Source organism: Sciurus vulgaris (assembly GCF_902686455.1).
Source record: "Sciurus vulgaris genome assembly, chromosome: 15".
NCBI classification, from domain to species: Eukaryota; Metazoa; Chordata; class Mammalia; order Rodentia; family Sciuridae; genus Sciurus; species Sciurus vulgaris.
In genome coordinates, this window is record NC_136476.1 from 31,882,763 (window position 1) to 31,954,851 (window position 72,089).

At 34.8% G+C, this 72,089-nt stretch overlaps 1 protein-coding gene across 1 annotated transcript; it reads left to right on the top strand.

The window, feature by feature from the left end:
- Positions 1-13,917: 13,917 nt before the first annotated feature.
- On the top strand, positions 13,918-56,193 carry LURAP1L (leucine rich adaptor protein 1 like). The gene is made up of 2 exons (XM_079113688.1): positions 13,918-15,057; positions 55,448-56,193. Exons 1-2 carry the CDS (start codon positions 14,752-14,754, stop codon positions 55,820-55,822), a joined length of 681 nt encoding a protein of 226 aa, XP_078969814.1. The 5' UTR covers positions 13,918-14,751; the 3' UTR covers positions 55,823-56,193.
- The last annotated feature ends 15,896 nt before the right edge of the window (positions 56,194-72,089 follow it).

The window sequence follows — 72,089 nt, forward strand, 5'->3', positions numbered from 1 at the left end:
GTAGAATCATAAATCCCAACCATCTTCACTAAATTAGACACTAAATTTTTCAGTTACTCTAAACTGATTAAGAACACCTTTATTTTGCCTGCTTTACTTTTTCTTTGTTTCTATTATAAGGATTAGCAGAGGACAGCTCCTCCTTATCCTCTCTCTCTCTCTCTCTCTCTCTCTCTCTCACACACACACACACACACACACACACACACACACACACACTTCTCTGAGGTGAGTAAATCATGGTCTTAGCTCTGGAGATATTACATATACATAGGCAGGAGAAATATGTAAGTCAATCTATATAATCAGCCATACTCTTTAACCTATAATGACCTATCACAAACCAGGAATTTGGGGAAATCTTGGTGGCATACTTGAAATAGTTTTGGTTAAGTAGAAATGGGTGGATTCTAGGTGACCTTGGGCACCTACTTTCTCTCTGGCATGTGTTGCCTTCATCTGCTGAATGAGATCATAATAGTTCAAAAATCTAGTAATCAAAAATCAGGAGTAATCATATAGGGAACACATTTATGACTAAAATGCCATTGAAATGTGTCATTAAAAATTTCATATGTGCTCACCAGTCTAGACATCAAAGCTAAAAGCATGTTTGATCTCATCAATGAGTTCAGATTTATGTCACATTAAAGATTCCATAAACATCTGTTGTGACACTCTTTTCCAGCCCTAAATAGAGAAGATGTTTTCTGACCCAAATTCTGGAAGTAAATAGAAAATATCCTCCCCATGCCAGCTTTCTTTCCACAGTATAGGAGGCTTATTTTACATACTTCTATTTTTGTATATCTCCAGAAATTAATGATCTTTCCATTGAACAGGTACTTGGATGCACTGGGCATGGTGGTGTACACCTGTAATCCCAGTGACTCAGGAGGCCCAGGCAGGAGGCTCTCTAATTCAAAGTCAGTCTCAACAAAAGCAAGGTGCCAAGCAACTCACGGAGACCCTGTCTCTAAATAAAATATAAAATAGGACTGAGCATGTGACTCAGTGGTTGAATACCCCTGATTTCAACTTTCTAATTGTTTCTATTTAGGTCCACACTCAAGAAGTATTATTATGGTAAAGAAATGAATATTAAATGTAATTACTGTTCGTATGAAGAACTGATATCTATAGCAATGACTGACAAGAGACAAAATATAATGATAATACATACACACCATTTTCCTGGACACAAAAATAATGATAATATGTATACACTTATTTTGCTAGGTACAACTTAGTCTTTTCTTTTCCTCTCATATCCTCTATTTGGTCTCTCAAATACTCTGTCTTTGGCCTGAAACAACACCAATGTGAATAAATCATGATAGTGGAAAACCTTCCCGTTTAATCCTTTTTTACACCTTCCCTGTCTTGTGGCAGCAAGATGGGACAGAATCGCTATGATGCAGTGTGTCCCAAATGGCAGAAATACAATACGTAATATATTGTCATCCCATCCTGTCTTACACATGCGCGCGCGCGCGCACACACACACACACACACACACACACACACACACACTCAGAAAAAGAGAGAGAGGGGAGACAAATGGAAACCCATAGCACAGGAATGGTACATTTTGTGACTGAAATCAAACAAAACATAAACAATGACTGGATTACTATGACAACAGAGTCCATGCCATGGTTTCTGGGAACCTTTGGCAGCTGTCCTTAATTTAAAGTGTTTGCTTTGCTACCTTATGTCATGTTAGCAGCACTGAGGGCCCCAAAATGTGTGCCTTGGCCACTTAAAGAAGTTCCACTCATTCTGTGTGCTCCTAAGTATTTGAAAATAAGTTCACAGCAAAGGAATAATGCTGAGGGCTGAGCCACTTCACAAACCTCACACAGAAAGATCTAAAAGGTCTTCATGCTTGTGATTTGAGCTATGGAAAAGCAGAAATAATAAGTCTATGCTGGTCATCTTTTTAAAAATTAACTGCTATAGAATTTTTAATTTCATATGGGAATGGTTAAGTTGTATGTGCTATCATCTTTCCTTTCATAGAAAAAATATTTGATATGAAAGAACTGATTACCTATCATACACAAGGTTGTTGGGAAAAATTAATTTAACCCTCCAAGCAAACTTCTGATATAGGTGTTATTGTCTTTGTAGTACAGATGGTGAGAACTGAATCCAGAGAGGTTAAATAACTTGCCCCAAAGTTGTAGAGAGCCTAGATTAAAGCACAGGTGCTCCTAAGTCCAATTCAGTTCTTTCCATGATGATCTTCTCTATGCCCTCCTGCATTCAGGATTCAAAAATGATGTTTAGGGAACAACTGTGCCTAAGAAATATTTAATGAGGACAGACAGTATCACTTCAGTGCTATTGTCAGCAGCCTCCAAGTCTGTGTGAACAATATTTGAAGGTAAAGAAAAAGCCAGTGAATATTTTTGAAGGTTCATAGTTGCATTTAAAAAGCAAATACTAATCTCTCAAAGACATCTTCAAAAGATCTTAATGGAAAAGGAGAAGGTGTGAGCATTACGATACCAGTCACAGCAAGAAACCTTCTAAATTTACTGAAAAATCCTTGACAGATTATTTAATCTACTTATGTATGGTTTTCCCAACTGTAAAATCAATATTGTTCAACGTGGATGAGTTTTTTTAAAAAAATGAGTAACTGGACAGGGTTACACTTAAGGTCACGATATTATTGTTAGCAAGTTTAATGCAAATACACAATCAACTGACAGCCCGTTACTGCCAAGGTCAGTTTTAGATGCTGTAAATGATTGAAAAAATAAGATATGGCCTATAAGTCCCAATGGAGGACACTGCCAGGAAGTTAGTAAGACACAATTTATAGAGATGTAAAGAAATAAAATGCACTAGAATACAATATATAATAAATTAGAAGAAACATCTTCTACCCACCTACTTCGTTAGCTATATTTTTCCCAATGAATAATGAAAACTGCATTTACTCCACAAAGTCATCTATGGATTTTCTAGCTTACAGCTTTCTCCCTTGATCGTTTTCTATCTGAGCCACATCTTTGACAATTAGCATATAGATCTTTGAATTTTTTTTTAATTTTAAAAATACAGCCAACTTTCTCAACAAGATCATAAGTCTCTTGGTCAAGAACCATATATTATTCCGTCTTAGGTCTTCAAAGCCAGATGTTTTGTTTTGCAGAGTGGGTGTCCTACTTACATTTTACTTCAGTTATCACAGAATGATAAGTTTTAGTAGAGTATGAACTCACAGAATGGAGCAAACTCAAGAACAACACTCCTATGAGGTTGTGTGTTGCAGGTAAATTAAGTTTATTTGTACATTCCTAAAGCGAAAGGATTGTCTTTTGTCATATTTAGCTCTTGTTGTTTGTTCTGGCATGATACCTGATACACACAAGATATGACAATAGTAGGCAAAGGAAAGAAAGTAGAAAGAGAGGGAGAAATCACAGGAAGGAAGAATGAATCGGGGTTTTGGTTATTAATTAATTAATTTATTTATTTATTTATTGGTAGTGGAGATTTAACTTTACCACTGAGCTACATCCCCTGTCCTTTTATTTTTATTTTTCTTATTTTTTTTAAATTTTGAGACAGGGTCTCACTAAGCTGCTTAGGGCCTTGCTGAGTTGATGGGGCTGTCCTTGAACTTCTGCTTTCTGTGTCAATCTTCTGAGTTGCTAGGATTACAGGTGTGTGTCACTGCACCCAGCTGAATCTGGGTTTTGAGGAATGAACTGTAACATAAGAAAAAAGCAGCAATTCTAGGCAAGAGGGACATTAAGAGGAAGGCAGTGTGGTTGATATTGGCAACATGTGATCACCACACCACGTAGACCATTCTAAATGTAATGAGAAATTGATTTGATGATACCATGGGACATTACATTCATACTTTGAAAGACATACTGTGAAAGTCAGAAGGAATCTTTTAGAATTGAAGCTAGAGGCAGTGGAGCTAGCACAGATTCTGAAGACAATGGAAAGTATTTTTAGGAACACTACTTTGGAATGGCATCTTGTAAGACAGATGAGAAAGGAAACTTTCAAGAAGAAAACTCAGTTAAGATCCAAATGTGATCCTGAGGTGATGAACCTAATCTACAACAGGGTCAACAAAATAGAAATCATTTTACCAAAAAAAAAAAAAAAAAAAAAATCAGCAAGATTTGGTGATTTACTGAATCCAAAGGTAAGAGAAGGAGGCGTAACAAATATTATTAGAACTTTAAATGGTGAGGGAGGTTGAGCTCACAAATACTGGTGCCATAAATTAAGGAAGTACAGGACATAGTTGTTTTGAGAAAAGTGACAAATTTAATTTTGGACATGACTTTGCACAGTAGTTGGTAATTCAAAGGGAGCTATACTATGAATTTTTAATAAAGGAATAGAAAGAATAAAGAGCCAGGAAACTAGGTGTAGCATTGAGAAGGAGAAAGGATGTCCCATCAGAGACAAAATCAGCGAGACAGCCAGGTTAGTGCGAAGCATGGGGTACTTAACGATGTTGAATTATTATTGTCATTAAGTCACCTAACATCTCTGGGTGTTCATGTTTCTTAACATATTAAAAAGGAACATCAATTCCTGCTATAATCACCGCATTATAAAGATAAAATAAAAAGATTATCAGAATTTTCTGTAACTGTCAAATCTTATGTAAGTTTTAAAACAGAAATCTCATATTCACTTTCAAAGAGATGCAACATGGCTGGAGGCATAAGAGTATGGGCCCTGGTTTGATCTCTAGCACCACAAGAAACAAACAAACAAAAAAGATAGTAAAACTGTGGAGAGCACAGAACCTATTTCCTAGGATTGGTTTTTCTGTCAACCAAAACCTTTGTCCTACTGAGTGTAAAAGAAGACTAAGGCATTCCCTTCCCATCTCACAAATTTGTTTTAGAGTTCAGCAAACATGTGAACACAGACCTTCAGTAGGTAGAAGGCAAAAGAAGTAGTGATGGGTGACAAAGATCTGTAGCACTCTGAGTTATGGTAGATCCACAGAGAGCTGGAACCAGGTAGAAGGAAGGGACTGGATCCTTGCAGATGTTAATTAAGTAAGGAAAGAAAGTATTAGATGATAATAAAGTACATGAACTCTGGATTCAGGTAGAGGCGTGTTTATCTTTGCTGAAGTTAGCTAAGCCAAACTTGTAACATGAGCACAATAAGAGGACCTACCTTCTATGGTTGTTGTGAAGATATGATGAGACACAGAGTAAGTAATAAATATCAGCTAACATTTTTAAAAGAAAGCAATGTTAAATCTACTTTAATCAATATGAAAACACCACTCACTTATGATTGAAGTTATTATATATAAGAAAAAGTCAAAAATAGCCATAGCCAAAGAGAACAGGGGAAGGATTCTTAGCACTAATACTTACTTACAACTTGAAATTTTCATATATTATTTCTTTATCCTCAGAACAGGAGCAGAATAAAATAAAATACAATTGTGAATGAAACTGGAAACAATTTTTAATGGAAAACTCATTGGAAACAGAAGGAAAAGGCAGGAGGATCCTTGGTATTGGACTTGTGGGAATTGAATGAAAGTGTGAAATATGACTTCATCTAATTCCTTTCTGTGTTTTCATTTTTCATATGTCTATTACTATTCAAAAATGCATGTTTAAATAATGTGCAATGCAAGCCTTCTTAGTCAACTATGGTTTGGCCTTCATGTACTATTTTATCCAAAGTTCACTTACATAATTAGGAATGGTGCTATAATACAAAGCAAGGGTTTTATATTACACCAGGAAACTTAAGTTCTATAAAACAGAGGTCACATTCCAGCAAACTAGAAAATCTTTTTTTTTTTTTTAAATCCCTGTTCATACACAATTCAGAATGATGTAATGCCAGGTTATATATCAACTAAACTATTCTTTTAATGAATCTCTGACCCAAATGCTTGTTGAATCTGTCTGGAGTTTATAAGTTGATTGCATGCTGAAGAAATGAATAAACTCAGGGCTCTACCTACTATAGTTTACTACTACAGTTCTCACAGAAGAACCAAATCATTTCATTGAAGATGCTCTCATCTTACTTCTCTACCTCTTTTTTTTTTTTAAAGACCATATCTGTGCTCACAAACCCAAACCAGAAATGAAGTGCTTTCTGATAGGGCCTGAGGAAATTTAAATTGTTCTTAAAATAAACTTTGAAGTGCTTGAACTGCCAAAGCCAAAGGTTATTACAGAACTGAGGCTTAGTCCACAAAATCTGCTCCAACATATGGGTTGGGTACAGGAAGATCATAAAGAGACGGGGGAGTTGGAATTGCACTCACAGCCGCCTTTCATCTTCAGGAATGGCAGAGTGCCTTGGATCCCCCTATGAATTTGCCATGCCCTTGGCATTTGCCACATCAAACTGGCAAGGCACAGTTTCCCTGGCCAAAAGGTCACAAATCCTTTTGCTCTGCCCTGATTATTGCACAAACTTTCATACAGAACTCTTTCATGAATGCTTTGCTCCCCACCTACACACTTCCTTCAGAACCAGCACCTTGTGCAACAAATAATTGATTTCCACATGTCTTCAGATCTGAGCACTACCAAGCAGATGATTCAGTCTGAAATATGGGCCCAATGATAGATGGGAGTCTCTTAGCTCATGAAATCAGAGGTGGAGAAAGGGAACAGGTTTGTAAAACATTCTAATATCCCTTAATGATTTATTAAAAATGAGTCTTCCATGAATTCTCTTACCATCGTTTTGCTTTTTCTTTATCCCTCATCTATTATATTTTTTGAATGCTACCTCACCTGCCATATAAATTCTGCAAAATGATAAAAAAAAAAAATAACATTTTTGACTTCTCAAAAGCATATGCTCAGGGTTGAGGGTGTGATTCAGTGGTAAGGTGCTTGCCTAGCATGTAGAAGGCCCAGGTTTAATCCCCAGCACCACAAAGAGAGAGAGAGCGAAAAAGAGAGAGAGTGACAGACAGAGAGAGAGAGAGGGAGAAAGAAATATTCATATATGTAGACAATAGAACCAGTTAATAGTTCTGAAAGAGGCCTAATGTCCCTCTGTAGGTAACAAAAGTAACGTGTCTGGAAGTAAAATAATCTGGGACAAATCCTACCTTCCTTACTTGATTCCATTGTAATGCAGGGTGATTGATTTTACCTCTTGCAGCTTCAAATTTATCTTATCAGAGGATTAATAGCATTTGTTTTTCTGGGTTGCTATGAAGATTAAAAGATACAAAACACGTAGGAATCTGTAATAAAATAGAGCTCAGTATATAGTAGCTCCCTTTGTTTCTGTTTCTCCCATGTTGTCTTATCAGTGATTTTTGCTTATCTGATTTAAAGTGCTTTCCCACTTCACAAAGGTTCTTAAGCTGAGCATGGTGATGCACACCTGTAATTCTAGCAGCTTGAGAGGCTGAGGCAGGAAGATCACAAGTTGAGAGTCAGCCTCAGCAGCTTAATGAGGCCCAGAGCAACTTAGCTAGATCCCCTTTCAAAATAAAAAAAAATCAAAAGGGCTGGGGATGTGACTCAGTGGTTAAGCACTCTTGGGTTGAATCTCCAGTACCACTCCCCCCCCCCAAATGGATATAATGATCAGTAACTATCTGTCTTGATATTTTGAGGACATAAATACAGTACTTATCTTTTATATTAGATACATATGTTCCATTATGTCACAAAAGTATTCTCATTGAATCACATCTACTTCTGAAAGAAATCAGATGCATACACACACATGCCTTCAACACACAACAAGGCTAGCTTAAGAAGACTACTTTTTCAACTTTAGAGTAATACTCTTCAGTTATAAGGCTAGGATCTGCATTTCTAATACAAGGCGTTCTTGGATTTTAACTCCAAAATATTGTCAGTTAATTCACGTATGTCTTTACATTGAATCACTGTGATCATTTAAAATGGAAGAATGCATAAAACTTTTATTCCTCATTTTCCTTCTCCTAGAACTTCTGAAAATCGATTTTACCTATCTTTTTAATCCTACAGCACCAAGGATAAGAAGAAGTTAGAAGCCTAAAAACATAGCTAGGAATTGAGATATTCACAAGACATTGCTGGAAATGGGCATTGATCATGAAGCCAGGACACTGGGGTGTAAACTCAATGGCATGTGCCACATTCATAGATCAAATATATAGTGAAATACAATTCTCTCTAGATTTCTTAGACACTATTCTCTCGGGAGTGTTCCTCTTGCTCTTCTCTGTCCTCAGTGGGGTTACAATTACAATCACTCAGCTTCCATGTTGTATTTTTAAAAATTAATACTGCAATAAAATCTTTCAAGTCTTTTTGAAATTAAATGCATAGAATTAACTCTAAGGACATAAAATAGGATATTTCTTTGGAATTTTTATGTTTATTTTAGTGGCAATACTATATATTGCAGGAGCTCAAGTCAAATTCAATTTTAGACATCACCAGTGTATTTGTGAAAGACATCAAAGGTGGATTATATAAATCATGTCCATGACCATGGCACTGGATTACAAAATAAGGGTATATCTGTAATTACTTTTCAAGCTTATAAAAGAACACTTTCAAAAATAAAGCATGATTACTTTATGATTGTAAATAATAAGGTAAACTAGTCTGCCATGTTTATTCTCTTGTTTTTGTGGTACTGGGGATTGAACCAAAGATCTCACACATGCTAAGCTACAGCTCAGCTCTAATCTATCATTTTTAATACACTTTTGTGATTAGGAAAAAGTTTGTTGTCCATTCTACCCTATAGTTTAAAGATTTCTCGTTTGTCTCTGTGCCTCTGCCAAATGTAAAAGTATTGAGAAAAGAGAAGATGCCAGTTCTGCGTGATTCACAGACTTATATGTGAAGTATACCTCCAAGACCCAATGTAGAGACATGTTTGAGTAGCCCTAAGATGGTGGCTGGCATTGGGCCAAGAGGTGGTGCATAATTAGTGTTAACAGGCGTGATCTACCTTTGCCTGATCGGTTAATGTCTCTTCTGCACTAGTGGTCAACAGATGTTCCTCATTCTTAATTGGTACCGTGGCGCATGCTCCAACCATGCGACTTAATCCTAAACTGATTGGCTGCCTTAGGTATATAAGACATTCTCTTCACCTGGGAGGAGATCTCAGAATGCAGGACTAAGAACACACCTCTGGGTCGCAGGTTGCAGGACTCACCTCTAAGAAGAAGCAGCAGAACTCTAAGAAATAGCTCCTCTGAAAGCGTAGCACCTCTAAAACTAAACAAAGCCTCTCTTCCTCTAAGCAAAGTCTCTCTTCCTCTATAAACTAGTGAACAAGTAAGCAAGCAAGAAAACAGCCACTACAGAAAAAGATAATAGAAGTAGTTCATTCCCAGTCCACCTCCGATTCCTTCCCGCGGGATTGTTGCTGCGGGTGGCAACAACCCAATATTATTTCATAATGTAATGAGTTGAAATGTGTCCCTCATAAAGATCAGAAGTCCTAACCATAGGGTGATCAGAATGTGATCTTATTTGGAAATGAGGTCATTGTAGTTATCACTTGCTACATTAAAACATACTGGAGTAGGGTGGGCCCTTAATCCAATATGACATCCTTATAAGAAAACACAAATTTGAATATAGGTGCAGAGGGAATCTACTTGTGAAGACAGAGGCAGTGATTGGAGTTACTCTGCTACAAGACAGAGAATGCCTTGGCCTATCAGAAGCTGGAAGATGCAAGGAAGGAACCTCTCCTGGAGGCTTTGAAGGTGAAATGGGCCCGCCAATGCCTAGATTTTCTATTTCTGCCCTTTGAAACTATAAGACAATAAATTACTGTTGGTTTAGGTCACTCAGTTTATGGTGCTTTGTTATGGCAACTCAAGTAAACTAACACACACAATTTAACCAGTCTCCTAATCATCCTGTCTTCTGAATTTAGGGCTCCTTTCCCCAAGTTTGATTTTGTTCAACCCCCAGACTTAAAACGGCACTACTTTTTCTGGATTTCAGCCTTTATTTCTTTTCTTAGTCATAATTAATAATCATCTTCCAATGACTTTATGAAACAGAGGTGTGCCCATACACCCATCCAGTTCAAATTAGTTTGCAGGAAATAATTATTATATGTTTAGGAATTTTGCAAGCCTATTGCTAATCACAACCATGATTTTAAAAAGTACAATGTACAAACTTTAAATTAGGTAAGCTAAAAGGTAATAAATTTTCAAAATTCATTGCTTTCTAAGTATTTGACTCTATTTTACTACTTTATGTTCTTGAGCGTATTTATTTACATCAATAATTTATTAGTTCTAGTATATTTACATTCATTTTATCTGTATGGTGAAAGCACCATGTAATGCTATACAACTGCCCATCTTTTCCCAATTCACATTGGCAGCTCCATATCAGTCATGATATAAATATTTATATGATAAAAATTGTCAAAGCCACAAATCAATTGTATTATATTTTCAGGAAGCTAGTTGCAAACATTTACCAATATGGCATTGAAATAGACTATAAAATCCATTCCATAACCAAGCTGGGGTGGCAACAGAGGACCAGGCCAAGATAAACTGAAGAGATTTCTCTCTGGGTTCTACATTGAACTTTTCAGTAGCAATTTAGAGCTCTGAAAAAAAAAAGAAAAGGCAAATAACACACTCTATTACAAATAATGATGGCAAAGAGATTTGACAGGGATTGCGAAAAGGGGATAAGGGAGACTTAGAAGCTGGTGACCTACTTTTAGTATTGTCTACTAAACCTCTCAGAGAAGTAGTTAGCTCTGATTATAAATATTAATTAGATTTCAATGAGAATACTATTTAAAGGCTCTGTGCTTCTTAGAGATATTTTGGATGCACAGAAGATAGATGATAGATAGATAGATAGATAGATAGATAGATAGATAGATAGATAGATAGATAGATAGCAATAGGTGTGGTGTGTATACATACAATGTGCTCACATTGGTAACAAACTAGATGATTTTACTAAGTAAACTAAATCCAAGCCAGCTACGAAATCATAGGTGAATCAAATGACTCTATAAACAGGGCAGATGAAACCATAGTAGTGCTGGCTGATATGCAATTCTACGATATAAAGGTAATTTCAATACTCATTAGCTTTGCTATGACATTTTCCTTGTTACACCTTTAAGCTGAGCAATAAATATTTAAAGGAACAGCAGTTCTGCTCCTTTAAAATGAAGATTCAAAGAACAGAATACCCATTAAATGTTTACTTCCTAAAATTCTTAAGGGTAATTTGAGGCAGTTGGCTGCTTGATATTCTTCTGCACTGTGAGGAGTGGAATCTCAGGTTAGAGACTCTGCCCTAGTCCTTGAACTCTGTGCCAGCAAGAGATGGGAATGCTGCAAACTTTCAATCAGTGCCAGAGAGAAGGGGGAAGGCCTTTCTTCTTTTAACTACAATGCCAGCAGCCAATTTAGGAGTGGTGTTATCCATGTCCATGCTACACCAAGTCTCACTGACTCTACTTTTGCTGTAAGTCCTGTGTCTCATACCCGGAAGTGTTCTAAGTGTGGAATGTGCAAAGCATGCATTACCCCAGTCTGTTGTGACTGAGGCATTCTTTTGAAACCTGTCATCTGAATTCAACAATGTCACTATTTAACTAACCACTGGGGGATATATATATATATATATACACACAAGAGGCTCCCTTTCCTTCTCTGTGAACACAATCCAACTGTCTAAAGTTCTCCATAGTTTAACATTCATTTTTAGATACCTATTGCTTTTAAGTAAGAAAATAGGCAAATATAGCTCATATCTAAGGCAGTCTCAAATAGAAACATAAAATATTAGAATTGTACCACAAATACAATGTACAATGGCCACTTTTGCCATTTTACTTTTCAATGTATTAGACCTAGGGAAACATCCCAGGTTTGGGGTGTTGCTGATGGATGTGATAAGTAGGAATAGCCAGGAAGTACTACTAAAAAGGCTCAAAAGGTTTTCCTCGCTACCTTTGCCTATTCTTCCTATGTTCCCTTTTCTACTTGTTGCTGACCTCATTCCCAGCCCAGTCCTCATCCTGGACCCGTTGCTACAGGATCTTGTCAACTAGTTCCCCAAATCAAGATGCATAATTAATATAGCAGGCCAACTACATTGGTACAGCCTCTCACACATTTTCTCATGGATGCATCCAGAAAACAAAGTAACAAAAAAAAAAAAAAAAATCTGCTCAAGACCAAAAGGTAAAAAGAACGTATTTTCAAATATTCTGGGTAGGAAATGTCCTCAGATTGAACCATATAAAGCAGAAATGAGAGCATTAACACAAATGAATTATAGGCCTAATAAAAGTTCTGTGAGTCTAATATGTTCTAAAAATTAGCTAAACTAGCATTCAAAATATCTCTAAATATAATAAAGCATTCAAGTATATCTCAAAATATAATATAGCATTAAACTGAAAAACTTTTAAATGGTTAACATAACTAAGATTTTAAGTTTATGCTGCTTCTATATTTCTTTAGAAAAAAATGTTACTTTACATATATATCACACTTTTACTATTAGAGTTTTTTCTGTTGACTTACTATAAAAAAGGAAGAAATAGCTCTTTCATTTTTGAGTCATCTTTAGCATCAAATACTGATTGTAGTGTCTGTGACTCATAGTAAAAGATGTATTCATTATTTCATATATAAATCAATGATAATTTAACAATAAAAAATTTTATTGGCCAAATTCAAGCTAAATATTGTATCTATAAGCTATTTTTCTCTATGCTGAATTTTGTAAAGTTTTATAATTAAGAAAAAACACTGCTCTTGACTGAAATGCAAACCTTCCATAATTACATGTCACACTGCAATTCTTATGCAGTGAACTTGTGGTTTTCCAAATATAGGACAAAACATGCAGTTTTATCAGTGAGTTGAGATTTAGTCTTGTTCTCCTTTGATTCCATAAATGGTGGTTCTAACTTTGAAATGGGCCACCTAACTTACAAATATTTTCTTCATTTCTTTCTTTTTTTGTGTGTGTGTGGTCCTGAGGATTGAACCCAGGGCCTTATGCTTTCAAGGCAAGCACTCTATCAACTAAGTTATATCCCCAGCCCTCTTCATTTCTTTTTAAGAGAAAAAAAAATACAAATTTCTGGCATGTTGACAAGTTTCTCCCTGCCATGACCTACTTCATTCGAAGACTTGTTTTCTCTCTTTAGAAGGTTTCCTAGATGAGAATGACTAAAAACAAACCCAGGGATGCATCTTACCAGTGTAAACTCTGAGTGCTGTCTCTTGAAATGGAGCTCTAGAGGAATCAAGAACATAAATATCTATTTGTCCCAGAAATAAGGGACCTAAACTTTGAAATATTTCAATAAAAAACATAATTAATATTTAAAGGATTAAAAAATAGTATCTTCTACTTGAAGATCATTGTCACAAACTCAATGTTTAATCAATCCTATTTCATTTTATAACAGTTTACTTAGTAGAAATAGCTTAAAATTTTGTGTAATTTGAGTTTCCCCAAGTAGTCGAAAAATTATAGGACAACTTTTTTTTTTTGCTAGCTATGCTTAATATTTTTTTCTTCTATAATTACAGGAAAAGTATCTATCTCAGCAAAATCCCCCTTTTAAAATTTCACTGCTAGCTCAATGGCCATATAAGTCATTCTGGTTATTTAATTTTTCACTTCAGTTGAATTATTTTTGGTTGTACGCTTTTCTTTGAACTTTTAGTTAAATCTCTTCGTTTTTCTGATTAGTGTAAAATGATAGGGTAAAAGGCTTCTAAAGTTAATTATGTTTGGTGTTTGGTTAGAATAACCAAAGTTATTCTTCTGACTCTAATATTTAAATATTATTTTAAAGATTGTGGCTACCAGAAGATTTGGCCGGGAAAACGGAAAACCTAATTCCCTAATACGAGTTCATCCAAGTACAGTGGAAAACGTTTAAACTCTGCTCCTAGCAGGGAGGTTGAGAAAATTTCTGTTGCTCTTCTAGTCTGCGATATACGGTACAAGGGTTGGCCCTGGTTTGGTCCACCTGCCAGTGGAGTTTAAAGTTTCGAGGCTCGGAGGAACACAATGACTTGGATCAAACAGTCCAAATGGGAAGAGGGCATTTCTGCAGCATCAAGGGAGCCGTCAAAGTCTTGCTAAGCCAACTATCTCTTTTTTAATGCGTTCATGCCGCGGAAAGAAACGACCGATCGACTTCCTCTTTCAATGACCAGAGATTATTTCTGACAATCCAGGATATCCCGAAAGCTTGGAGACATATGGCTGGAAAATGAAACGACCCAGGAGTGTGGCCACATCATTATTTTGTGTAGCGTGCGACCAGATGGGCACTCAGTGAACGGCGCAGGGATGCGAACGAACAGTTTCATAATGTGAAATTTTCCCCCATAAAGCTAAAACAGATTTTGTTTTCTCCTCATTTCTTTTGGTCTCTACTACCTGCTTTTCCTCCCTCTCTGCAATATCAATTAACTCAACTCTGCAGTAGGGTGGCCAGAAAGGAAGAGAATGAGGTGATCTCGATAACCTTTGGAAGTGTCGGGGGAGTCGCAGAGCCAGGGAACTGCGGCTGCGACCCGCCGCGTCCTGTGCGGATTTCAGGGCTAGCACTGCTTTGGCGGTCATGGAGCGGACCGTGTCCCCAGTCCGCGGAGAATAGAGACCCGGGCGCCGAGAGAGGTTCACAGATCTTGCGGCAGGCTTCGAGGCCGTGGCTGGCTCTCATCCGCTGCATTTTAGCACCATTTATCACGGTTCTGGAGAAGTCATGGAAGACGGCCCGCTGCCAGACCTCAGAGACATCGAGCTGAAGCTGGGACGCAAAGTACCCGAGAGCCTAGTGCGCTCGCTCCGTGGGGAGGAGCCGGTTCCTGGGGAAAGGGACAGAGACCCCTGCGGGGGGAGCTGCGGCGGCGGTGGCGGCTGCTGCAGTAGCAGCAGCAGCTGCTGCAGCTTCCCTCCCTCCTTAACGTCCTCCTCTTCGTCCTCCCCAACCTCTGGCTCCCCACGACGTAGCCACTCCAGCGCCTTGGAAAGGCTGGAAACCAAGCTTCACCTCCTCAGGCAAGAGATGGTGAGTGCGATGCTCCAGCTGCCGGGGGTGCGGGCCCGGGTGGAAGGATGGGGCGATCAGAATGGGGCCAGAGAGAGGGCGTCAAGGGCTGCGGAGCACAGTACCCGGAGCGTGAGAAGTGCGGGGTTCAGAAACACGCAGAGGGCACGCGTCCGGAGGCAGCTACTGGGAAGCTTGTTTACCACGGACTTTGCTCGGTCATGGTTTGCTACAACGGTAGAGTCTGCTCTACTCTGTGTACTTTCTGATAGCGCCAATTCACTACGCCCAGATCTGACTGTAGCGGCCAGCCAACAGAAGGTTTGCAGGCACTGCATCCTTCTGGGGCCTACTAAGTGCCTTTACACTTTGGGATAGGTTCAAAAGGTGGCTCAGTCCAATGCACTTACTGCAAAAATGCTTCCCGGTTTGCCGAGAGGTGGCGTGGCGGGGTCCTTGAAACGTTCCTTATAGCTTACTCTTCCACCAGTACCGCTCCGCCTCCACCCCGCCCCCGCCCCCCTTAATGCAGCTGCAGCTGTTTCAAGGCCACTGTGGAGCATATTCTCCACAGCTGGTTCTTTAAACAGTGGCCCACTCGTCCTTGATGTGCTTATGAATAGATCGTTTCACTGTTTTGATCCAGAAAAGCAGGTGATCACCAGGCCCAGGGATTTGCTAATGACCACCTCCAACCCTTCTCCCTCAGTCTCAAACTGCAATTGTTTTCTCTGCTGTTTGCAAACGTTGGCCTAAGAATAGGACAATGGGACAAGTACAAGGTCTGAGAACGCTTGTTATTCCGGATGTACTTAGACTAAAACATTTATTTACTTGAGCTCTTGGGCGAGTCTCTATACCTCAGTTTATTTTTACAGTGATGAACTGATTGAAGGAAATTCTCTTGCTAAATCCTCTGAAGGAAACAACCACGAATCAACAGCATTTTCTACCAGCTTAGAGAGGACCAAGGTTTCAACAGTGGGCCTCTGTCATTCAGGGGATGATGAGAGGATTTCTGACAAAAATGACCTGGTCTTTGGGCGATTTGCATTGATTAAATTCCAAACATAAAGTAATCTTGGCAAATATGTTAGTGCAAAAAGTCATTCTTCAAGGGTCATGTCCTATGTTAGAGCGCTAAAACATCTCTCTAAAAACTTCTCACTAGATCTTTAAGGCTAGCCAACTTGAGGACTTTATAGTTTTTAAGGGCTACAGTAACCATTATCTTCCTACTTGGAATGTTCGGATGTTGAAAATGAACATCTATGTGTATATAGTACATTTATTTATACTTATATCTACATGTGAATTTATGTGCATATATAATTCTATACCATGCATTGCATAGGCATTTATTATTGTATTTATGTTTCACTGCCTAAATGTTTCACACACACATGCACTAGTTATACATATTAGTCATTCAATAAGTTTTAACTATGAACAAACCTTCCCAGAGATGCCCAGGAATTAAGACTTTCTTCCTTTCCTATAAGAATGGATGTGTATACCAATGACATGGTACAACATACATTTGCAGGGAATTAGTGACAACACTTAAGTTTCCTTACATACACATGATTTCATCATTTTATTTCTTACCTCCTTTTATGTTTTTATGGATAATTTTCCTAATTCTTGTGTATAATGTTACAGTCACTGTTGTTAATGAGTTTGTAAGGCAAAGGAGTTGACAAAGAGATTGAAGAGGGAGAAGAAACTGTTCTGTGGCCAAACTTCTTAATGCTGTAACACTTACTGATAACACAGATAGCGTGATAAGGTATGGCATGAAAAACAATGGAAAAGAAAATTTGCAGCCCTATATATGATATAGTAGGCCAACACAAGGTAACTTTCAGGATGCTTTTGGGAGGGAACAAATTTTCCCAATGCATAATGTTTTCATTAAATTTAGAGATAAGGGACTTTAACAATGCAGTCAAAAGCAGAGATATGCATAGGTGTGGGGTTCCAGAGCTAATTCCTACTTGGAGGTGTGAACAAACTGGGAAAATAAAAAGTCTGAAAATAAGCAACAAGGACTGAAAAAACAAGAGGCAGAAAATAGTTTTAAAAGTGAGGGCCTGGTGGGTTGAAAATAGGATTGGGCCTCTTACACAAAGCTGATCAATAATATTTGTTCGCTACTATTCAGTTCACTTTTATATGTCTGTCATATCATTTGAACTTAAGGAAACTAGGAAAGAAGAGGTATTTTCACCCACATTTTTTGAAAGGGGATCATTGTGTCCTAGAGAATGGTTGAGAAAGCAGGTCAAGATCAAATAGCTAATAAGAGAACAGAATCATACCTTGAACTCATATCGTCTGACTCCATACTATAATTTTTCCTCATGCCAGTGTGCATTCCAGTTATTTTCCTTCAAATAAAGTATAACTGTCATAAACTGTAATATCTCAAAGTCCAAAAGAGTGGGAAGAAACTCATGAAAACTAGTCGTCAGGATATATGGCTGGGTTTGTTTTATGTTTGGATTCATTCAACAGTCAATAGTAGTTATTGAGCTCCTAGTGTGTGTCAAGCCTACCTCTGATCTGAGGATGTAGAACAAAATGGTGAGGTCCAACATTTGGAGTTTTCATTCCACTGTATATGCAAAGATTTTTTGAAAAATTTGAAGTTTTAAAAAATTTTCTTAAGAATGGAATTTAATGTTATTAAATATTACTGTTTTAAAAATCTCATAATACTCAAAATCTTTTTCCAGTAAATGTAAATACTCTCTATCAAAATCTCAGTGTATTTTAATAAATTTATAATAAAGGTTTCAACATGTCTATATCATACTTCTAGTTTGAGAGTAAAAATTACTTTCATTGATTTACTCTGGAGGAATTTTGAAATGAATAAGATTATGAAGGCAATCACTAAAATATAGTAAATTAAAATTAGAAGGGGTTTAATGTACCCTGCCATGTTTGTCTCCCTAGTCAATGACAATGACTATTCAGAAAATCTACCTATTGATGCTACATTCTGGATTCTAGTCAGTCCTGTATTATGTACAGGTGATTTACCATTAAGGTAGTACAGTGCCATTATAAAAATTCATTTGAAAGTACTGTGTCCTAATCTCCTCATTTTGGACAATATTTGTACAGTAGTTGAATAATAGTGATAAATATCCTTTCTTACAATAAGTAGTCATATACCTCACCTGATCACTCACCTGTTTTAATACAATCTCTAAGAGATACCCAGGATGAAAAAACCATGTATTTGCAGAAAAGTATATAAATTATAATAGAAAAACATAAACGTATGTTAAAAATCCTAAAAATGCGCTTTAGTTTTATTGACACTTTCTCTTATTGATGTTTTCCTCCTTGTTTTAACAACCTTGTTCGCTTTTGTAATAAAAAGGAAAAATGAAAATAATTTTAAATTCGCTAATTTTAAAAATTAAATTAACTTCACATTGCTTTGGGCATACTTCAAAGTAGGCTGCGAGAATTTTATCCTTTAGATACCCTGAGGTAGAAGGTGGAAAGTGGAAGTTATCTTCCTTGATGAGTTCCCAAGATAGCCAAAATGATAACATGGGAATATAATTAACCAGAGAAAGGTTACAAACCAACATGTCAGCAGGTGCCTGAAGCCAAAGCAGACATCAGATATAAGTGTTGAGACAAACAGATATAAGTGAGGAAATATCTCACAGGAAAATTGCCTTGTGCAAGAATTAAAAGTGATGGTAACTATTCAAAGTAAGGGCTTCATATTAATGATAAAGACATCAAGGAAAATAGGAAGCTGATTCCTAACCATGACTTCTTTTGCCATTTTGCCCACGGAATGTTAATATACTTACTTAATCAAATAAATACATCTTTAAAATTTTTTTCAGATGTTGATAGACCTTTATTTTATTCATTTTTTTACATGTAGTGCTGAGAATTGAACCCAGTGCCTCACACATACTAGGCAAATGATCTGCTACTGAGCCACAAACCCATCAACATCTTGTTGAAACATATTTCCTTAATCAGTGGGTCACAGATTAACAGCAGAGCAGACAAATGTAGTAATGTCACTTTATTAGAAATGCAGACATAATTTAGAGAACTCAAACATAATTCAGAAACATTGAGCTTTCAAAAAACTACTGTCCTGTCCTGTGCCTAGGAATGTATGTTGGAGTGATTGATGTACATGAGAAGAACATCTTCTGACAGAAAAGAACTATCTTCTATTCTGGTGATGAAGCCAAAACCATACTGCCCTGTTTAAGAGGGACAGGACAGGAGTGTGTAGGACATTCTATTAGCTGAACACTTTTATGTATCATCCTGTTGTGTGTATTATCCTATTGAAGCCTTGTAATAATCTTTTTTATATAATTTATTTATTTTGATTCATTGTAAACAAATGGGGTACAACTTGTTTCTCTGACTGTACATGAAGTAGAGGCATACCATTTGTGTAATCATACATTTACATAGCGTAATGATGTTTGTCTCATTCTGTTATTTTTCCTTGCCTCCCCTCCCCTCCCACACCTCTTTTTCCTCTGTACAATCCATCCTTTCTCCATTCTTGCCTCCCTCCTACCCCCCGTTATGTATCATCCTCCACTTATCAGAGAGATCATTCAACCTTTGGTTTTTTGGGATTGGCTTATTTCACTTAGCATGATATTCTCTAGATTCATCCATTTGCCTGCAAATGCCATAATTTTATTATTCTTTATGGCTGAGTAATATTCCATTGTGTGTGTGTGTGTGTGTGTGTGTGTGTGTGTGTGTGTGTGTGTGTATATATATATATATATATATATATATATATATATATCCTTTATTTATCCATTCATCAATTTAAGGGCATCTAGGTTGGTTCCACAATCTAGCGATTGTGAATTGAGCAGCTATGAACATTGATGTGGCTGTATCTCTGTAGTATGCTGATTTTAAGTCCTTTGGGTATAGGCCAAGGAGTGGGATAGCTGGGTCAAATGGTGTTTCCATTCCAAGTTTTCTAAGGAATCTCCACACTGCTTTCCAGAGTGGCTGCACTAATTTGCAGCCCGACCAGCAATGTATGAGTGTACCTTTTTCCCCACATCCTCGCCAACACCTATGGTTGCTTGTATTCCTGATAATCGCCATTCTAATTGGGGTGAGATGGAATCTTAGGGTAGTTTTGATTTGCATTTCTCTTATTACTAAAGATGCTGAACATTTTTTCATATGTTTGTTGATTGCTTGTAGATCTTCTTCTGTGAAGTGTCTGTTCATATCTTTAGCCCATTTGTTGATTGGGTTATTTGTGTTCTTGGTGTAGAGTTTTTTTGAGTTCTTTATATATTCTGGAAATTAGTGCTCTATCGGAAGTATGAGTTGCAAAGATTTTCTCCATTCTGTAAGCTCTCTCTTCACATTGCTGATGGCATCTTTTGCTGAGAAAAAGCTTTCTAGTTTGAATATATCCCAATTATTGATTCCTGCTTTTATTTCTTGTGCTTTGGGAGTCCTGTTAAAGAAGTCTGATCCTAAGCCGACATGATGAAGATTTGGACCTACTTTTTCTTCTATAAGGTACAGGGTCTCTGGTCTGATTTCAAGGTCCTTGATCCATTTTGAGTTGAGTTTTGTGCAGTGTGAGAGATAGGGGTTTAGTTTCATTTTGCTGCATAAGGATTTCCAGTTTTCCCAGCACCACTTGTTGAAGAGGCTCTCTTTTTCTCCACTGTGTGTTTTCTCCACTGTGTGTATGTCAATGTCCACCTCAGTAAACGATTTTAACACCAGTGTCCAAAATAGAGATATTTGGTATGACTCAGTGATTGCCACGTAAGACTATTCTAACTTTTTTTTGTGATGTTTTGGGTAAAAGAAATTCACCTGAACTCGTCTATGTCAATTCGTTGTTTGCCAACCAAACAAAGCTTGAGAAAAAAATTGAGGAGGAAGTTGGCCCTTCCAGGTAATAAAGTTCAGTTTTCAAAGAAGTTCTATTGAGAGTACCACCTACAATTCCCTGGCTGAGAATTTAATCATAAATAGTTGCTATTAGCTTTTGATAAGTGTGAAGTTAACTTTGTTTCTAAGTTTTTTCTTATCTTCATAAAATTTTAAAATAATTATTAAAATGATACACACTGTTGCTAAAACATAAACAGTATAGAAGGATCTTAAGTGGAAATTAAGCTTCCCATATCCCCTTTTCCAATTTCTGTTCCCTACAGATGACTACTGAATAATTCTTTATATATGTTTATAAGAATATGCAAATGTTTTTCTGTACCTTCAGCTATAATTACAGTCATAGAATTATATATATATATATATGTGTCTATGTGTATTTATATATCATTTGTAAATTGAAACTCTAGAAACTCTTGATTCAGCTATTTTTCTATGTTCAACAGATCCTTGCTATTGATTCTTTTATTTTTATTACATATAGCACACACACACACACACACACACACACACTTTGCTTCAAAGCACACCTTAGAATGCTATGACTCTGAATGGATTATTGGCATGTATATATTATTTTGCCACACATACTACATCTGAGTAAATAAATTTGATATGGAACATCCCTCCACAGAACTAGGACCTCAAGTGATTAGTGCCAAAATAAGACTTGGCCACTTCCACTCTTTATGTAAATTGTTTAATAACCAATTGATGGCTCAAGGATTTTTGTCATTCTGACTCAGTGGTTAAAACCAGTAATGGAAGGTCCACCCCTGGAAGGCAAAGAAGTTGAAATCATTTCAGCTATTCACAAACCATTATACAGTTTCTGCATAGGAATTTATAAAAGCCTTATGTTTCTTGCCAGAAATAAATAGAAAATATTAGATAAATGTTCAATAGCTTTTAGAGAGAAAATTAGAACTTATCAAGATTAAAAAAAGATTAGAAATGATTAATACTATAGAAAAGCCCTTTTTAAGGATTTTACAGGAATCATGGACAAGAATATGAAACCACACTCTAGTCTTCTACCATTTTAAAATGCAACGATAAAATCATATTACCAAGAAATAATGCACAAGGATCCACCTAGTATAACTTAATTATATCACATAGATCAGTGATTTTAGCCACACCATAAAATTTAATGAGTTGGTAGCTGACTAAATACTATGCATTGACAAAAATCTTTTTGCTGTTAAAGCACATTATTGTTTTAAAGATTTTTACAAGTCTCTGGGGCTAAAGATTTCCACAGAGCAAAAGTTTGATAAAATTCTAAAAGCGTGGCTTCATTTGTCCCTCTCCTCTTGTGTCAAATTTTAGGTGATATATTCCAACATGGTTATTAATATTGCTCATTGTGTTTTCCTCCCACAGTATGATCACCTCCAGGGTGAAGCTGTGACTCATCAACACTTGTACTTCCTTAACATCTGGACATTTAGTTAGGGATTAAATACTTGTATAACGTGTGAATTAAAGTACACCTTAATTCTGCTTCTCACTTTGGTTTGGAGGGCACTAGTAACTTTTCCTTTTTTGGAGCGGAACAAAGAATCCAAAGCCTCCTTTGCCTCCCACCAGCCAAACCCCCAGTCACTTGGCACTCAGTTTCTTGAGGAAAGACTCATACATCTTTTTGCTGTCTATTAGTATGACGATTGAATTCAAAAACAAAGTAACTTTTTGCCTACTTTGAAATGGTGCAGGAGAATTTTCTGTTGGTTTCAGGACCTATTCTACCATCAGATAGTGCCAATCTCAGGGACCATTGCTCCTAGGAGTGTTGCAGAGTGTGGAAATGAATGGTAGTTGTTTTCCTTCACCCATAAGTAGGAAAAGAATTATGCACACATTAGATTTTACCATCCTCATTTCCTACTCTGGAATGAGATTTTGAGGTTTCAGGGCAAAAAGAACGAATTTTTTAAAAGAAGATTTCTAGTACTATGTACTATAAATATTGATACATGGCATAGTCTACACAATTTTAACTGAAAAGAATAATTCAATTTTACAGCCCAAGTTAGTACCTGGGTAGCACAAGGGTGTGAATTCTCTATCCTTGTCATAGCCCTCAGTATAAAGTTGGGGATTTACGAGTGCAGTGCAGGGTGGACCAGTTGTATCTGAGGTATTTGAAAGTAGTCAAAAAACTTGTGGTGAACATCACATAAACAATGTCCAGAGGGATAAGCTGAATGAATAGAATGACAAAGACTATTTCTTGAGTATTCATTCATAATAGAGTCTAAAGTTGGTAGGAGTTTCATTGAATTAATCCATTTGTGTGTGTGTGTCTCTGTGTGTGTGTGTGTGTGTGTGTGTCTGTGTGTTTGAATTTGGGAACAGATTAGAAAGATTAAAAATGTCTACCAAATACTCTAATGTTGCAACTAAACAACTACCTATATTTGTATGTGTTTACTTCTGAATATTTCTCCTTTGTCTCCACATGAACTTTTTAAACACTTACTTTCCCAAAAGTACCAGTTTTACCACCTTCCAAGAAATTCCTGTACATGAGATTTTGCTACTTTTAATCTCAGTCTTCTTAATTGCATCATTCACAGGAATAATTCCAAATATGTGGCAGAGGTTTTAAAAATAGTTTGGGTTGAAAGAACTTTTACATAAAAGTTGCAAAAATTGAACCCAAAATCATTATATGACACTTACCCAGATTCCCTAGGTTTTACATTTACCTTTCTCATATCTTTCTCTGTCTTTCTACAAACACACATACTTTCTTAAACATTCTTCAACTTTCTTAAAAATTGAAAACATGATATCACTTTGCCTCTAGATACCTCAGTAAGCATCCCCCTGACCCCCAAAGAACAATTATGGGTTACACAAAAATGCTGTCCTTCTTTCCTCCTGTGTACATTATCACACAATGTCACAACTAATGACTTACATCACTTTTTCCTACTGAGTTCAGACCTATCCTGAGAACATTTTTAAACAGTGCACAGTGGTCACCTCGCAGCCACCTATGGACAGTATTCAGTTAGAGAACTCCTGAAGCATAGTCGGGGCACTGAGAAACATTCAATTTCTCACCTTCTTCCTGGCTTAATGCCAGAAATTATATCCTCACCAAGTCATCTTCTCATTTGGAGCCTTTCATTTATATGAAAGTAAGAAATAATAACTAAAAGGTTTTGTTCCATACATGGTATTCAGCAATATAATTTAAATATTAGATGAATTACTATTGTTGTAATATTTAAGCAGAGTAAATAATCTGAGAGTCAATTTTATTAGGTGAAGAAAAAAAGAAAGAGAAGAACACAGAAAAAAGTAATAATTTGTTGACATTTTTAATCTCAAAAAATTTCTCCTCTGGCTCATTATTTTTCATTGTATAAACACTTGCATTTATATCTTCTTTCCTTAGTCATGAAGTCGTAAGATTCACAAAAATCATAAGATGAATACAACATTCATTTAACTACAATGTTTGCAGCATTTATTTGCTAAAATCAAGTCTTAATCCAATATAGGTGGCTTAATAACATTTTTTTGCCTGATATGATATTCTGTATAAGACACATAATATATGTAAGACCTATATATAAGACCTACATATAATATATATGACATATAATACATATAATTCATTCTGAATGAATTAAGCTATACCATCACAATTGCCATAAGTTATATCAAATTTATTTTTTAAATTCAAACAAATTACTTTGGTGGTTATATTTAACAATAAAATCTATATATTGGATTAACTCTTAAAAACTACCCACTTAATTTTTCTCTAATCTGGTTACAATTAATGTTTGCCAGGAACTGACAACCCTAAGAAATGAAATAAAATTTTGACAATATTAATTCTTCCTACCCAAGAACATGGAAGATCTTTCCATCTTCTAAGGTGTTCTTTAATTTCTTTCTTCAGTGTTCTATAGTTCTCATTGTAGAGGTCTTTCACCTCTTTTGTGAGATAGATTCCCAAGTATTTTATTTTTTTCGAGGCTATTGTGAATGGGGTAGTTTTCCTAATTTCTCTTTCTGAAGATTCATCACTTACGTATAAAAATGCGTTGGATTTATGAGCATTGATCTTGTAACCTGCTACTTTACTGAATTCACTTATGAGTTCTAAGAGTTTTCTGGTGGAATTTCCAGGTTCCTCTAAATATATAATCATGTCATCAGCGAACAGAGATAGTTTGAATTCTTCTTTTCCAATTCGTATCCCTTTAATTTCTTTGGTTTGTCTAATTGCTCTGGCCAGAGTCTCAAGAACGATGTTGAATAGAAGTGGTAAAAGAGGGCATCCCTGCCTTGTTCCTGTTTTTAGGGGGAATGCTTTCAGTTTTTCACCATTTAGAATGATATTAGCCATGGGCTTAGCATAAATGGCCTTTACAATGTTAAGGAATGTTCCCACTATCCCTATTTTTTCTAGTGTTTTGAGCATGAAGGGGTGCTGTATTTTATCAAATGCTTTTTCTGCATCTATTGAAATAATCATGTGATTCTTGACTTTAAGTCTATTAATATGGTGAATTACGTTTATTGATTTCCTGATGTTGAACCAACCTTGCATCCCTGGGATGAAACCCACTTGATCATGGTGCACTATCTTTTTAATATGTTTTTGTATGCGATTTGCTAAAATTTTGTTGAGAATATTTGCGTCGATGTTCATTAAGGATATTGGTCTGAAATTTTCTTTCCTCGAAGTGTCTCTGTCTGGTTTAGGTATCAGTGTGATATTGGCTTCATAGAATGAGTTTGGGAGGGTTCCCTCCTCTTCTATTTTATGGAATACTTTGGGAAGTATTGGAATGAGCTCTTCTTTAAAGGTTCTGTAGAACTCGGCTGAGAACCCATCTGCTCCCGGACTTTTCTTTGTTGGTAGGCTTTTGATGACTTTTTCTATTTCAGTACTTGAAATTGGTCTATTTAAATTGTGTATGTCCTCCTCGTTCAGTTTAGGCAATTCATATGTCTCTAGAAACCTGTTGATGTCTTCAAAATTTTCTATTTTGTTGGAGTATAGATTTTCAAAATAGCTTCTAGTTATGTTTTGTATTTCAATCGTGTCTGTTGTGATATTTCCTTGTTCATTCCGAATTTTAGTGATTTGGGTTTTCTCTCGTCTTCTCTTTGTTAGTGTGGCTAAAGGTTTATCAATTTTGTTTATTTTTCGAAGAACCAACTATTTATTTTGTCAATTTTTTGTATTGTTTCTTTTGTTTCAATTTCATTGATTTCAGCTCTGAGTTTAACTATTTCCTGTCTTCTACTACTTTTGGTGCTGGTCTGCTCTTCTTTTTCTAGGGCTTTGAGCCGTAGTGTTAGGTCGTTTATTTGTTGAGTTTTACTTCTTTTATTAAATGCGCTCCATGAAATAAATTTCCCTCTAAGTACTGCTTTCATAGTGTCCCAGAGATTTTAATATGATGTTTCTCATTTAATATGATGTTTCTCATATTAATATTTTAATATGATGTTCTCATTTACCTCTAAAAATTTTTTAATTTCCTTCCTAATATCTTCTGTTATCCATTCATCATATAAGAGCATATTGTTTAATCTCCAGATTTTGGGATAGTTTCTGTGTTTTACTCTTTCATTTATTTCTAACTTCAATCCATTATGATCTGATAGAATACATGGTAGTGTCTCTATCTTCTTGTATTTGCTAACATTAGCTTTGTGGCATAATATATGGTCTATTTTAGAGAAGGATCCATGTGCTGCTGAGAAGAAAGTGTATTCGCTCTTGGTTGGATGGTATATTCTATAAATGTCCGTTAAGTCTAAATTATTGATTGTGTTACTGAGATCTATGGTTTCTTTGTTCAATTTTTGTCTGGAAGATCTGTCCAGTGGTGAGAGAGGCGAGTTAAAATCACCTAGTATTATTGTGTTATGGTCTATTTGGTTTCTGAAATTGAGAAGGATTTGTTTGACATACATGGATGAGCCACTGTTTGGGGCATAGATGTTTATGATTGTTATATCTTGCTGATTTATGCTTCCCTTAAGCAGTATGAAATGACCTTCTTTATCCCTTCTGACTAACTTTGGCTTGAAGTCCACATTATCTGAAATGAGGATGGATACTCCAGCTTTTTTGCTGAGTCCATGTGCATGGTATGTTTTTCCCCATCCTTCACCTTTAGTCTATGGGTATCTTTTTCTATGAGGTGAGTCTCTTGTAGGCAACATATTGTTGGATCTTTCTTTTTAATCCAATCTGCCAGTCTATGTCTTTTGATTGATGAATTCAGGCCATTAACATTCAGGGTTATTATAGAGATATGATTTGGTTTCCCGGTCATTTGGTTCATTTTTAAAATTTTATTTATTTATTTGTTTGACACAACTTGGTTCCTCCTTTATTTGACAATTCCTTTAGGATAATTCCTCCCTTTGCTGATTTGCTTCTTTGTTTTTCATCTCTTCCTCATGGAATATTTTGCTAAGGATGTTCTGTAATGCTGGCTTACTTTTTGTAAATTCTTTTAGCTTTTGTTTATCATGGAAGGATTTTATTTCATCGTCAAATTTGAAGGTCTGCTTCCTAACTTTGAGTTTACTATTTCAATTTTAGAATTTGCTTTTGTGTTTGCTTTGTAATGCACTGTTCATTTCAATTATTCCTTTTTTGTACATTTCTAAAAATTAGTTTGAAAATGATGGGATAAATATGTGAAAGTCAGACTAAGAAAGAGATTTATGGTCTTTGTATGCATGTTTTTGCCAGTGGAATAAAATGAATTAGAATATGACAAGGACTGTTTTTGCAGATATTGGATTTATATTCATTGACCCTATTATGTGTTGTCTTAATAGGGATCACACTTATGAATTTAGAAGTGGATCTTGAAATTTCCCTCACTGTTATATCCCCCTTCCTCCAATTATCATCCTTCAGTCACCTGGGATGTTATGAAATTATTGCCATATCTACCAATATGCACCCTGCTTCAGGGTAATCTCACATCAACATCTTGATTATTCACCACTGTGCTTAATATAAAACAGGACTCTTTTCTTAACTGTCCATATTGATATGATGTAGGTTATCACTTAGTCAAATTGATTCTGAGCAGTATATCTTTTAGTTGCCCATGACCTTGACACTGTAGAGTTAGATGTATATCCTATATTTCCTATCAGGCATATTTTAGAGTTGTTTGTTTACTCAGTGACCATGATTTTTTTCATTGTTCTCCTTTCCAATAATATCTATAATTTACATTTACAAGTAGAATGGTGTGAGAATAGTTTCATGGAAGGTGAGAAATTCATTCAGTGATGCAATTGGTTATTTCCCCTCCACTGAAGTTGAAATTTTATGTGGATTTAGACATGCTAACATCAAAAAATCTGAGAAGATTTAATGACTATTGTGTACTATATTAAATACACAGTGAAAAACCTTCTGCCAAGGGTATTCTTTATAGTGCTAGTACAGTGAAATCTCTTCAGTGAATAACGCTTTACCTAGAACCAAACATGGAACATGAATGTGCTTTAAAGGGTGGTGACAGAACAGACCAATTTTACTTATTTAATTAATAAAATGAGTTCATAATATGGTCATGATAGTCAATAAATAAAAAGTAAGACTGAACCCACAAATGGTTGCAGCTTTCTGTGTTAGGTGTTCTTCAATAATCTTAGCTCAACCATCTTGCTTCATTAGCATTAATAAGCAAGTGGTTGAAATGCTTAAGATCTGTAACACTCTTTTATTAAAAACCACTAAGCATTAATTAAGTCTCTTTGGAGCGATAATCAAATGCTCACATTGCTAAATTGGAAATGGAGACAGAGAGATTGGGTGATCTCACAGTTGATAAAGATGAGGCCAACTTTCCCACTTCCCAAACTGGTTGTTCCAGGTGTCATGGAGCCGCCAATATAAATAGAGGAAATGTATTTTATTTATACTTTAATTCCAAAAGTTCAGGCATCATTACTGGGTATGCTCAGTAGTTTCATAACATTAAGTGTTGGTTCATTTTTGTTTGCATTCAGTCTTAAGAAAAATTGATTCTATTTGGATTCCACCCAATTCTTAAGGAGGAATGTACTATAACTTTTTTTAAACATCATTGAGCTAATTTTGTGTCAATAAGATCAAATAACTTGACAAACTTATCTTCTGCATGAAAATTCCCCAGTGCTCTTTTGTAAACAGAATTTGGAGCTACTCAAGTGCACTGAGTCTTCTGAGAACAAACAAAACGATTTAAGGATATGCTGAGAACATCAATTTGGTTCATACACTTGGGAATGAGCCTAAGGGGAATCTATTTGCCATCTCGATGAACTTCCATGTGAAATTAATTTTTCCCCAGCCGAATATCTTGTTCACTCCAATTAAACACTGATGATGCAAATCTATAGTAAATATACATATTTCTAAATCCTCACTTCTTGTTGGGCTTCAGGGACAGATGGAAATTCTCAGCTGCACACCATTTAATTGTATAAATATCTACCCTGGACATTGTTCACCATCTCTGCTTCTAGAAATGTTTCCATAATAGGCATCAAATGAATACAACACATATTTTTTAAGCATCAACAATATCCCACTCCTGTGATAAACCCCATGAGGAATACAAATAAAGTTGAAGACATGATTTTAGGGTACTTGTAAATCAATCAAGTAGGTTAAAACATGAGGTTACTACTAAAGCAATTTAACCTCCATGGTATTGAAAACTCCAATCTCACAATCCCATCATCTGTCATAAAATGTAATTTCCTAAGAAAAAATAAATAAATTCTTAATCATTTAAGTATTCCATGTCGGGAAGCTAGTCATTTGCATGCTAACCTGAGCCCCAGGTAAGACTCGCCCTGTGTACATCTATCTCTTATCATTTGTAGCTGCTGTTCCTTTTGCCTGGGTCTTTCTTCTTTCCCCACCACTGTCTCCCACACTTTATGTATCCTTATTACTCTTCAGATAAAACCACTGATTACCTTTTATTTAGTGTTGGTTATATTTTTGTTTATTTTGTTTTTACTTCTTTATATCCCTCAGTAAACTATACATACTCTGGTAGCTAGAGCCACACCCAGTGTACCTCTAGGATTTAACACAGTATAAGAGCTCAGTAGTGGAGGAATAAATTAATAGTAATTGAATTCACTAATTTTCTACCTTAGCCCTTTGCAAAAGTGGTAAGAGATAAGGTTTACAGTTAGAAGTGATTAAAGAGAAGAGTAAGTTGCTTAAATGGCTGGAGCAAATTCTGGGGTAGTGATAGGCATGGATTGTTTAGGAAACCTTAAGAATGACTGAGATATGTAGGGTTGTTGTGTTGAAATTAATGAAATCAAAATGAAGAAGTCAAAATAATTATAGTTAGTAAAAAATATAGAATGCCCAGCTAAGAAGTTCAAATATGATATGATTTGTCAATAAGGACCATTAGGGAATTTATTTAATTAAAGTTGGTTTGCAACAGCATGCTTATTATTTTTATATTTTTTCTTATAGCTGTCTTCTTGAGAACCAAACACTTTACATGTGTTTTATATTATCAGATCCTTAAAGGATGTTGTACTTTTGAACTAGCAATAAACAAGAAAACATACTGTTGATTACTGAGGAATGAAAATATGCAGTAAAACATAAAAATGACAAAAATATTTTTGGAACAGCACTAGAAAGAGTAAAAACATTCATCTTGTATAAGATAAAAATATTTTTTAAAATGTCTGCTTTTTCTCCATCAGATATAATTTCAGTATTAAACAGATTTTATGATCTCATATGATCTCAATAAATTAAAGTTGATTTTATTATCATTGAAGTTTTCTAAACAAAAAAACCAAATGACATTTATCCATGATTTCACATTTATGAAATTCTTTACATTTATAATGATCTGATTTACTTTGGAATTAAAGATCTTTTCTGATTAAAATATAACACATGCTTCTGATAAATATTTGGGAAAGTTCATAAAATATGAGGGAGGGGAGTGTGATTGTAGTGTCCACAGGCCATTATTGTCAACATTTATTTTAATCAAGTTTTTTTTTTTTTATGAAATTTTCTTTTGCATTGTCCAAGTTATAATTTGTAACTTAGATCTTATTTTGTGTACAGCCTGCTTCTCTATTTGACATTGCATTATAAAACTTTTCCTATACAATTTTCCTAAATTCAGTTTGTGTTATCTGAAAAGTATTCTATTGTATGTACATTTCCTTAATATTAGAAGCTTGTCTTTTATTTTGCTTTGATGAATATCTGCTCTGCATTTCAGTTTATTTTCATAATAATTCCTATGTTAAGGAATAAATCCCATTTTCTCTAATTTTATTATATGATTTTTCAGGTTGTGATTTACATTTCTTTTGTCAGACTTAGTATTTTAGTCATTTTTTACAAGTGAATGAATTCTGAGTTCTTGCATCAGAGTTGGGCACTCAGGCTTCAGAGCCAGGTCGATACAGACCTGAATCTCAGTCCCATCAGTCCAAGTATTGCACCTTTCTTTGAATAGTAGTTGAAGATAATGATTTAGGGGTTTTATTAAAATTAGGTGAAAGAAAGTAAGGTATTTGTTCTAATGTCTTGCACTAAAGTTTTATTAAAGCCTATTACTGATTATGCTATTGCTATTATTATTATTAGGGTTCTTTACAGTCACTATGAAAGTCAACTTGAACTAGTTAAAATGTTCCATATAGGATTAGAATACAAAAAAGAACATAAGAAAAAATTCAACATAGCATACCATTCAACAATAATGACCTCCACTGTCTCTGAAATGCATGAGTACCAGAATTCTTCCAACTTCTGCCATCAGCCAAAGGGCTTTACTTATGAGAAAAATACTTATTTTCCAGAATTCATTGCACCATCTCCAGCTGCTCTTTACCCTACTCCAGGAGAAGTGAACTCTGATAATTGTAAAGTCAGCCTAGAAAGCTGCTACTGCTATTAGTGAAGAGTAGCAATGGGAATCACATTCTGTCCTCTTTATAAAAACAGCACATACAAAATGTTAGGAGAAATGAATGTCAAGTTTTAGTTGTTTGCAAAAACTATATTCCTGTGTCAAGGAATATACACTGGAGAAGGAAAAATAGGCTGTTTAACTTCTTTCCAAAGGGTCTAGGTACAAAACAGATTATGTGTTTTGAACTTCATTGATGAGGATTTCAATTAGTATAAAATCATCTAAAATTCTATTGATAGTTTATGCCAAAGTTTGAGCTTTAATTGTTGTGACTGACTTATTTTTCCTCTTATAATTTAGGAAAAGGTTTTTGGTTTTATTTGAATTCAGTAAATTCTTTATTTTATTTGTGTAAGTTATATATTTGCCTTATGAGAGAGAAATCAAATTAACTCAACAGAGCCTTAGTTAGAAAATTTATAACCAAGGAATAAATTGCTAATTATATGACAGTTATATCCAATAGTATTCAGCTATTAGTTTGACAGATGTGTGAATATACTTTTTATTTTCATTTTTGTCCTATGCATTTATGTGTTATATTTATGGGATAATCTCCAAATGATAAGGGAATAGTCCTTAAAAATGAACATGAATTTCGATGCTAGTTCTATGATCCAGCATCCTACCTAAAGCTATCTCTGCAGTTTATAGATATTAAGTCCAAGTTTTAAGGTAAGTATCTTTCTTATTTATAACTCATAATCAAAGATTTGTGTAATTATAATGTAAAATTATAAATGTTCAATAGGTGACATTATTAGTGCAGCATTAGGATAAAGCATCATATGAGCAAGAATAGTAAAACTTGGTATTAGAAACCTGGTGTCTAGACATGTCCTAATGAATTCATCATGTACCATCTGCTCCATAATTCTTGCCACCAGCAACCATATTTTACCAGTGATATTATGGGATTTTACCTAAAGTTCTTTGGCTTTTGTTTATGAATTTCTCTACCTGGGTATGGAAAACACTGTGACAAGAAACATACTTCCAAACTGGAAGTCCCATATTTTAATAGAACACTTAAAAACTGTGGGAAAATTAGGACCCAATTAAATCTGCATTGCCTACATTGTTTTCTTCACCATCCTTTGCACCTTTCTTGATGGGAATTGAGAAAAGTGGACCAGGCTATTCCCAGTAGCTTTTGAGAAATGTGGTGACCCATCTGTTGCCATATGCCAGACATCTGCTTTTATCATCCTCATTTGTGGTTTTTCAAAGCTAGAAGTGATGAATTAACATTGAATATATGCTAATTTGTAGTGCTGGAACAGCTATTTGCAAACCATTTAATTTGGCAGCGGTAATTTTCTGATGTAAGTAATATTAGAGGACAAGAATAGAAATCAAAAATGTATTTGTATTCCCAGTCACTGTTTTTGAGTCAGTTTATAACTTCTAGGTAATTGTGACATCTTCATAATTTCATTTTCTTATCAGTAAAATGTGAGGAGTGATCCTTGCTTGTAAAATACCCACTGAATTTACATCAAAGTAAATATGATATCAAACATAATAGGATAGAATCATGTATGAATGCTCATGCACCACTTGGCCCTGGTTGTAGATTGTTCTTGAAAAAGATATTAATTTTTATCTAGTACTAAATTGTCAACTGCAAGTGTTGGAGGAATATTAAAAGTTATTATCATACTGATCATTTTGTAATAAAAACATCCTCAATTTTTTTAGTATATTATGGAAATATTAGTGAATTGGAACCAGAAGGTTGAGGTATTTGTCCAATTTCTAGCACTAAGTGATGATACAATTTTGGCAAGTCATCAAACTTGGGTTGGCATATGTTTCATAAAATGTGGTCGTCTAACTCCATCATTAACTATGGTTGCTTTTACAATGAGGAATCTGCATTTTTATTACTATCTTTAGGCTATGTTTTCATCATTGAATGGCAATAATCACTTGAATTTACCAACCGGGTTGTTCTCACATGTAATTATTTAGAGCAATATAATATCAATGATATTTTAGATTTAAATAGCACTGTCTTTTAAAATAGAAATTAAAATCACTTAAATAATATGTATTAGGCAAATTTTCTATGCTAAAATATGAAAGCTACATAACTTTTTTGAACAAGAGAACAACCAGGTTTTTAATGGAACAAATGCAAGTCAGTTTAACTGACCTGCTTAATTGCATTAAATTCCAATCTCTTTGAATGTTGCATTTTAAATTTTTTATCATACGTATTTAAGTTATATAAGATGTTCTGATACACATAGTGCAATGGTTACTACAGTCATGCAGATTAATGTATCTATCATCTTATATGGTTACCTTTAAAATTTTTTGTGTGTGTATGATAAAAATATCTAAAATCTACTGTCTTAACAAATAGTTGGCATAGCATACAATATTCACTATATAGTCCTCATATGGTACATTAGATTCTAGACTTATTCATGCTGAACTTTGTACCCTTTGACCTCTGTATACCATTTTAAAAGTCAAAAACATAGCTAATTTTATTGAGCACTATTGGACCCATCTCTGTGCTACATACATTATCTCATGCAGTTCTCTCAACTATATTGTGAAGTACATGATACATATCATTTTGTATATTAGTAAAGAAAATGTTAAATAACGTATTTAACTGACAAAAATCAAAAAGATCATTAGTGGAAGAATAACATTTTTAACCCCAGTCTTTAGAGATCAAAACATTTTTAAATAGGATACCCAGCTGTCTGGAATATTCTTTTATAATGCTGTAAACATTCAAAGACCAAATATACTGAATCAAAAAGCGAAAAAAAATCAATTGTTCCTTACTTAAATTAAATTTAGAGAAATTTTTGGCAAATTCTTTCTGTAAATGTTATATTCCATGCTTGAGCAATAATCTGTCAAGATCATCTGGATATTTGATATTTTAGTAATTTCCTCAATGGAAAGGAAATACTATCTGTATGGTAGTCTCTCTTGCCAAGCTCAAACAGAAACTTAGACCTCCTATTTTAATTTTCATTGGACATTAAATAAATTGTGATTCTTATGTTATAAAAGCAACTGAAGATATTTAGGGTTTTTACATAGTGATGAAGATAAAACTTCTCATCTTTTGTAAAAAAAAATATATTTTTTTTCCTGTGAGTTGAATAAGTAGAAAATATGGTCTCTTAATTATAATAATGATAATGCAATTCCTCTTGGCCCCATTCATCCAAGAACATTCAGACACTCTGTGAGCTCTAACTGAATCTAGCTGCATTTCTCTGAAGTTATATAGCATCAAGATACTATTTTAAATGTTGTGATGCATATTAAGAAACTTGTTCATAAGAATTGTTAATTAGCATTTACTGGGAGTATATCTTATGAATGTGTACCACAATTTTTTTTATTGGAGCTCTGTTCCATACTTTTTTCTAACAGGAAACATGTTTCTAAATCATCTATCATTTTTTAAAGTTTTCCCCCAAATCAATTTCATGAAACTGCTAAAAGGATATTATTTAAAGAGGAAATCTTGATTTAAGAACATCTTAAAATAATTTAAAACATAAAGTATGTTTAGGAATTACTGGGAATGACAAATTTTATTGCATTTGAAAATCAAGTGACAAAAACTTTTGTGTTCATTTTAAAAGGGGGGAGAGAACATAAACAAACTTTAGAGAGACTTAAGAATGTCTCCAAACAGGGAGAACAACTCAAAATCCAAGAGGAAGAACATATTTACCATGAGAATTTTAAGAACAGTAAGACTGAGTTTATGGGGAGGAAATGGGAGATCATAATAAGAATTTAGAGTCAGGCCCACTGGGTCTTTCTAAGTCATATACTTGAAAAGCATTTTGCCCTCATTTTTGCCTCTGTTTAATAAATGGAAAAGAGTCTTGGTTCACATATACAAATTAGCACTTTTAAAAAATATTTTTTTCTTTAATTTCCAGCCCAATTTCTTCTAAGCATGAACCTTTCACTCTGGATTCAAAAGGATGAATTAATACAGTTTAAACAAACTCCACACTAGAAAATTTAACCATTCCAGAAAGAGACTTAGATAATCAAGGTGGCCTGGGTCAGTCTAGGTTTTAGTTCTTATTTGATTTCCATCTACAACTAAAATTTTTTTCTCTAACATTCTTTGCTGTGATTAGTAGTGAATTTTTAACCACATGAAAGAAGGAGCCTAAAATGCTAATAAAACCCCTCAAGCTTTTCTGAGGGCAGCTCAGTCAGTAGCCTGCAGCATAGCAATGAGTTAAAGCTCTGATCAAAAGCTTCTGTTTCGGATAAAGTGGTGAACTTTCCCCTGCAAAGGACTGACACAGCATTTCCCAGGATGGTCGTCCTTGCTCACATTTCAGACCTTCCATGACATACCTCAAAATTTCCTTTCCACCTTCATTTCTCACCCCATCCTAGATCCCTGGTCCCTTTGGTTGGTTTGCAAACTTATGAGCAGAAAATGAACTTTTACATCTCTGGGGCTTTGCTTGCTTTCTTCATTTGAGACTGAAAATGATAATGTCCTTCTTGGCATGGACCCCTCGACACCCATCTCCTGACATATGACTTCTTTTCCCAAAATGAATCTGTACTTACTCCCTGCTGCATTACTACCCACTGTATATACCTGCTCTTCTTCTTTCGTTCATTTCTTAAGTCAGCATGTATGTATTGCTCTCCCATGTACCACACTTGGAAATTAGGATTATTGAGTATGATAGAGTCATGGCCCTGGAGAAGTTCATGCACACCACCTTTTTGTCACTTAGTTTTAGATTCAGTTATCACCAATATGTCTGTTATATCTTGAAAAGTTCCCTATCTAGAAAAATCCTTACTCATGTATAAACCCTTTATAAATCCTTTCTACCAATCCAGTCATCCTCTAGAATCAAACTCTGAGATCATTTCATCAGTGTCCTTTTGAATACATGAATGAAACCACTTTTCTTTGCAAACTATGCACTTCTTTTTTAAAATATATATCTTTTAGTTGTCAATGGACATTTATTTATTTATTTATTTATTTATTTATTTATTTATATATGGTGCTGAGAATCGAACCCAGTGCCTCATGGATGCTAGGCAAGCACTCTACCACTGAGCCACAACCCCAGCCCTATTTATGCCTTCCGATGTGTTGTATTAGAGAGTCAAGGCATTTTAGAGCTCAAAAGAATTTTAAAGATGATCTCCAATATTCTCATCTGACAGAAAAATGGAAGCACGAGAAAATTAGAAAACATCATAGGTCACAAGTTACCAGTACAACCAAAACTAAAACCAAAGTTCAGGTTTCCTTGCCATTCCCACTAAACTACCCCATAAATGGGCCGTTGGGTCGTAAAGTATCATAGGAGTAAGTAAATAAAAAAATTATCTCTCCTGTTTTAAATTTATTTGCATATTATTTCTGCTATGAATCGATAATTATAGATATAAACATGACGAATTGCATCATATTCAAAGGAAAGCAATTTCTCACATGGCCTGGTGAAGCTATCTGCATTCATTAGAGTAAAATTCTAGAATACTAAGTTGGAAAAAAGAATATAATATTTTAGACACCATTATTTCAATGAATGCAAATTAATTAAAAATAAACATAATTGTTCAGAACCATCACATACAAAAAGACAGTTTAAATATATTAATTTCTAAAAGACAACATATAAATATATAAATATACTCATTGATAATCTGAGGTGCCAGAGATATTATTAAGCTATTGTAGAAATAAAATGTAAACAGGTAAGGAATATTATTGGCACAGAATTGTCATGATACTTAATACCTGGTGTGTTCTGAGTCACATTGCAATGTTGTAAAATAACATACTTTTTCTGGTATACTGGCATGTGACTCCTAAAATCTTGGAATCTCCAAAGTAGCAAATGCCTTTTTGTATGCTAGTGAGTTGACTGATAGCTAGCAGCTCCCAGGTGGCTTCAGTATGGGGACAGGTCACTATGAAAACAGCATTGCATGATTAGAAGCTAAGGATTTATATTTTTATTCTTATATATGGATATCTATGCTTGAACCCTAACCTTAGCCCTGAAACCATTTCTAAATTTAGTCCTATGTCTATCACTACACCTAAATGGAAAACTCTTTACATATAAACCATAACAGTTTACATGAATATCCCTCTATATTTTGAGGCATATATTTGAAATTCACATAAAAATTCATATATATGTTTAAATATATTCATTTCTACAGCCATAGCCCATCTTTAACACAAATCATAACAATTCCCCTTAAAATAAATCTATCCATATATGAAATTCTGGGGAGGTTTGAGGGGTGAAGGTAAAGTTGGTCAGTGAATTAACCAGCCATCCCTATTTAATGAAGCCTTCATGAAAACCCCAAAGAACAGGTATCAAGAAGCTTCCTTACAGCTGGACCTGTAGAGGTTCCTGAGGGTGGTATACCCAGAGAGGGCATGGAAATTCTGTGCCCCTTCCCACATGCTTCTTAGTGTATCCTTTGCAATAGTCTTTATAATAGACTAGTAAAGATAAATGAAGTTTTTTCCTAAGTTCTTTGAGCTGCTCTAGCAAATCAATCAAAATCCAAGAGGGGGTAGGAAGAATCTTGATTTAGAGCTTATAGGTCAGAAGTATAAGTAAGTATAAATAATACACTTATGCCAAGTACAAAGAATTGCACTTGGCATAAGAAGTGAGGGACATTCCTGTGTGACTGAGCCCTTAACCTGCAGGATCTGATGCTACTTTTAGGAGGATAATATCAGAATTGAATTTAATTAGACATCTGAGCCAATGTGTACTGCAGAATGCTTGCTTGTTTGGTGTGTGGAGAAACCTCCATCCCTCACATCTGGTCACAGAAGTATTCTGTGATGGTTGTTGAGTAAGAGAAGCATTTGGTTTTCTTTATATTCTCAGATACAGATAATTAGAGACATAAATTCATTAGAAATAAAGAGCAAGTCCATTCCTCTCTCGTGGAATTCACCGTGGTTCCCACTGAAAAGACAAAGCTTATTGAGTCATCCTTAAAGTATTAAATTCAGTGTATTACTTTATCTTAGGCAATCAGGGTAACTTTTTTAATGAATAAAATATAAGAAGTGAATAAATAAAGGTTAAGGGGCTGAAAACCTCGGGGCAGATGTTTATCATAGCAGAGTCACATTTTTAAGTTCCTTGGTATCAGTTGCATTGTCTGTACTGTACTAAGCCCATCTCCATTTGCATCAGTTCTGAGATTTCTGTCTGCAGCTCTGTTTTCTTATTCTATGGAAGTATGTTTTACAAAAGCAGGTTAAAAGCATGATATACAAATATGAAATAAGGTTATGCTAAAGATTTATTTAACTCCCTGCAACAGACATCAGGATGGAAAGGGTGGCTAAAGAAAGAAATAGAGGAGCAGAGTCAAATAAATAGCCCATTAGGGAAAGTACACTGAGTTCAATTCTTGTCTGTTTTATTTTTTCATGTTTAATATTGACAAAGCTGGGACTGCACAACCCACTACCTAGATCCGGCTTGCTTGTTTTGTAAATGCTTTTATTATAACACAAGCATGCCCTTTCATTGATTGTAATTGCTATATAGCTGATATCTAGCAATCTTCATCTAAGGCAATTGTCCAGGGGTCTTAGTGGAGAATCCACAGATAATTTGTACATAAAATACATTTTAAAAAATTTCCTCATGAATTTAGGGTCCTACTTTGGAAGGCAAAAGTAAAAATATTATCTGAGTAAATTTAGGCATTTGACTAAAAACAATGAAGAACTATAGTAGTTATAGCCCTCCTCTGCTCCTTTTTTTAACAACCAAGGACATGCCAAATTCAGAACAAACTCAGAAAATTATTTAGGTTTGATAAGAAATCTCTGCTACCTGGTCAGTTTACACAATAACCTCTATTTTCCTTATTAAAAGCAAAATTAAATTATTTTATACCAATTTTTCATTCCAACAGAGGGAAAAATAGTTCTGGTTTTGCATTATTAATGTATTTAGCAGTAATATACTTGCAAGTGCCTTTAAAATTTATCTTTTTAATTAATTCATCAAAGCTGAGAAAATTTACCAACACTTTACACATATTAAGCATTTCTTTTCAGAATTATTACTTGGAAATATTCCAGTATAAAGCAAATAGAATTGGAGTATTTGGCTTTGGGGTTTCTTTTGCTGTTTTTGTGTATTACTCAGTTTTCCATATCAGCTCAATTTGTTCGTTATTATTTTCTTTCACATTTTGGAACCAACAAACATTTTTAACTGAGAAGAGAAATGCTCTCCTCTTTGGTAAGCAAAAACACATTTTAGTTATAATTCTTTGCAATGTTTACTCCTAGTCAGTCTTCACCACTCACATAAACCATAATTTGCGATCAAATATATAAACCTTTTAGAGAGAAATGAGAGAGTGATCACCATAGGGCATACACAAGCACTGCAGATCCTCCTGGCCAAAGAATTTAGGTTTTCACACCTTTGTAGGTGAAAAATTAATATGTTCACCAAAATTGTGGTAGAGATCTTTGCTTTTTATTTTAATAGATAATAAATCTCTTTCATAATTTGTGACCAGTGTTTCAGTATTCTCTCTTCTTTAGGAATTGTGCAGATATTCATAGATTTCTATTCACTTGATTTACTATCAGTCTAAGCTCTAAAATTAATAAATATCTTATAAATTATATTTAAGCTAATAGTACAGAACATAATTGCAGGTGAATGAAAAAGTTTCAGAATTTTTATTCGATAGAGTTGAGTATATAATTGCAGTTTTTTAATTTACAAATTAAATGGAAGAAAGATTAGTTTATCTCATCAGTGAACCAGTTTAAGAAATTTTTGGAAGATTAACTAGTATCTTATTAAAAATAAATTCAAATCTCAAAATATCTTATGTATTTATTCTCCATGTCAACAAACAAGGATATAACATTTAGCTATGTATAAACTAAAATTATTGATCTAATATATGTCTAGTCACCTTGATCTTATATGAAAATGCTTCTGAGCTATCATTATTTTGTTAGAATTTTTCCCCATAGACCATTCAGTGTATTTTCTCATAATTCTGGGAATATTAAACTTTTGCAAGTTTTTATTAGCTTCTATAACTAGAAAAGTTTACTTTTACTTAAGAGACATTATGATTAATTTATTAGAAGTTGAAAAATGTTTCACATTCATATTAGTGAATGATAAAAGGTTTTTCTCAATTAAACACACAATCACCTTAAGACCTGAAACTTGAGTTCTATAACCACAAGTACTGGTTGCTTATAAAAACAACTCAAAGGGTATTCTCTTATTCAATGGAAAAAAATTCCTGATTTTGAGCAGATGAATAAACACACAAGTAAACAACAGAGAAACAGAAAATGAGCTTGTTACTTCTCTCAGAGGATAAATTTCCATCATCCTATAGGAATCAGCAAGTGATCACATCATGAAACCAGATGGCTAATTACAGCCACCCAAAATGGGAAATAATTTAAAGATTACGTGGCCTTTACTGGCCTCAATTCTCAGTACCCACTAGTCCCTGGAATTGACTGTTTTACACATAATGTTTTATACATGGGGAATCTTTTAACTATAAAATTGATACCAGCATAGTGATCCACTATTTAGTTTAAATATGGACATTTCCCAGCCAATAAGTTAAACGAAAGAAACTACAAGGCCAATATCTGAAGCAACAACAAAACAAACAAACCAGAACACTGAACCAAAAGAAACCAGCAGTTAGAAAGGTAAAGTTCTATTGCAGGTCAAGATTCATTCCAGAAGCTTCTTAGGTAACCCTGTTGAGTCAGATCTATATGAGAACACATTGTGCTTCTTAAGAGCAATTGGCAAATATGTCAAAGCATAAAGTCACAAACCTGACTCTCACACAAATATAGAAAGAACATGTGTCAAAAATTGATTGAGCTCATTTGATGAAAAAACCAGTAATAAATTACAGCTGGTTCAAAAGAGAATTAGAGGAACAGAGTGCATGTAATTACAGGAAAGTCATATGAAATCAGTTTCCTAACTTAGGGACAAAGGAGTCAACTCTTACTGCACAATAAAGCTAACTTTTGAGATTATCTCTTTTCACTAGACCAAAACCATTTGCATTTCTTTGAGACACAAATCTACAAGTCAACTTATAACTTTATAAATCTCAGGAAGTTAGTGGTAAACAGCAGGTCACGCAAAAGCACATCTCCACACTCATTAAATAAGGCTTCAACGGGCCTCTTAGGCTGTGCTCCAGCATAATGCTGGGGAGACATTCAAATTCCATTTTCAAATGTGGGGTAAGTTTTTGAAACAGTTTTATGTTGTTAGACTTTTAGAAGTCTATAGATATTCTCAAGGAATTTTGGAAATTTGGGATATAAATGGATTGTATTAATATTTATTTTTTAAATCTTTTTGGAAGCCCAGAGGGAAAAAATAAAGTACTGTAATTTCCATTTCTAGGTGGTAAAGTTCTTTAGTTGGAGTGACAGTCAATGTTGTCTCTGTTTACCAGCATCCAGCAGTCATGTGTATACAGTCATGTGTATACAGCCTTTCTCTGCTCCTCGGTTAATACTTTTCCCAATATTCAACCATATTATCCTACTTCTATGAACAACTAAAGTCCAGAATTGAAATTGAAAAGGATAACTGGTTATGCTAAGCTGAAGGATTATCAGTTAGTTTTTTGGGAGAGCCTGGCGATTTCTCTTAGTCTGGGAATACAAAGACCATTTCTATGCTGTGCAGCTGAAGGGACTAGTAATATTTAGCTAAATTAAACTTCAGTCAGTTCTAGCTTTGCCACTTAAAGCTGCAAGAACTTGGACAAGGATAACTTACTTCTCTGAGTGTTCTTTTCCTTCATCTGCATAACGAGGTCACTGTGTCTTTGTATCTATATAACAAATAGATAGGTTTTGTTTGTTTATTCACTCAGTCTCGGTCTGTTAATTGCTGTATTTGGACTATTCACATTTGAAGTGACATTTGGTATAATTGAACTAAGATGTATATCATATATGTAACCATTTTCTAATTGTTTCCTATGTTTGTTCTTTTTCTTTCCTTCTGCTTCTCATCCCCTTTTTAAAATCATGTTTTGTCTTGCACATCTGTGGTTTAAGTTGGGCATTTTATGACATTCCTTTTTCTCTTCTCATAGACTACCAATTGAACTTCCTTTTTAAAAGATTTTTTTTTTTAATTTAGTGGTTGCCCTGGAATTTTCAATATATATTTCCAAAAACTCTGTCTACTTTCAAATATTATGCCACATCATGGTAGTACAAGTACCATATTCTAGAGTATTCCCAAGTTTTCCTCCGAGTTCTTTATAAAATCACTGTCATCCATTTCATTTATGTACATGCTGAAATCACCAAATAAATTGTGGTGATGATGATCTTGAACTGTTATTTGTTAAATCATTTAAGTATAAAAATAATTTATTTTACATTTATTTATTCCTCCCCTAGTATTCCTGCATTCTTTATGTAGATCCTAATTGGCCTTTATCATTTTCCTTCTCTCTGAAGAACTTCAAGTCTATTGGCAACAGATTCCTTCAATTTTTGATTGTCTGAGATAGGCTTTATTTCACCTTTAATATTTTTAATTATGGAAAAAATATATATGTACTTTTAAGTACATATATATATATGTACTTTTAAGTTTTCAGTTCAGTAGCAGTAAGGACAATCCCATTGCTGTGCAAGTACCACCAGTGTCCCTTTCTGGAACCTCTTTTAAATCTTCTTTTTCACTTTGAGGTATAATTATGTTGTATACAGAATTCTGGTTGATTTTTTTTTTCTTCAAGACTTTAAATATTTTACATTGCACTGTTCTTGCTTACTTGATTTCTAAAGAAAAGTCCTGTTTATTGCTTATCCTTGTTCTATAAATAAGGCGTTTCTTTCTCTGACTTTTTTCAAGATTTTCTCCCCTTCTTTGATTTTATACAATTTGTATATAATAGAGATAGGGTTTAGGGTATGTAGAAAGACCTGAGATAGGCCATTAGTGTGAGGTTTTGTGTTTAGGTGTCTGGACATTAGCTTCTGTTCACTGTTTGCTATTACTGGTAGGTGTCAGTGACTAAGATTTCCTCTGGTAGCCTTGTTTTTGTCTACTGTATTACCTTTGAGTTATCTTAGACACCCTTTAAGTAGGGTCAGGTGCCTGAAGCGATTTAGCTGTAACTCCCTGTGATTACACAGGAATCTCACTGATATGGTTATAGGATGTAGCAGAAGGACAAATGCTCTATAATTCATGGGGAAGACCAGTCTCACAGTGAGCTGAGCTGAGTGTTTCCTTCTCACAGGTTGGTTAGACTTTGGTGAACTCCCACTATGTTAAGATCTGATAAAATAATTTCCCTTAAGGACAGGCCCGGTTAAGGAGAAGAGAGAGGTCTGTGTGTATTTCAGAGTTTCCATTCCTCTACTAGAAACACAGGAGGTAATAAGAACCTGGTAGAGTTCCTGGAGGTAAAACTCTTGCAAGTGAGGAGGTCCACCTGAGACTGCCCCACCAGAGTTTGTAACTTACAGATCCACATAGAATCTCCAGCAATTCACCAATTGAAATTTAAAGTTCCTACTGACATTGGTTCTAGCTGGCCTTGTTTCCAGTAAGCTATGATTCTGTGTATTGACCTATATTCTAGTGCCACAATTTGTCCTGTGACCTCAATTCTCTGATTATCCTTAGAATAGTTGTTGAATTTCCAGTTTGTTCAGCATTCTTCTCATTGTGAAGGTAGGAATAACAACTTCTAAGCTCTTTACATGTCAGACTGGAATAGTAATGAATACAATAATCAGCTTCATTGTAGCTTTTTTGTGATGACATTAAATTTATTAGATAAATTGATATTTAAGGGACCAAGTTAAATACTACTAAGAAGCATATGACTAATGGCAGATAATTTTATTAGTATTCTCAAAGCCATTTTTTAAAGGTGAGACTGACTAAATCACTAGACTAGAAAATCAGTGTGTTATAAGTATTGAAAGGTAAAAGTTTATTTTTATTTTTTATTGGCTGTTCTTCAGATCTCTGATTCCAGCTAGTCAGAGGTAGATCACTGCTCCCAGTTAGACAAACTCTCCCATCTGGAGAGTCCCACTCAAGGTTGCCAAATGAAAATATTTAACCAGCGTTTAGGTATAATAAGAAAAACAAGAGAATTTGATCCTCAGTTTTGTAAAGTAAAGCATTTCAAGTATTCCCAAATTATTGTCAACAGGTAAAAATGAGGGACTGCAATAAAATGACAAGCTTTCAGCTTTACTTTCTAGGTAAAAGGACTATTCCACAGATAAATCTTTCCAAAGAAAATTAATTAATGTATGAAAAAATATCTGGCTCAATACTTATAATTCTTATCCCCATCCTAATCTCCTCTCCTTTTGCTTCTACTAAAGGCCAAGTTAGAATGTAGTTTTGAATTAAAATGGGAATTCTGAAGAACAAGACTATGATTTGATAAAGTTGTGACTATTGAAATTCAGTCATGTCGGTTTGTTCATTTCTTTGTGTATTTTAAACTCAAGTTGTATCTGAAAGTTATTATCTAAGTGTAGCTTAGCTTCTTAGTATATTTGCTACTTTTTATTACCCCCACTTTAGAAGTTTTATAAATGAAATCCATGAAAGCATTACCTGTGTCACAAAGACCAAACATCATCTGTCATTTCTCCTTCAGTGTAAGGAACCACCTTCTCTAAGGGAGAAGAAAGGTTGTCCCATGGGAGATGCACTGGCCACTTTGATGCAACCTTGACTTTCCCGAACACTCCTTGTTTCCATCAGTAAATATTTAACTACTTACTCTATCATAACTTTTTTTCAAACTGCAAAGCAATGTCTAAGAAGAATAGAATTCCATAAACACCGTGGTTTAACATCCAACATTCCAAATTACCCACAAGTAGAAATATCTCCGGGCCTTCACAAAATCAAATATGGCCTAGATAATATCAGCATTGGTATATTAGTCATTCATTAGTTAGCAAGTACCTCAAAATTTAGCAACTCCAAACTGCACATGTATAATTTAACAGTTTCTATGAGTCAGAAGTCCGTGCATAGATTAACTTATGTGTCCCTGGCTCAGGGTTTTTCACAAGACTGCCATCAAAATGCCAGTTGGTGCCTGAAAGCCCAATTCAGGGAGGATCCACTTCATGTCACTATATGCCCAGTTTCCCATGACAGGTCTTTTTCTTTGCTAGTTGTTGACAAGTGATCACAGTTCCTTACCATGTGAATCTCACTACTGGTCAGTTCACAGCATGGAGGATGGCTCTGTCAGGGGAAATCAGAGAGTGTTGTGCTCCAGATGAAGCCACGATCTCGTAATGTGTTTCAGAAGTGGTAACCCATCGATTTTGCCCTATTTTATTCTTTGAAAACCACTCGCTAAGCTCAGTCTACACACAACAGCAGAGAACTGCATGAGGATCCAAATACCAGGAGAAGGAGTAATTGAGAGATTTCTGAAGTTTGCCTACCGAATTGGTATCTTTTGGGAATGCATAAGAAATTCAAAATGATAACACTATTGAGCAAAATTGGGGTTTTAGCAAGATTTCTAGGTGATCCGTCTACACAGTCAAGATTAGATGAGATTCCTCCTCTAAGAGCAGGGCTTGTTTGAAGTTTGCTTCCTCACTAATTTTACTTACTTCTTGGATACTTTTTAATAAGTGCAAAGATCAATTGTCCTTGCAATTCGGTTCTCCCTACTCAGGAAATAGAAAAAATGTAAGGATACTGAAGTACAACTGGGCTGTGAATAGCAGATTCAAAATAGAATTGAGGGAATAAGAAATAAATAGGGACCTAAAAACTGTGCCAAACAACTAATGACAGCATTAAGAAATTACTGAATGAGAAAATTCACCATATAAAATGGGGTATTACAATTCCATTTCCCTTAAATGCATTGCTGAATAACTGCATCATAAAGCTTATTATTTACAGTGGTACCCCTTACTACCTGAATCATGGTTCTGTTTACCAAGGTAAAGAAGTGTATGGCATTATTTTAGAAATATATCCATCAAATATTATCACCACACAAAAATGTAAATACTCATCTAAGTGATTTTCATATTTTGTGCCTTGATTATTTCCTTTCCTGATATATATCATGTCTCAATGATGCAGAAATAATTTAATCTGTATTCAGTATTGGACATTTTCCATAAAAGACATTAATAATTTCACTGTAAGTATTTTGCATTTACCTTGTTATATTCAATTGAAGAAATAAAATTGTATTCTGATTTTAATTATATATATAAAAATAAAATTCCTAAGGGATAAAATGAACATCTCTAATCTACATATCACAAGATGCAATACATTAAATGAAGACTTCACTCTGTACCTTTTCAACTGTGTACTAAAGCCAATACCTGCTGGGATGTGTGAGCTGTTTATTACATTTTCAGGAGTTTTCTGAACTAGTTGTTAATTACAATCATTATTAAAATTTAAGGTACATATATAAATCTATGACTGAATGTTATATTCAAAACAAGGCAGCAAGTACTTAAAATTAACAGCTTCCTAATTATTTTACTGCTTTTCACAATATGTTATTTTCTTGAGGTTATTTAAACTATCTATTATATCTAAAGGGTGAAAGTATTACATGCACTGAGCATCTTATCAACTCCATGTTTAGTGCAATTACATCAATACCTTGAGATTGGCCATGATAGGCGTATTTACACCCAGGGGTAAAAAAGTTATAAATAAGGACTTGAATTTTATTTTGTTGATTAGCTTAAGAAAGTGATGGAGAAAATGTTAATAATGCAGACAGTTAAACTTGAAAATTGTAGTATGTCCCTAGTTGTTGTTTTGCTATAGTGGGGGGAAGTAAAATATTCTCCAGGAATTCAAAAACTATTTTCCAATTCAGTAAAAAAGTTTCTCATATGATTGATGAACCAGTTAAGTTTTCACATAACTAATCTTGAGACTAAAATACAGGTTTCTGTTTAATGGATATAATTTGTACTAAGTGAAAAATAGCTTAACAGTAAGTTACATATCAGATTTAATGATTAAAAAAATTATTGAAAAAAGTTAGTGAATTGTGACCAACCCTATTTGTGAAATTCTATTTGAACTGCAATCACAGGTTGCTATGCTTTGAAGAGTTCAATAAGAATGAACAAAAGCATACCCTGAGAATTAATTGGTTGTATAGAATTTATAATAAAAAATTAATTTATACTACATTTTATACCAGCATAATTTACATTACATTTATGTATATGGTATAGTTTAGAACTTAAATGTTCATCAGAGGCCCATGTGTTAAAGATGAAGTTCCCAGCCTGTGATGCTGATGGAATGTGGTGACCCCTTTAAGAGGTGGGCCTAGTAATAGGAAGTTAGATCATTGGGGGTGGGTCCTTGAAGGGAATATTCAGACCTTGACTCCTTCCTCTCTCCGTCCTTATATTCCAGTGGCCTGAAAATGAACAGCTTTTTCTGCCACACTCTCCTGCTATTATGTACATTGTTACCTCAGACCCAGAGTGTTTAGGGCCAAGCAACCATAGACTACAGCCTCTAAAACTACAAACCAAAATAAATCTCTGCCCTGTATAAGTTGATTATATCAGGTACTTTGTCACAGTAACAGAAAGCTGACTAACACAGTATAGAAGTATGTATGCACACATGTATATATATTGTTTTCCTAGGGAACTGGTTGTTAAACAATTGCATACCACCCTACGTCCTTCCTTTACGATGTATAAACATGACCACTACAAATCACAGAGATTTTACCATGCCCTAGTCTTCCATGTTAAAATACTACTTTAAGTTTTATAAATATGCAGAATATTTATTGTGATTTTGAGACACATTTCTCTGGTTGGTGTTCCATGTATATTAGCTTCTCTGCTGTAAAATTGGGGAGTCCGTGTTTTGGTTAAATATTCTGAATGAATCTCAGTTCAGGTGGTTTGCAGTCTGTTGCCTTAGCCATGATTAAACTTTGCACATGCATTTTAAAAGCACTCAGGGAAATAACTTTTCCTTAATTAGAGTAGGAAAAAAAGAATCAACATCACAGGACTGTAGGTATCAAACTGATCTGGAACTTCATAGGATAAGACTGAAAAGCCACATATGCTCCTTTAGTAATTGGAAGCCTTACCAGGAGGAGCTGTACAGGATTCAGGAGAGTCACGTGCTCTTTTCAAATAAACCAGATGCGGCTTCCTATGTGATCAAAACAACATCCATCAGTCAGCTGTGTTGATGGCAGTGTTTTTATGTGTGTAATTTAGTCTTTCAGGGAATTACTCTTCTATATGGTTTTTGGAAGTGAGTGAACTGCTTTACTTATTGTTCAGTTCCACTTATAAACAACATAAATGGAAGAAGACAAAGCTGACTGGTATAAAAACGGAAGCCTCCATTGTCCAATTAGGAAGAAATTTTGCTGTGAATTTTGAACCAACTGAGAAAGGGAAAGAAAGTGCTGAAATAACAGCATTGACTTCTATATGGCTGCAGGCTTTTCTCTTGAAGATCCCAGACAAAAAGCAATCAGTAGAAATGAATGTTGTACAGTGGCTTCTCAGACTGCAAAAAGATGATAATATCCTTGTGGGTCCTCTGAGAAAACAGCTAGAAGAGTAATTTATAAATATAGCTATTAATAAAGTTGCCAGAAATTTTAAGAATGGGTAGGCAGAAAATTTCCATGATCATCAAATTGAGAATGTCATAAATTTGGAGAAGGAGCAGCTTTGAACAGGAGAAGTTTATGCAAGGGAACATACAAATAAACTGGGAAAAGCTGCTGGAAAAATATTCCAGCCTCCTTTTAAAAGGAGCTCTTCAGTTCATACAGATGCTTTAAGTTTTAAATATATATATATAAAGTAAGAGTGATTAGATAAGTTGGAAATGCATATGGCTAGAAAAGAAGCCTTGCCAGAATTGAACTCTTTCCCCAAAACAAATCAGAGAAAAACGCTGATTGGTTTCTCCCACTTAGGATCTAGAGTTAGAGTGTCACAATAAAAAGAAGTCTGATCTGTTTTCTTTTCCTCATGAACTTGATTATAGACTTCAAAAATAAATAAATAAATAAATAAAAGTCTTTCTTCCTTCTAATTCACATTATAGCCATCAGGAGATTTGAGATTTATATCATGGGTACTGTGAATTTTACGTTGGAGTGCATAACTGGGAGATGTCTTGCTTTTATCTGTTTAGTTGACATTCAAAAATAAAGGATAAAAATAGTGGGGGAGGATTTTATGAGAGTTATGATTACAAAGTGCTACCCAAGCTTCCCATATGACAAGATAGAATGAAAAACATCCCTGTATGGAAGGTTCACTCAGCAGCTCATGTGCATGCTTCATTTAATTTATGAACATATCAAACATGATGTGCATATTTCTCTTCAAAGACAAACATGACTTTTACTGAAGCCCAAATGGTAAGAGCACAAATTATTATTAAAGTTGCCACAAATTTCTAATGTCATTAAAATGCAAAAAGAGCTCAAACTTATGGTGTCAGTCCTGAGTTTTTATCAGCAGCATTTTTGTTGAAGCTATTGACCAGCAAAATTGATTTTTTTTTTTTGTCTCCTGTCTAGTCTACATAACTTCTTCTGTACCTGAAACAATCTAGTAATCAAATAGCCCCAGAAAAAACCAAGATTCAAAGAGTATGTGAAAATGAGTGGAAATCCTGGGATTATCTCTTCTGCAGAATCTCCCTATCAAATAACAGTTGAAATGCAACCTCAGTACAAAATGCAGACAGAAATATAAGAGAACTCCTGAGTTGAATTCAGTCTTCATTGAGCAAAATTTGTCTTTGCTCACAGAACTGTTTTACCACCTTTACTGTGGTTCATTGGAACTCAGAATAAAACCATGAGTTTTCTTCGTGTTAAGAAACTGTGGTTCTGTATGCTGAGCCACTTTGCCCAAAGGTCACAGGTAGATCACGTCAGAGGTGAACCAGAGCCTTGTACCACATTCCTCATACAACACCACAAAAGAAGTCAACTTAATTAGCAGCTGCCTGATTAGTTGAAAGTTTGACCACATTCTTTCTTGGATTCCATCATGCCAATTCATAGCCTTTGCATTCTGTCAGTATTAAAAATGGCAATTTGAAAGAAAACATCTAGAAAAGTTTACTAATAGGAATATTTGATTTTTCAAGATCATTTATTTGAAATTCTATCATAGACCCAGTTCATCACTTATCAAAAAATGACATGAAATTTTAGCCTTCTCCCTAAAGTACAAACACCTTTCATTCCACAATCCTGAAGCATGAGAGACTTAGGATAAAGATGAACTACATTATAGAAACCATAAGGACCAAAGGCGGGGAGAGGAAGTCCAGACATCTTTTTCTGGGGGGAGGAGTACATGCCCTGTTTGCATGTTCCCTTTGTTCCATTCATTTCACCAGATGTTTACAGAACACCTGTACTGTGCTCAGTTATCACCTCTAAGCAAACAGAATAATGTTTGGAGTATGACTCATGTCTTGGAGTCCACTTCCTTTTAGAGATATTATCTTGTATTCTGTAAATTTTAGCTAGGAAGAATCTTATTCCAATTACTCAGTGCCTAAATCTTGGAATGAACAGAAATAAGACCATATGTTGGGAATGCTAAAATATTGAAATGTTCTTTCCTGAATTACCATTTTCCTTCCTCTCTAGTCACACATCACTGACCCACAGCAAAACTCCAGGTTCCTGTCAGTTGTTCCAATCTGAAGCAGAGCTGGTTATTTAGTGGCTGAACAGATCCTGATAGAATACCTACTGTGTGTCAGGCACACATTCGGTCTTGGCTCAGAGTGGTGAGTAGGACACACCAAGTATTCCACCACTCCTCCATGCCCATGGAGGTGGCAGCAAATAATAAACACATGAAAAGCAGGATGATTTTAATTAGTCATAAACATTATAAAGGAAACAGAAGACATAGAAATATAAAACTGGGCATGGGAATTGGACACCATGATGGATCAGGAACGGGTTCTCCAAGGAGGTAGCATTTAAGCTCAGATCCTGAAGAGGGTTCCAACTCTCAGTCTTCACAGTTAAGTCATGAAACCCCAGCTGAAAGAACCACAAGGTTTCATGCTGCCAAGGCAGGCTCCTCTGTTCCTAATTGATGGCCAGACTTCCTAAAGACTGAAATGAGGAAAGGCGGGGCAGCTACTCGAGACAGAAGCAACATTGTGATTTAGTTCTTTGGTGGATGGCTCATGCTTTCATCAGTAGCATAACCACACCTTAGTTGTTGGGGAATGCAGAGTGCAGGCGGAGGGTGTTCTGAGCCTGGAGCTCCAGCAACAGGCGTGTGAACCAGCGCACCCAGCGCTCCCACGCAGGGAAGCTGTTTACTCTTCTTGGAGGACACAGGGTTAGACACAGTTAAATCTATAGTCATTATCAGTCAGATCACCCCGTTCTAACTGACTTACTTTCGTCATTTTTTCCCCCTCAACAATAGCTCAACGGCCTGTGAACGTTTTGCTTCAGAAGCGAAAGATTTTCTTATTTAAATAAATCATTTCATGGTCAAAGGAAGCTTTTGTTACTTCATAGCCTTACTCCCCTTTTATTCTTATTGCTGGATAAAAATTTTAAAAGTATTAGATGCAGCCACTGTGTAAGTAAAACAAAAATTGCTGACAGAAAATTAATTCTAAGTACATTTTAACCCCCAAAATGACGCAGTTGTTGGGAACATGTATTTATGACTATATTGAGAAGAACTTTCTGATGCCAAGATTTTGACTCTTTCTAAAAATCAAACAATGATTAGAATAGACCTTAAGATATGGAGTTTCAGACTGGACATGGTGACTCATGTCTGTAACCCAGTGACTCTGGTGCTAAGGTAGGAAGATCACAAGTTTGAGGCCATCCTCAGTAACTTAATAAGATCTTCAGCAACTTAGTGAGACAGTGTCCCAAAATGAAAAATATAAAAAGGACTGGGGATGTAGCTCGGTGCTAAAGCAACTCTGGGTTCAATCTCTAGTACGAAAAAGGAAAAAACAAAACAACAATAACAACAACAACAAAAAAAAAAACAATATGGAGTTCCATGTAAGACATGGCTTCTTTTGGGGGGGAAAGGCTAAAAGAAACAGTACCAGCAAAATGAAGCTACATTTTAAGTTATAAACCAAATAAACTATATAGATAAAATGGCCACGAGGGTAGGCTGGAGTGAACAAGGAGTCCCTGATAGAAGAAGTAGGACTAGAAGAACGTGAAGAATTTGGAAAGGATGAAAGTGAAATATTTCAAGTGAAGAAAGATAAGGGAACATACCCAAAGCAGAGCTTGGGCTGAAGTACTACCATGGAAGGGTGGAGATGTGAGCATGTGAGGCAGTGGTCCATTGGCGAGCTGTTGGGAAATGATCTGTTTAATACTGCACCATGCCTATGATGGACACAGTAATGTGCATCAACTACAGGTGCCTGCTGAAGGATTTTGTAAGAGTTTCACTGATATTGATCTTCTGCACTCCTCAATGGACCCAGGTACATTTATTTGTAAATATTTGTAATATTTGTAACTTGAACAGTGTCACAGTGGCTTATGGGGTATGTGGGTGAAGTTGAGCATAAAGACTGCCAGGAAGCCTCCTTCTCCAACACAAATTCATTGTTGTTGAGACAACATCATAAATAGAGGAACATCTCAAGACTTACTGAGTTCACACCCTTCTTCTGTTCATGAACACTTCAGAGAGAAATTAATGTCCCTGTGCTGTCTAGGCAATTTATTCTTGATGCTTTTCTCAGAGAAGATGAAGGAATTCATTGAAGCCAATTTAATATCCCAGCAAATTTTTTTTTCTTAATGTGTACTTTAGGCATCTTGAATTTATGCTTGCATTTTTGAAACCTGTAACCTTACATCTATTGAAGTCATGGGTGTAAATTTCATCTCTGCTGAGGTTGGTTTGTCATGTTCACAGAAGCCAAAGTTCACCTTCAGTTATGGATTAACTCTTCACCAGGAAATATTTTTATATGAATGCATACCTTAGAATACAATGGACTCCTTTTTCTCTTCTGGCTTGAGTCATTCCAGAATGAGGGCCTTTGATAATTCTAGAAACCCACAAATCTGAATGAGTCCTGCATCATAAAGAGAGAATTGGCCTGGCCCAGCCTTTTGGGCTAATACCCCAAGTAAAGTAACAGGAATCCATGTTCAAACCACAGTGAATGTGAGTGGAACTTCTTAGTGGCCAAGCACAAGGCTGTCTCCCAGTCCATGCATGCAGCTTTTTATAAGATCCACCTCTATCCAATTCCAACACAAACAGGGGGCAATCGTGAGAGTTCTCTTCTCTAAGCCACTACATCTTTGATGTTAAAAAATATTCAATTCTGGGGCATACAGAAACATCCTGCTTTATGTCTGTGGAAACAGATTTCTCTGAAATATCTTAGAATTGGCAAAAGGACTACATGCTTAGATGGCTTTTAGGGTAGTTCCAGGAACTTTTTGTGTCCCAATTTTAGCGTGCCCCTGACATATCTAAAGCAAATACTCAGATATACAAAAATATTTGTAGACTTCATCTTGTAAGTTGTCTCATCCTAATGTATCAGCACCCTTTTCAACTCAGGAAATACTAGAGCAGCTTGGTTCTTGTTAATTGTAGCAGTGATTTTCCACATTGTTTGCACCAATATAGTCATAAGGAGTATAGGCCTTTCCTGTCCTCTTAACTCTTTTCTGTAGATTTAAGTTTCTTCATCTGTAAAATAAGGATAAAAATAGTAAATCTCGGGCTGGGGATGTAGCTCAGTTGGTAGAGTGCTTGACTTGCATGCACAAAGCCCTGGGTTCAATCCCCAGCACCACCAAAAAAAAATTTTTTAAAGTAAATCTAGTTGTACAGTATCATTAGATTTTGCTAATTAATGTTGAACTTTTATAATGATGCCTATCACAGTGTAACTCAATAAATAGAAGCTCCCGTGATGCTGATGAGATGTATTAATTTCTACAGTTTCCCCTTTTTCCCACTCCTCCTCGTGGATACACATTCCCAAGTAAAACTTGGATAAACTATAAACCTGACAACAGAGAATACATTTCTTAGCAAAGAACTTGCCATTCAACACAATAATTTCTGGTAACTTAGTTAGGGTCAGGAATGCAGAGGGAATTTTATTGACCCTTTTGGAACCTGATGCATCTGGCGGGAAGCAAGTTATTTGAATGTGACTCCTACCCTTGCTCAACAATTTCCAAAGAGATCCTGAGAGCAAGTATTCTTGTATTTTATTCTGTGAATTGAAAATCACAGACTCTAGCAGACAGTATCCACATGAATTTGGAGTTTGTTGAGATGTAGAATAATGGGCATGTCTTTTCTGTCTCCCCCTTCTGCATAGGTTAACCTCAGAGCCACAGACGTCAGGCTCATGCGCCAGTTGCTTGTCATCAATGAGAGCATCGAGTCCATTAAGTGGATGATGGAAGAGAAAGCCACCATCACCAGTCGGGGTAGCAGTCTCAGTGGCAGTCTGTGCAGCCTGTTGGAGAGTCAGAGTACCTCCTTACGTGGCAGCTACAACAGCCTGCAGGATGGCAGCGATGGGCTGGATGGCATTTCTGTGGGAAGCTACCTGGACACTTTGGCCGATGATGTCCCAGGCCATCAGACCCCTTCAGACTTGGACCAGTTCAGTGATGGCTCCATCATAGAGGACTCACAAGCCCTGCACAAGCCTCCTAAATTGGATTCTGACTACTACTGCTTTGGCTAATGACCCAGTTTTTTGCATGGGACTGGTGTGCAATTAACCTGTATGTATCCTTCTTCTCTGCTGCTATATTTTTGGTGTGATTTTGTAAAATAAGACAACCTTTTAAAAGAAGCTTATTTTTAAACTGCTTAGTGATGTTTCTGTTGCTCCTAATATTTCTCATCTAGACTGATTTATTTTTCTCTGTTACATCTCTATTTTTATTTATTAAAATGATTTTCCTCCCTTCTTTTAGAGTAGCACAAATAAAGTAGGGGGAAAAGAATAAGCAATAATTATGTTTTTTGCTTTTGTTTTCAGAGCAAGGGGTCAGGGATTATAAGGAAAACTTTGCTAAATTTTACAATAAACCAAAGTATGAAAACTGTTAATTTTGTCACTGTGTCCTTAAATGATTCAAGAATTTATCTTCCAGAAGATATTGAGATATATTACTATTTGTAGATTGGGTTGAACAAACGGCTTGAAGAAAATCAAGCATTATTTCTAAGCCACACAGTGCTGTCAGAATACACTTCCACATGCCATCATTGGAAAACCCCCAAGTGCGTGTAATCTGATCCCCTCACCCTTGTGTTGATACTACACATTAGGATTTTGTCATCAGTCATTTCAATTCATATCTTAGACTTATTTGTGTGACAATATGTATTATTACTTCAAATTTCAAGGAGTATTGAGATCGAGTATGATGGTGATTAAAGGCAAATATGCCCTAAATTTAAATGTATTTTGAGATTTTGTTGACACTTTCTTTGCATGCACTTTTCAATTCTAATGGGATGTCTAAACAAACATGTATACCTACAGATGGATGGCTACATAGCTACACATATAACAGATATCATAGGAAATCAGCATCTTTGTCCTTTTATGAAGTCCAATTATGATATTTTTTTCATTCTGGGATGGATATATAAATAGTCTCAGTTTTCTGAAATGACACTGGAAATATTATAACTTATGCAGTGAGTGAAAACATTTCCTTTGATTTGATATTTTATCAAATTTATCAATTTTATCAATTTTATCTCAATGATTCCTAGTGAGGCAATTTAATTAAAATTTCAAACTTTTCTTCATTATGATTTATATTTCCAAACTAAATCTTTACAATACGAGTCAAAAAGGTTTTTTGCCTGTAAATGAGAAGTTTCCTGTTACCATTTACTCATTGCACACCTGCCAACTTATCATTTGTTTCCAAAACATATATTATTCGATTTCCAATTAAAGCGTATCAGTACATGTATTTTTCATTAGCCTTTTCCCTGAATTCCTGGGTATAATCCTCATCACTATAATTTCATAATGTCAGGATTGTCACTATTCTAAGTTTAAGGAAACAGACACAGAGAAGGTGAGTCACTGCATCAAATCTGTCAGTAAATGTCTAAACTAGAATTTGAACTTGGGTCTGTTTTATTCTATCACTGACACTCAGTAACCTCTTCGCTACTTATTAATTTAAAATAATAAAATGTGAGTGAGAAAAAAAATTTAAACCTATGATAAAAAAATGTAACAAACTATTTTCTCTCTCAGTGGTAGTATCCATGTTTTCCAATATTGAATCTACCAAGCCCTTCCTTGAAATCACCTGTACAAGTCAGTTTTATGCCTTGTGATGAATCAGGGAAGGGGCCATACACCAGTGGTTCCCTAGTAGGTTCCTCCCTTTCTGTGAACTTTTATTTTCAACTTAGTAAAGGCTGGTTGGCTGGTTATTTTGTTTGATTTTAATCTGGACTCAAACCAAGAAGTTTTTAGCACAGATTGTTTATCAGATTAAAATTCAAGAGCACACATTGTGACCCAACAGAAAACATCCTTAGAACCAAGACCAATGAATTTCAAACAGAAGGTAGTGAAATATGTAACCATATGTCTACAGCACAGCAAGAAAAAAAAAATCCTTCACAAGAGAGAAGTGGGCAGACAGCAATTCAAGAGGTAATAAGAGCAAATTCTAACCCCTTTAAGACCCAACATTTGGCTACAAGAAGCTATGTATGTAAAAGACAATTTCTGTGCTCAGATCATAAATCAGATAATAAATTCAGATTTCAAATTCAGTATGACAATTTTTTAAAATATATTTTTCGTTTCCAGTTTCCCTGCTATTTGTCCATACCTTCTATCAGTTGACCCTCTGTGTTAAGAAAATTTTAAAAATAATGAGTATTATATAGAAGAAATGTGTAGAATAGTTTTCATTTAGACATTTTATTTTAAGAACCCTGTAATGGACATTGGCAGAATATCTAAGAATTGTTTTTGGCTCCATTAATAATGAGAGTTTTAATGTTTATATGCTTTATATTCATTCCAACTTGTTTTGCAAAAGATAGCAATATTAATTGAATATACCAATAATATTTTCATAGTTGATTTTGCTAAGAGGAGGGGAATATGCTGTTAGACAAGACTAATTATTAACATATTAATTTGTCTGAAAACAATGAATGTAAAGAAGTTCCTCAATTTTAATTGAAGAACCCCATAACTAACCTTGGACCTGAAGTTTGATTTCTGTCAGCACTAGGAGGAAATGGGATAAAAAGTTAAAGCAAAGGTGTTGTGTAAACTCTTCTGCTTGCACTGAGTTATGTCTTTCCAGAGACAATGGAATGTGACTGGGTTACATTAATCTATTTTATGAACTTGTTAGCCTTCTATTACAAAGAAAATAATTGAATGTAAGGAATTCAGACAACATAAAGCTAATATATTTCTCTTTGGCATTTTGCAAATTAAGGATCTCTGGATCACCAACCAACTTAGAAGCCTTTACTTCAAGGAAATCCCTGTTTATCCTACCAGTCAGACTCAAATTACAAAGTACAAATTTTTACCATTTGTCAAGTTTAGAAATGCAATGAAAATTCTTTGCTTTTGGATACATGGTAAAGGCACTTGGATCACCTTGAAAAATTTTAGGCATTTGCTTCCCCAACTCCATCAAAACACAATCAAACCAACTCCATGATGCCAAAATGAATGGTTATTTTGAGACCTCATCTTACTAACATCTCAACAGCAGTTGGCACATTGGATGCTGCCTTTCTAGAAGAATATCTTCACTTCCAGTGAAGTGTCTTCACTGGTTTTCAGTGAGATCACTTCCTCTTGGAGTCCCCTCATTTCCCACTGCCTGCTTGCTCGCAGACTCCTTTGCTGTCTCTTCTTCATTTTCCTGACCTCCATATTCAAGAGTGCTCCAGGGATCCATTATCTTCCCAAACTGTTCCCCCAAGTCCAAGGAATTCATCTAATTACAGAGTTTTGAATGATGTCTTTATGCTGAGATTTCTGAAAGCTTATCTTGTGTCCCAGTCTCTCTCCTAAACTCCAGTCCCTCATGTCTACCTTTCCTCAGAGCATCTCTACTTGATATCTGATAAGCACCTCACTCTGAACATCTCCAATACTATGGGCAATCTTACCCAGTTTTGCTACATGATACTCCTCTCATCAAATTCTCAACCTATTTTATTCAGCTTTCATTGCTGTGACCAAAATACCTGACAAGAACAACGTAAAGGAGGAAAAGTTTATGTTGGCTCATAGTTTCAGAGTTTCAGTCCATGGCCAGTTCACTCCATATCTCTGAGCCCAAGATGAGGTAAACATCATGGTGGAAGGGCATGGTAGAGGAAGGCAACTTGGGATATGGTTATCAGGAAGCAGGGAGGGAGAGCTCCACTCACCAGGAACAAAATATAAACCTTAAAGGCATATCCCTAGTGACCTTTTTTCCTCCAGTCACACCCTACCTATCTACAGTTACAGCCCAGTTAATCCATATCAGTGTATTAATCCACATATTGGGTTACAACTTTAATAATCTAATCATTTCAACTCTGAATGTTCTTTCATTGTCTCAAACATGAGTTTTGGGGGGACATCACATATCAAAACCATAACAAAATCCAAATCCTTAAAGTCATTCTCTTTTCTTCAAACAACGTTCCAACTCATATGATCTTCACTTTAGAAGTAGATCCAGATTGTAACAAATTCTCACCACAACCTCTATTGTCACTCTAAGCAACTATCATGTCTCCCTGGAACTATTGCAACAGACCTATTTTGTGTCTTTGCCTCCATTCCTATCTTGCCACAGTCAGTTCTAAACACAGCAAAGTAATTTTACAAGATACAACTCATATTTTGCCAGTCTCTATCTCAACCCTATAATGGATTTCCATCTCTCTTAGAGTCTAATCCAAATCTTTACTATGGACTACAAAATTCTTAGTTATTTATCATCCTCGTGCCTATCTGGCCTCATCTGGTATCATTCCTATCTCTTTTTGTGAAGCCTCATTTGCATCCCTGTTATTTCATAAAAATCTCAAAATCCAGTCCAGTATGGTAGTGCATGCCTGTAATCTCAGCAACACAGAATGCTGAGACAGGAGGATCACAAATTTGAGGGCAGCCAGGGAAACGTAGTAAGATCAATCTCGAAATAAAAAATAAAAAGGCCTAGGGATGTAGCTCAGTGGTAAAGTGCCCGGGGTGAAATCCCCAGTAACACAAACAAACGAAAAACCTCTTCAAAATGCCTATTCCAACCTCAGAATTTTTGCACTTCTCATTCCTTCTTTCTGAAATGTTCTTCTGCTCCACATTGGTAAACCCTGATGTATAGTCCTTTGTGGTCTGCAATCAGATGGCAGCTTGCGTGAGAAGACTTCTTCCACGATATGCTGACACTCCCTGTGCTCTTTACTCTGGTTTATTTTTCCTCGTAACCCTTACTGTCATTCAATGTATATCATGTGTGTACTTCCTGCTTTCCTACACTACAATGCAATGAAAACAAGTTAATTTTGTTCACTTCCATATCTCCCTAGAATATTCCTAGAATAGTGTCTGTCACATAGTAGGTACCAGATAATAATTTTTTTGACTGGAGCAACTTGTGAACGTTTGCTGAGTGCCTTCTAGGCACATTTGACTGTGCCACATTGTGGTGATGGAGAGATGAGGAAGGTATCAATTCTGCCTTCAAGGAGCTCATGTTCAGTGTTTCTCTGGCAGGAAGAATGTGTCCCTTACTGCTACCCTGGAGCTGTCCATATCCTAATCAGTGACCTGTGAATATGTTACCCTGCCTGGCAAAAGGGACTTTGAAGATGTGATTAACAACTTTGGGTTAAAGACCCTGGATTATGTGGGTGGGGATTATAACTGAGAGGAAGGAGTATCAGAGACAGAGAGACTTAGAGAGAGAGAGGTGTGTTGAAAATGTCTTAGTCAGCTTTTTCATCACTGTATCCAAAAGACTGATAGGATCAATTTTAACGGAGAAAAAGTTTATTTGGTACCCACAGTTTCAGAGGTCTCAGTTCATAGATGGTTGATACCATTGCTCTGGGGCCAAAGTGAGGTAGAAGATCAAGGCATAAGGATGTGATAAAGAAAGCAACTCAGGACATGACAGTCAGAAATCAGAGCAAGCCTGTTAACAAAGGAAAAAGGAAAAAAAAAACACACACACACACACACATACACATTCCACCCACCTCCTCCTGCTCATCCTTACTACCTAGTTATTCCATTCAAGTGGATGAATGCACTTACTAGATTAAGGCTCTCACAACCCAATTATTTCACTTCTAAACTTTCTTACACTGGCTCACACATGAGCTTTTGGGGAATACCTCATATCTAAACTATAACAAATACTATACTGCTGGCTGTGAGGCCAGAAGAAGCTATGATCCAAGGAACACACAGCAGGGTACAAATTCCATTTCTCAGCATGAATTTTTTTAACTAGTATATAAACCTTACACTATTTCTATATAATCACAGTTACAATTGTTTAAATTTTTAGTAGATCATATCCATTAAACACCAACCAACACTCAAATATTCTTGCCTATCGTTGTGTAGCAAGCTTAAGCCGTGGCCTGCTTGAGCTAAACCAGAGCCAATACTGGAATCCCATCTACCTGTATTTTACTGCTAGTTAAATTCCAAACATTGCCCAAAGTTGGCATTCCTTCAAGTCTTAACATCATGTGCAGTACCTGTTTATCTAATGTGGGAGGGAGAATTGTCAGAAGCTGTGTTATTTCATTCTTTACTAATGAGGGATCTTGTACCAATAGGGAACTGTATGCATTCTTAATGTTTTTAGATTGTTCTCAGAGTAATTTACTATAATTACTTTTATATCAGCCAAATCCACCTATAAATCAAACATATGTATTACTATCCTCTCTGCCTTTCTTCCCTCACACAAAGGAGTGCCTGCGAGTTTTCAGAAGATCCCTAACTCCTTTGTAGCTGATGTATTTCAGTTTGTCACTTGCCCTTTTCCTCAAAGCATTCTCCTTGAGATTTTAATTGAAGATTTTAAGCAGGATTATAGTGAGGACTCCCTCAAACAACCTCGATTTTTTCCCATCATAAAATATAGATAGTTGATTATGCACAATTGGCTACACACTCAAAAATCTGATGTTTTAAAGAATTTTGAAATTATTTTATGTTAGATTTGCAAAGACTGAGAGAATGTGAAATAATATCTCTTTTGGCAAATAAAGATAATAAGACATTTGGGGGCGACTTCTCCTTTGGACAGTGTGACCAAATTATCTTTCTGAATTACACTAACTTATCTGATCCACACTTGTAGCATAGAATGGTTCATGGTGTCTTAATGCAAAACCAATAAGCAAAAATATTAATTCCATTTGAAATTCAAATGGTGCAAGGTAAGAAAGAAAAAGAGAGACACTTAAGGAGCGATACGGCATAGTCATCATCCATCAACTTACAATTAATCAGTGGTATGACATGTAAAGGCTCTGATTTTAGAGTATCTTCACTCTGACAATTACTAGATGGTGAACTTGGAATAACTATTTCTTTGCATCTTAGTTTCTTATTTGTAAATAAGCGTAATGAATCCTTCCTCATAGGATTGTTGGAGAATTGGTAATGTTTGGAAGTGCTCAGAATATCTCTTAGCACACAGAAATGCATGTCAAATGATGCTGCTACATGATTATAATAAATAATTAAATAAAAAAATTTTATATATAAAAAATAAGAAATTAAGACCAGTTCATCATAGTGCATATAACTTAAGTATGTAGATGATAACATAACCAATCTGATCATCATTTCCAACCAACTCCTCTTGTGACAATCTCCTCTACAGAGGAGTAGAAGTTAGTTCCACTTGTAGTGACCATGAGACAAAGTTTTGACCACCAGGTTGTAAGTAGAAATCTGACTGAAACTTCTAGAGAACCGTTTGCTTACTTGAGCTGTTTATATAAATCATTCTTGAACTCAATATTTTTAGGTTCTCACATGTTTATTTCCTATGGCAGTTGTAAAACTCTTGAAGGAAAAGGCAGTAAAAGTGCAACTTATATTCAGGACTATTAACACACAGTGCCAGCATTTAATTAAAAAGCGAAACACAGTTGTTTTTATTCTATCCTTGGAATCTCCATCATACAGCTAATATATATGAGTTATTATTTTTTTTTATTAAACCCAAACAACTTTCCACCTTTATAGTAGAGGCTTTAGAATAGTAGGTCTTCAAAATGGTAAGAAAGTACTAACATTCAGATTCTGTTTTCTCAAATTTCATTTCTAGAAACCAACCAAAGTGCATAAAGAATCATTTAGACATTAAGACTTTCTAAAGTATTGCTAATTTGCTAACTCAAGTTTCATTTTGAGTTAAGTTTTAAGAAATGATTACGTAGAGGGAAATGACAGGGAGGGGACGGGGGTATGAAAAATGGTGGAATGAGAGGCATCATTACCGTATGTACATGTATGATTACACAAATGGTCTGAATCTACATCATGCACAATCATAGAAACAAAATGTTATACCCCATTTGTGTACAATGAATCAAAATGCAGTCTATAAAAATAAAAAAATAATAGGAAAAATATTGGTAGAATGTGTCATTTTTTCTCTTTTCAGATATTACACCAGTTAAATATAATGACTACTTTTATTGATTTATGATTGGTGGAAAAACAAAGTCAATATAAATAAGAATGGAGTTTAAAATCTACCTCTATCTAACTACATTTTCCTACCAGTTTTGTCAAATCCATTTGTGAGGAAAATGATAGGTGACAAAATGATGACTGAGGATGTGATTTCTAATCATATATAAATTCTCTTAATTAAGTAGAACTTCACCAAATGATTTACATAAAATCTATTGTGACTTTACCCTACTCCCAAATTTTTATAACTCACCGGACTCTGGAATATTAAAATACTGGTGTGTTTTACTGGCATGGTTCTAGGCCTAAATATTTTCCAGCAATTAGGGTGAAGGGCTTTATCAAATTGATGAGTGGCTCCCGTTAGGGTTAAGGAAAAGCCCAGTGCAAATACTTCCCGTGCAAATGGCTGAGATCTCTGGTGCTGCACTGAAAGATGGCTGATTAATCAGGGAATGTTAAAACCCTGAACATTATGGTTTGGATAGGAGGTGTCCACCCAAACCTCTATGTTAATGCAGAAATATTCAGAAGTAAAATGATTCAATTATGAGAGAAGTTGATAAGTCCATCTTATTGTGAATGGACTGAGTAGCGACTATAGGCAGGTTTGGGGTGGCTGGAGGAGGTGGGTCAGTGGTGGGGGCACCCTGAAAAGGTTCATGTTCCCTGTACCCCATACCCTCTGCTCATAAGGGCCATGAGGTGAGCAGCATCCCTCTACTGCACCTTCTGACCATGAAGTGTTGCCTCACCTTGGACCCAGAGCAAGAGTTGGTTATCTAGGGACTGAGACTTCCAAAATTGTGAGCTCCAAATAAACTGTTCCTTTTAAGTTTTTCTTGTCAGTTTTTTGGTCACAGAGATGTAAAACTAACCAAACACTAAGCCTCTCAGTGAATTTGCAAAGTTAGATAAGTTGGGTTTATTAAATGCTATTTTAAAAGAATGAAAATTTCCACAGTAAAAATGTCATTCTTTTTATATTTGAGGTTCCTGTATTGATGAAGAACATATATGAACTTGCAGGCCTATAAGGTCTAAAGAATTCAATTTTGAGGTTTTGCTCTGGAATTGAAAACAGAAAAAAAAATGACATATTTCCACTACAAGACTATATTTTAGGAGTACTACAAAGAAATCTGAATTACTAATAGCTGGAGTCACTGAGATTTGGTAGCTGTGAATTATTAAAATTATTTTAAGTTAAGCATTCAGTTTTAAGTATGTACTGCAATCCATTATTTCTTTTAGTGAGGCAAATACCTCTATATTCTTACATTCTTACAGAACTTTGTCTTATTAATTATGAAAATCTGTCCCAGCTAATATTTCACATAGATTCATTTTTAAAAAAAGAACTATAAAACATATTTTTATGTAAAATATTCTTTTGGCCATATTATTCTGTAGTTCAGTATTCTAATATCCTCCATTTGAGGACTTTCTATTGCAGAATCATCTCCTTTCATTGGCACTCAAACCTATGACTTTAATCTTGTCCAATATCATCATTGTAATGTAAGAGCATTCCTCCTTTGAAGTGAGAGGGACAAAAACACCAGGTATCTCAAAGAGACCTAAAAGATGAATAAGAATATAAAATCTTTAAAATTTTATTGGTAACAGAAGCCGATGGTAAAACCAATGTAAATTTTCAAATCCTGCTCAACCAGCAAGGACTAGAGACCAAGAAGACAATTAAAAGGGACCACACTGGAAAATAAACATGGAACAAAGCTTAGAGTATGTAAGTGAATGCAGGGAAAGAGGCTGAGTTCCAACAGAGAACAGGTGTGAACTCTGATCTGCCACTCACAGCCTCAGGCAACTCTGTTAAAGGCCAGCAGACACATGGGTCTTGAGCTGGTCAAGCAGGATTAAGGAGTCAGGGAAAGGCAAATGCCTACTGTTCCTACTAGAAATATTCCCTCTCCCAGTTCTCTGAATATGCCTTGAAAAGACTACATGCATGTCTTTGTTATTCCTTTTCCATACTCAAGAATATCTTTTCTCTGTTTTCTATCTGTAAAAATCCATTTTATCTTTGAAGATCTATGTTCTCGGGTATCAGTCAGCTTTTCTCAATACCAAAGTACTCATTGATCCAACCACATAGTTTGGTACCTAAGAATTTTCTGTAACATGCTGTTCACACAATGTATGTGAGTGTACGCATGCGTAAGCAATTTGAAGGTGAGTCCATGCATTTTTACCTCCTCATTGCAGAATTTCATAATATTCATGCTTCAAGAGGTAATTCTAGAATTAAATTAGTAGAATTTTTTAAGTCATACCAAAATAAAAAGCATTTCACTGGCATTAAAATCAATGGAAAATAAGTAGTCATATCAAATTATTATTATTATTTACTTATCGCTTGTTTTTGAGTGACTGGCAATATGGAAAATATGAGAAAAAAATAAAAGGTATGAGGAGCTAAATAATGTGTCTAGAAAAGCAACTATGAAATTATTTTTTAATTATTAAAAGTTAATAAAATGAATAAACTTTTTTAAAAACTCTAGTTTTGTTACATGCCATAGTAATTTGAAAAAGATCCCATTTGCAATAAGAAAATCTACCAATAATGTTGAAGAATAATTACCAAAAATGAGTTTGTTCTACTATAAGCTTTTCAAAATATGTAATATAACTTAAAAACAATATTGTAATATTATACAAAATTTTCATTAATTCATATTTAATAAAACAAGTAAGAAGATAAAATAGATTACTGAGGAAGAAAACGGCAAAGAGAAGAAATCATTTTTAATTTCACCTAGTTCGAAGACCTAAACAGTGAAAGAACCTATTCAACAAAGGAAGAATAAAAGAAAAAATTCCATGCCACTTAACAGACCCTTTCAAATCAATAATATTTTTTTTAAAAAAGTGTTGCCGATGAAAAAAGATCTCTAGGAAAAGGATAGATAAAATTATATGTAGACATTTAAAATTTATAGTACATGAAAAAGTAGTTATTTAATAAATTCCATTGAGATAAAAAATTAAGAATTTGAAAACAAAAATTTATTTTTTACCTACAACTGACACTACAAACAAAAATAAACACTATGTGTATCAGAGTTTATTTAAAAATTAACCATGAGCAAACCAGAGAAGACAACTTATTTAAATTTAAATGAACTGAGATTTTTAAAAAATGAAAATTTCTATATGTAAAAGTTAAAACTGGAATTTAGGAAGAAGACAGTTATTTAAAATGCAGCAAGTGAGATAAAGAAGACAATGGAAAGAAAATTGTCAACACAAAAATAAATGAATAAATAAAAGGAACAAAGGACATAAATTTTAAAAAGGGAGCTCAATTAATAAATAAACATATGAAAGTAACCTTGATATTAAGTAATAACCAAAATAAGTTCCTTTTTTTCCTATTAAATTCCACAAGTCTTCAAAACGTATTTGTGTACATAAATTACTGAAATCCTCATATGTTTTATTCAATATAATTAGAAAATACCTAAATTTAACAGTTTTGAGAGCAAAACCTCAGAGAAATACTGCAAGTGAGGAGGAAGTCATAAGTAAAAAGATGTTCATCATGAAATTAAATTAGTAAAATAATCAAAATGTTAACTTACATTACATGCACTATAATAAATTCTAATATAAGCATTAGTAATGATAATTATGATGTTTACATAGTAAGATAAAAATATTTTTGATGACATTATCCTATGTACATGTGTGATTGCATGAATGGTATGAGTCTATCATGTACATTCAGAGCAATGAAAAGTTGTACTCCATTTGTGTACAATGAATCAAAATTTATTCTGCTGTCATGTATAAATAGAACAAACAATAAAAATATTTTGATGACATTCAAAGTGGCAAATATTCACATTTTTATACAGAATGACTATGTTTAGGTACATTTGTGAAAAAGGTATATCTGTGAACTTTGCTACCATATGCATATTGTGATGTTTTCCCCATTTGTATTATGAAGCTATATTATTGCACTTACATATTGAATTAAAGATAACTTTAAACACAATGTCCAATTGCCCTCTAACTACATTAAACCAATTTATCAGTATTCAAAAAAGATCCTATTTTTCATTGCCTTCATCATCATCTCTAGATATCATATCTTTTTAAATTTTACTGGTTTAATTTAAAATCATCATTCACTGGTATTATTTTGCTTTCTTACTAATTAGTGAGATTGAGTCTGTTCATCCTAAAATTTGTCCTTCACTTTTCTTCCATACACAGACTGTTTATCTTTTGCCCATTTTTATCAATATGTTTTTCTATGATTATGTAGGAGACTTTATATATTACAGGGAAAACGACATGTATTTATTAAAGGCTACTTTTTTTTTTTTTTTTTTTGGTACTCAGAATGGAACTCAGGGGCTCTCAACCACTGAGCACATTCCCAGCCCTAGTTTGTATTTCATTTAGAGACAGGGTTTCACTGAGTTGCTTAGCACCTCACTTTTGCTGAGGTTGGCTTTGAACACGTGATCCTCCTACCTCAGTCTTCCAAGCTGCAGGGACTACAGGCGTGTGCCACCACACCCTTCTAAAGGCTACTTTTAAGTGTAAAGACTTGTAGAATTTTAGCATTATCTGCTGCTACTTTGATAATTGGTTCACCTGTAATAATGTGTAATACTATTTTTACAGTCATTTTGACGTGCATAGCTTAACATTCTTTATACAGATTAGATTTGAGCGATTGAGGATTGAGTTTCTATTATTGAAAATGTCCAACTGGCCTTATTTTAAGTGTGAGATTGATATGTTCAATGAGAATTTTTAAACTCATATAATGGTAATGGTTTAAATCTGAAGATTCCATTATGAGGTATATGATTATCTGCATATCTTCTGCAAACCTGTTGTCTCATGGATTGAATTATAAATTTATCTTTCAAGGCTATAGGACAAGTCAACGAACAGCATTCTTGAACTGCAAAATTCTCCACAGATATTATAGGACCATCTTCTTTACTTATGACATGGTTCCCACAGCTCTACACAGAAAGCTGCTCCACAGGGAAGCTCCTATTAATTAGTGTCTGATGATGGTAATGTTTATTCATGATTCATCTGAAAGACTTTCAGATGAAATATTCTACAGAAATATTCAGACTACTGTGAAAATGCCATAGTTCCGGAAAACTGGATTAGAAAGTCATTTATTATTGAAACTTAGTTTGATGTGCTTTAGTTGCAGGCTTTGAGTTTGGCACTGACAAAATATCTGACTTCTACCCACAAAAATACTTTTAAAAAATTTGTTCAAGCCCAGGTGATGGCACATGTTTATACTCCCAGTGACTTGGGAGGCTGAGTCAGGAGGATCACAATTTGAAGGCCAACATGGGCAACTCAAAATGAAAAATAAAAAGGACTGTGGAAGTAGTTTAGTAGTAGAACATCTCTGGACTCAATTCCCAATACACACATGCACACATAAGAATCCTACCCCAAAGCTAACAGGAATAATGATTGATTTTTTTAACCCAGTGTTTAATACATTGTAGATACTAAATAGGTATATATTATATGTCTATTATAGAAAAATATCTCAGAAAGTCTTTCAATGGTATTAGGTTTGTTTCCAATCAAATTTTAATTCGGTTTTCTATATCTTAATTTTTGAATAATGCTTTTTGCTTCTCAGACTTGCACAATTACTTTTTGAATTTTGCATTGTTTCTGTATGGCTTGACTTTGTTTCATAACTAAACTTGGAGTAAAATGTCTTTTATTGCACTCATTTGACAATGTCTCTGCTCAAGTTTCATGGCTACTCTTCTCTTAGCTTAATTTAGCAAATTTAACTGCTACTGCAGCTTATTTAGGCTCAGATTTAATCTGAATCAAATACTCACAAAAGAAATTTAAAAACCATTTTAATGCCAATAGTTCAGCAAAATTGCTTGAATTTCTGAAGAGAAAAAAATATTTATATACATATACAAGACCCTGAGGAAACTGAACTACATGTGATTATATGAATTAGAATAGTACACTTTTATAAGCTTTCTGACAAAACAGAATACGCAACTAATATATTCTGCATCTATATTTATCTTTTAGGAAGAATAATGAGAAAGTATACGAAGAGGAGAAATAGCTTTTATGAAGCAAATTTCATCTTTCAAGTGGTCACTCACCCAATAAATGAATTTATGATGTGCTCTGAAGTGGATGCTTTGGAGTTAAAAAGATAAAGCCTGAATTTGATTTTAAATAGCTCATTGTCTTATAAGCAAGTGCAGCAGCAAAGAACACTGACTGTGGCAGAAATAACAATAATGAAAAAACAAAAACAAAAAAACCAGATACTTGTTTTTCTGTCCATCTTCTAAGGAGTATCAGTTGTAAGGAAAACTTAATTATGTGATTACTGTTTTACTAAGAAAATTCATGGCTAGACCTTTAGAATTGGTGACCCCAAAGAGACATTGACCAGCCTTGGGGTTAAAATACAAATACCTGGGAAAGTATTTAAGAACTGGAAGTAAATTTAGAGGAATAGGAGCAATAACCAAAGAGAAGCAAGAGAAAAGAATAGCAAAATCACAGTGTAACAGAAATGTGAAGAAAGACAGAGATAAGAAGGAATAATAAAGAATGAATAATAAATTAATAAAGAAGAAATCTAAATCATATTATTATTAAGTACTCTTTAGTGTGAATCCTCTTCTGTGATACCACAAATCTATCAGTAAGGATGAAGTTTGGCCTTCAATTATTTTTAGAAAGGATTTGTATGTCTTTTCAGAGGCCTGGGCATAGGAGATGGGGACTAAGGTCAGCTAAGGGGTTCAAGATGGTACACAACATTTGACTGAATACTTTTTTGAGATATTATGGGAAAAGAGAGGAAAGAATTGCTAATTCCGTAAATGGGTGAGTGGAGAAAGCAAAGGCTTCATATATGCAGTGTTTGAACAAAAACAAAGGAGAGATGTTGAGAAAAGAGAAAATACAACCAAGGCAAGCTGAAGAGTTTTTTGTTTAACAATATCAGATAAAATTGGGGAAATCAGACATTATAAAGCAATCATGGGATGTGATTAGGAATGAACAATATAACCTAAATTTTAGTGCCTGTAAAAGTAGAAATCTGTTCTAACCAAACTTCTATATCTAACTTCTATGTTTTAGGAAATACATGAGGGATAAAAGAGCAAGTTAAGGCACATAAATTGTAATCATCCAAAACCATAAGGGCATTTACCAGGACAAACAACTGTTTATCCAAATAAGGGAAAGGTCAGGGGAGAAAGGAACTATCAAAGAAAGAAAAATAAGAATTAATAAATCACATTCAAATATAATATGTGGATTTTGTTGTAGTTAAATGGAAACAAATCAAATGAAAAATACAGAAAAGCTTTGAGAAAATTAAGGAGATTATATATATATATATTATATATATATTAAGGATATATATATCATGGGTACTGGATAATATTAAAGAATCTATTAATTATTTTAGGTATAAACATGCTTTTAAATTTTCTTATTAGAAGCATTTTGAAATACTTATAAATACAACAGCATGATTGAAATTTACTTTAAAATAATCCAGTTAAAAACAAAGATGCAAAAAAACACCAATGTTGATACTTTTTTCAAATTGTACACAGGTGCTCATTGTATATTTTTCCCTTTTGTTTTTAAATTTGTGCAATCAAAAGAAAAAAAAATAAAATAAAGAAAAAGAATAAAAGTTTCCCTGCTGATTTTAGATTTCTAAAATCATAGTTCTAGAAATCCCAAGTGTTTCTTTTTGTAGTTTCAATTTTTCTGCTAATATTTTCTATCTTTTTCATTCACTGTAAACATATTATTCTTTGTATTCTAGAAAATGAAATGAATAACTTATTTAAAATCCTTGTTTAATAGTTCAAATATCTGGCTTATCACAAAGTTGTTTTCCATTATTTTGTTCTTTATCTTAAAAATTGTTCTTATTTTCTGGTTTTTTTTGGTGTGTGTCCAGTAGTTTTGGATTTATCACTGAGCTTTGTCAAGGTTAAGTTGTAAAAGTTCCAGATTCATTTTATTCTTCTTAATACCAATTTTGTTAGTGTAAGCAGACAATCAATATGGCTGGACACAAAACGTAAACTTTATTCTTTGGGCTTCTCAAATGTCATTTCAGTGTTTTATGTTTAGCCCCATTTTGTCCTCTTCCTGGTTCAGACAAAGAAGTGAGCAAAATTTTACATAGCATTTGGGACTCCTTCTCTCTTTCCTAGGA

Coding starts and splice junctions, on each gene's coding strand:
- LURAP1L (XM_079113688.1), top strand. CDS start 14,752: ATGGAAGACGGCCCGCTGCCAGACCTCAGAGACATCGAGCTGAAGCTG. Junction 15,058..55,447: donor ACCTCCTCAGGCAAGAGATG/GTGAGTGCGATG, acceptor CCTTCTGCATAG/GTTAACCTCAGAGCCACAGA.